Below are 72089 nucleotides of genomic sequence, written 5' to 3'. Positions count from 1 at the left end.
CATGGAGAAAGGAGGTTGCTTTTTTTAAAACGATGTAATTCATTTAAATAAAGGCAAAGCATGTATAAATGTTATCACAGGTTTTTTTTTATTAACTTGAGTATTTCTTATATACATTTCAAGTGTTATTCCCTTTCCCGGTTTCCGGGCAAACATCCCCCTCACCCCTCCCCTTACTTATGGGTGTTCCCCTCCCAACCCTCCCCCCCATTGCCGCCCTCCAGTTGAACCAGCACCATTTGCTGAAAATGCTATCTTTTTTCCACTGGATGGTTTTGGCTCCTTTGTCAAAAATCAAGTGACCATAGGTGTGTGGGTTCATTTCTGGGTCTTCAATTTTATTCCATTGGTCTATCTGTCTGTCTCTGTACCAATACCATGCAGTTTTTATCACTATTACTCTGTAATACTGCTTGAGTTCAGGGATAGTGATTCCCCCTGAAGTCCTTTTATTGTTGAGGATAGCTTTAGCTATCCTGGGTTTTTGTTATTCCAGATGAATTTGCAGATTGTTCTGTCTAACTCTTTGAAGAATTGGATTGGTATTTTGATGGGGATTGCATTGAATCTGTAGATTGCTTTTGGTAAAATGGCCATTTTTACTATATTAATCCTGCCAATCCATGAGCATGGGAGATCTTTCCATCTTCTGAGGTCTTCTTCAATTTCTTTCCTCAGTGTCTTGAAGTTCTTATTGTACAGATCTTTTACTTGCTTGGTTAAAGTCACACCGAGGTACTTTATATTATTTGGGTCTATTATGAAGGGTGTCGTTTCTCTAATTTCTCTCTCGGCTTGTTTCTCTTTTGTATAGAGGAAGGCAACTGATTTATTTGAGTTAATTTTATACCCAGCCACATTGCTGAAGTTGTTTATCAGCTTTAGTAGTTCACTGGTGGAACTTTTGGGATCACTTAAATATACTATCATGTCATCTGCAAATAGTGATATTTTGACCTCTTCTTTTACGATCTGTATCCCCTTGATCTCCTTTTGTTGTCTGATTGCTCTGGCTAGAACTTCAAGAACTATATTGAATAAGTAGGGAGAGAGTGGGCAGCCTTGTCTAGTCCCTGATTTTAGTGGGATTGCTTCAAGTTTCTCTCCATTTAGTTTAATGTTAGCAACTGGTTTGCTGTATATGGCTTTTACTATGTTTAGGTATGGGCCTTGAATTCCTATTCTTTCCAGGACTTTTATCATGAAGGGTGTTGAATTTTGTCAAATGCTTTCTCAGCATCTAATGAAATAATCATGTGGTTCTGTTCTTTCAGTTTGTTTATATAATGGATCACGTTGATGGTTTTCCTTATATTGAACCATCCCTGCATGCCTGGGATGAAGCCTACTTGATCATGGTGGATGATTGTTTTGATGTGCTCTTGAATTCGGTTTGCCAGAATTTTATTGAGTATTTTTGCATCGATATTCATAAGGGAAATTGGTCTGAAGTTCTCTTTCTTTGTTGTGTCTTTGTGTGGTTTAGGTATAAGAGTAATTGTGGCTTCGTAGAAGGAATTCGGTAGTGCTCCATCTGTTTCAATTTTGTGGAATAGTTTGGATAATATTGGTATGAGGTCTTCTATGAAGGTTTGATAGAATTCTGCACTAAACCCGTCTGGACCTGGGCTCTTTTTGGTTGGGAGACCTTTAAAGACTGCTTCTATTTCCTTAGGAGTTATGGGGTTGTTTAACTGGTTTATCTGTTCCTGATTTAACTTCGATACCTGGTATCTGTCTAGAAAATTGTCCATTTCCTAAAGATTTTCAAGTTTTGTTGAATATAGGTTTTTATAGTAAGATCTGATGATTTTTTGAATTTCCTCTGAATCTGTAGTTATGTCTCCCTTTTCATTTCTGATTTTGTTAATTTGGACGCACTCTCTGTGTCCTCTCGTTAGTCTGGCTAAGGGTTTATCTATCTTGTTGATTTTCTCAAAGAACCAACTTTTGGTTCTGTTGATTGTTTCTATGGTCCTTTTTGTTTCTACTTGGTTGATTTCAGCTCTGAGTTTGATTATTTCCTGCCTTCTACTCCTCCTGGGTGTATTTGCTTCTTTTTGTTCTAGAGCTTTTAGGTGTGCTGTCAAGCTGCTGACATATGCTCTTTCCTGTTTCTTTCTGCAGGCACTCAGCGCTATGAGTTTTCCTCTTAGCACAGCTTTCATTGTGTCCCATAAGTTTGGGTATGTTGTATCTTCATTTTCATTAAATTCTAAAAAGTTTTTAATTCTTTCTTTATTTCTTCCTTGACCTGGTTATCATTGAGTAGAGCATTGTTCAATTTCCACGTATATGTGGGCATTCTTCCCTTATTGTTATTGAAGACCAGTTTTAGGCCGTGGTGGTCCGATAGGACGCATGAGATTATTTCTATCTTTCTGTACCTGTTGAGGCCCGTTTTTTGACCAATTATATGGTCAATTTTGGAGAAAGTACCATGAGGAGCTGAGAAGAAGGTATATCCTTTTGCTTTAGGATAGAATGTTCTATAAATATCCGTTAAGTCCATTTGGCTCATGACTTCTCTTAGTCTGTCGACATCACTGTTTAATTTCTGTTTCCATGATCTGTCCATTGATGAGAGTGGGGTGTTGAAATCTTCCACTATTATTGTGTGAGGTGCAATGTGTGTTTTGAGCTTTAGTAAGGTTTCTTTTACGTATGTAGGTGCCCTTGTATTTGGGGCATAGATATTTAGGATTGAGAGTTCATCTTGGTGGATTTTTCCTTTGATGAATATGAAGTGTCCTTCCTTATCTTTTTTGATGACTTTTAGTTGGAAATTGATTTTATTTGATATTAGAATGGCTACTCCAGCTTGCTTCTTCTGACCATTTGCTTGGAAAGTTGTTTTCCAGCCTTTCACTCTGAGGTAGTGTCTGTCTTTGTGTCTGAGGTGTGTTTCCTGTAGGCAGCAGAATGCAGGGTCCTCGTTGCGTATCCAGTTTGTTAATCTATGTCTTTTTATTGGGGAGTTGAGGCCATTGATATTGAGAGATATTAAGGAATAGTGATCATTGCTTCCCATTATATTCATGTTTGGATGTGAGGTTATGTTTGTGTGCTTTCATTCTCTTTGTTTTGTTGCCAAGACGATTAGTTTCTTGCTTCTTCTAGGGTATAGCTTGCCTCCTTATGTTGGGCTTTACCATTTATTATCCTTTGTAGTGCTGGATTTGAAGAAAGATATTGTGTAAATTTGGTTTTGTCATGGAATATCTTGGTTTCTCCATCAATGTTAATTGAGAGTTTTGCTGGATACAGTAACCTGGGCTGGCATTTGTGTTCTCGCAGGGTCTGTATGACATCAGTCCAGGATCTTCTGGCCTTCATAGTTTCTGGCGAGAAGTCTGGTGTGATTCTGATAGGTCTCCCTTTATATGTTACTTGACCTTTTTCCCTTACTGCTTTTAATATTCTTTCTTTATTTTGTGCGTTTGGTGTTTTGACAATTATGTGACGGGAGGTGTTTCTTTTCTGGTCCAATCTATTTGGAGTTCTGTAGGCTTCTTTTATGTCTATGGGTATCTCTTTTTTTTAGGTTAGGGAAGTTTTCTTCTATGATTTTGTTGAAGATATTTACTGGTCCTTTGAGCTGGGAGTCTTCACTCTCTTCTATACCTATTATCCTTAGGTTTGATCTTCTCATTGAGTCCTGGATTTCCTGTATGTTTTGGACCAGTAGCTTTTTCCGCTTTACATTATCTTTGACAGTTGAGTCAATGATTTCTATGGAATCTTCTGCTCCTGAGATTCTCTCTTCCATCTCTTGTATTCTGTTGGTGAAGCTTGTATCTACAGCTCCTTGTCTCTTCTTTTGGTTTTCTATATCCAGGGTTGTTTCCATGTGTTCTTTCTTGATTGCTTCTATTTCCATTTTTAATTCCTTCAACTGTTTGATTGTGTTTTCCTGGAATTCTTTCAGGGATTTTTGCGATTCCTCTCTGTAGGCTTCTACTTGTTTATTAATGTTTTCCTGTGTTTCCCTAAGTGTGTTCATGTCTTTCTTGAAGTCCTCCAGCATCATGATCAAATATGATTTTGAAACTAGATCTTGCTTTTCTGGTGTGTTTGGATATTCCATGTTTGTTTTGGTGGGAGAATTGGGCTCCGATGATGGCATGTAGTCTTGGTTTCTGTTGCTTGGGTTCCTGCACTTGCCTCTCGCCATCAGGTTATCTCTAGTGTTACTTTGTTCTGCTATTTCTGACAGTGGCTAGACTTTCCTATAAGCCTGTGTGTCAGGAGTGCTGTAGACCTGTTTTCCTCTCTTTCAGTCAGTTATGGGGACAGAGTGTTCTGCTTTCGGGCGTGTAGTTTTTCCTCTCTACAGGTCTTCAGCTGTTCCTGTGGGCCTGTGTCTTGAGTTCACCAGGCAGCTTTCTTGCAGCAGAAAATTTGGTCTTACCTGTGGTCCCGAGGCTCAGGTTCGCTCGTGGGGTGCTGCCCAGGGGCTCTCTGCAGCGGCAGCAACCAGGAAGACCTGTGCCGCCCCTTCCGGGAGCTTCAGTGCACCAGGGTTCCAGATGGTCTTTTGCTTTTTCCTCTGGCGTCTGAGATGTGTGTGCAGGGAGCAGTCTCTTCTGGTTTCCCAGGCTTGTCTGCCTCTCTGAAGGTTTAGCTCTCCCTCCCACGGGATTTGGGTGCAGAGAACTGTTTATCCGGTCTGTTTCCTTCAGGGTCCGGTGGTGTCTCTGGCAGGGGTCCTGCTGCTCCTGGGCCCTCTCCCACGGGAGCCCAGAGGCCTTATACAGTTTCTTCTTGGGCCAGGGATGTGGGCAGGTGTGAGCAGTGTTGGTGGTCTCTTCCGCTCTGCAGCCTCAGGAGTGCCCACCTGACCAGGCGGTTGGGTCTCTCTCTCACCGGGTCTGCATTTCAATTTTTAAGTACTGAAACAATCTTCTAAGAGTAATATAATATACAGAATCTATTATTTTGAAAATTGATGCTTTAGTAATTACTAGTGCTTAGCACAATACAGATCTCTACAGAGTATTGAATAATATTGCCAGAGCTCTTAGGGATTAAACCACCACCCAGAGAGTCACAGGGACAGACCCATGGCTTCAATTGCATATGTACCAGAGAATGGACTTGTTAGACATCAATGGGAGGAGAAGCCCTTGGTCATGCCAAAGCTGGAACCTTCAGGAATGACAGGATAGGGTGGGGGGCGGGAAGGGATTGTTGGTTGGAGGGGAGAACACCATTATAGAAGAAGCGGGAGAGGGGATGAGATAGGAGGTTTATGGATGGGACATCAGGAAAGGAAATAACTTTTAAAATGTAAATTAAAAAAATATTGACATGTCAGTGACCTATATAACAAATTTTAAAGAAAATCATTGCAGTTAAGTATGCAACTTTTGAAATTTTTACCCTTGAAACTTTTAGTCTTGAATATATTTTGTTTTGTCTTTCAAAAATTTTGTTCACATTTTGCAATGAATATAATATATAATTAATTACTTCATCATTTTCATATAGAAATATTTCCCTCTGACTTCTCCTATAACCATATACCCTCTAAAGTCCATAAACAACTCCTTTAATGCTATGATTTCTACATATATATGTACATACACACACACAAACACATACACACACATAATTATACACACTTACATAGACTCACGCACTGCTGTGTTCATTTAGTGTTGCTCATATGGGATTTTTTTTTAATGGCAACCATCGTTAATTGGATAAACTGTCAATGGCCTAATCTCTGGAAAAGATGAATATTCCTTCTCTTAAACACCTTTAATTATTATACTTGGAACTTTCAGTTATATTTTTTCCAACATTTACAGACATGAACAAAATATATGATCAATAGAATAATGTGTATTGTAGTAACAATTTCCAGTAATGTATATGTCTTTCATAATAAGCTCCTAAAAAACTAATTGGAACAACCAAGTATATTAAGTACTTGTTTTCTATAGAAGTCACAGTTTTATTCCAAGTTATGTTTTTTAGGGGGATGTATATAGGATATTATAATGCTATCAAAAAGAAAACAACAATAGATCTCTAACATATTTCAACATTATTAAAACCTATATATAGTAAATCATAAAGATTTCAAAGGGCACATGAATCCATTTCAGCTCCTTTTGTCATTTTACCATGCTTTATTTGAAATATCCAAGGAAGGACAAGGTAAAAGATTTTATGGAAGTTGAACAACAAAAAAAGTCCTTAAAAGGAAGAAGCAAGTTGGCAGAAAAATGCAATTAGGAATAAACATAGATACTATTGCTAGAATGTTACTAAAAATTGGATTCACACCTAAAATCTGCTTACAATGAAGACTTCAGATGATTTAAACATTTAAGTTTTCACAATTGCTAATATGAAAACAATATTCACAGGCAAAACTAACCAAAGTATTATGAAGTTATTTATGAAACCAGTCTTTATCTTTTAAAGCTGGCAAGAACACACAGGTATCTTTCTGGATTACAAATTCAAAATGCTTTTTACCACGTAGCAATAAATTAAAATTAATTAATTAAATCAATAAATTAAAAATTGCATTACACGAAGCTATGCCGTACAAATTCCATTTTATCCATTTCATTGACATACCAACATTTCATGATCAATTAAGATATTTCACCACAATAACAGTATAAAGATCAAAATACATAATCCATTCAATCCATTCTATTAGTACCAAAATCATGTGAAGCAATTCCATATTGGTCTATTTTAGCTAAGCAGAAATATAAGATAGCTACTTTCACTTTTCAGAGGACATCTACAAAAGTTTTAGCACTAAAAAACATGTTTAACGGTGCAATGTAAAGTTTCCAAAGCAGAGCACATGTTCATTCTCCATTCTTTTTTTAATAATTTACCTGTAGTATATTAGTTCTGTATATTTTGCTTATTTTATTCCAAATGATTATTTTAAATATGTAGTTATAACTGTCTTTTCTTACTAACTTCATATAGTAAAAACTCAATAAATTATCTTATAAATGCTGTAGATATAAATCTGTTGGTAGAATGATTGCCTAAAACAAGCACTGGGGTTGCTCTCCAGCATCTCATAAACCAAGCACGGTGTTACACACCTGTCAGTAAACACTTGAGATGTGGAAGAAGGTCGATGAGAAGTTCCAGTTAGTACTCAGCTATGTAGCTAAGCTCAGTTCCAAGAAACTTTTTATCATCGCTTTAAAAATCAAAATTCTGTTAAACATTTACCTGATAAGCAGTGGCTCCCATAAACAACAAAATCATAGTCATTTAATATTTTATGGTAGTTGCACTATTTTCCATAAACAGTATAATGTCTTTTTGAGTGACAGAAGCATTAATAGATAGCCAATCTTTGATATTTTTGGTATTTAATTATGTGTATATAACTTCATATTGTTAAACATCTCCAAGCATTTGTATGAATTAATTCAGCACAGCATTTGGGGAATTATTTGGGTATACACGCAGTATATAATATGGAAATTTAGGTTTCCAGCTTCCTATTGAGATACTTTGTGACAATTATATATGTAAATGAGACTGATAAGTATGCATAAAAATGTGGTACTGGCTCAAATGGTGGTAAGATCCTCTAAATATTATGATAATTACCGATTGGACCTCTTCTGGATTTTCTTCCAATAATGATATACATTCCTTAGCTGCCTAAGTTAGAGATCTTTATTATATTTTATATTTTTATCCCATTGTTCTTTCTTAGGGAATATTTATGTCCTTTATGGGAAGACTGATTTTTTTTAATGTAGTGATTTCAAAATTATATTATCATCTTTTGCATCTTTATATCCTTTTAAATTTAGAAACAAATTAAAAAAATACAATTTAAAAACTATGGAGTTTCAAAGAAAAGTTTTATTTCTTAAATGAAGTCTAAGAATCTCTTTTTATGAAACAGACAAAAGATGAATTTCTCTTTCTTGGTTAACACTGAAACATTAGTTTGCTAGCTCACCTTAAACCTTAAATTTAATATCTTAAATTCCTCTTGACTTAAAGGCTCAGCCCAGACTGGCTCAAAACTGTACAATGATAACTTTATAAGAAGAAATGTCTACAAACAGTGTAGTCTCAAGAGTACTTCAAAGCTCCATCTACTTTAAAATTGTCAGCGTTAGCCTAATACAGTTCATAAAATTCCTAGAAAAGGAAGATTTATTTAAAAAATTAACTTCTCTGGATTTATTGATCTGGAAAATGTAATTCTATAAATCTGATCATAAGAATATTAAATTTAAGCAATTCGTGAAATAGTCTATAACACATGTAGGGTTATGGTGCCTGTGTTTGCTCTACCTCAGGGCTTGGTCACTCCAGGAGGCAAGGTGCAGGAAATGACCACTGACTGCACTTACCCAACACCACTCCTCTGGGCTTAGGGAAGCATAGTCTAAGGGACAATTGGAGATGTGTCTGGAAACAGGTGCCTCTGGGAACCATGAAAGAGCTGAGAATAAAGTGGGAGCCATGGACGGGATGTAGCCCAGGTTGGAGCAGAGAGGAGGGGAGCTATGGCTAGTCCCATGGGAAGAGTCTTTGGCTTGTCCGCAGTTGGCTTGAGCTTGGCTTGGTAGTCATGTCTGGGAGTGCAGAGAGGCCTTCCAGGGGAGATTGGAATTTCTGCAGGCAAAGGCCTTCTCCACAGCTCCCCATGGATCCCAATGAGAAGAAACAGTCCATGGTTTTGAGGGATTTATTGCCATGGCAGAAAGTGGATATGTATAGCCATACCCCACTTCTCAGGGTGGGTTTGAGGTTAAATACCTTCTGCAAGAAGGAGTGTCTGGAAGGAAAGCCTATTGTCTAACCTCTCTGGGCCTTAAGGTACCTCATTAAAGGAGATCTGTCTTGAGCTTACAGGACCAGAGATCATGTCCTCTACATGTGGAGGGGCTTGGGGCATTAGCCACAAATATATAGGAGGCTGTGGCTAGTGATGGGACTGGTGTCTGGGAATCAAGCGAAACTCCTACTATTAGCCATCAGGGTCTCTGGGGTTTCAAGCCTTAGCTCAGTTGGAAACCAGGCTAATATTCATGGTCCCACAAATACATGTTATATTATCGTATAATTTTTTCTGGTCCAATGGCATTATATGTGCCTATGGAACGTGGACTCAAAATAATCTTAAAATACTCTTGAGCTATGGCAATTGTAACTATTGAAGATTCATACAAAATCCAGTTGTGTCTATGCTGTAGCAGGAATGAAGAATGATTTGCTTTTAATGAACAGTGCCATAGAGTCAATGAAATTGTTAAAGAGTTTTTAAATGCTTATGTGATAACTAATATTTACTATTTTTGGCCTAATGAAGTTTCCACTTTGTTAAAGCAACATGGAATGACTTACCCAACTAAATTCAATTTTTTATTGAAATGTTTGTATCCTTAACAGTCAAAGTGTGGAAATTTATTCTTTATTTTATTTAGAAGTAAAACAAAACTCTGTAAATATATCTATAGAATGTTCACTTTTGCACTATTAATACATTTTGAAATGTTTTTTTTTATTTTTATTTATTTTTTTTTTACATTTCTTTTTTTTTTTTTATTAACTTGAGTATTCCTTATATACATTTCGAGTGTTATTCCCTTTCCCGGTTTCTGGGCAAACATCCCCCTCCCCTCTCCCCTTCCTTATGGGTGTTCCCCTCCCAACCCTCCCCCCATTGCCGCCCTCCCCCCATAGACTAGTTCACTGGGGGTTCAGTCTTAGCAGGACCCAGGGCTTCCCCTTCCACTGGTGCTCTTACTAGGATATTCATTGCTACCTATGGGGTCAGAGTCCAGGGTCAGTCCATGTATAGTCTTTAGGTAGTGGCTTAGTCCCTGGAAGCTCTGGTTGCTTGGCATTGTTGTACTTTTGGGGTCTCGAGCCCCTTCAAGCTCTTCCAGTTCTTTCTCTGATTCCTTCAATAGGGGACCTATTCTCAGTTCAGTGGTTTGCTGCTGGCATTCGCCTCTGTATTTGCTGTATTCTGGCTGTGTCTCTCAGGAGCGATCTACATCCGGCTCCTGTAGGTCTGCACTTCTTTGCTTCATCCATCTTGTCTAATTGGGTGGCTGTATATGTATGGGCCACATGTGGGGCAGGCTCTGAATGGGTGTTCCTTAAGTCTCTGATTTAATCTTTGCCTCTCCCTTCCTTGCCAAGAGTATTCTTTTTCCTCATTTAAAGAAGGAGTGAAGCATTCACATTTTGATCATCCGTCTTGAGTTTCGTTTGTTCTAGGGATCTAGGGTAATTCAAGCATTTGGGCTAATAGCCACTTATCAATGAGTGCATACCATGTATGTCTTTCTGTGATTGGGTTAGCTCACTCAGGATGATATTTTCCAGTTCCAACCATTTGCCTACGAATTTCATAAACTCGTTGTTTTTGATAGCTGAGTAATATTCCATTGTGTAGATGTACCACATTTTCTGTATCCATTCCTCTGTTGAAGGGCATCTGGGTTCTTTCCATTTTCTGGCTATTATAAATAAGGCTGCGATGAACATAGTGGAGCACGTGTCTCTTTTATATGTTGAGGCATCTTTTGGGTATATGCCCAAGAGAGGTATAGCTGGATCCTCAGGCAGTTCAATGTCCAATTTTCTGAGGAACCTCCAGACTGATTTCCAGAATGGTTTTACCAGTCTGCAATCCCACCAACAATGGAGGAGTGTTCCTCTTTCTCCACATCCTCGCCAGCATCTGCTGTCACCTGAGTTTTTGATCTTAGCCAATCGCACTGGTGTGAGGTGAAATCTCAGGGTTGTTTTGATTTGCATTTCCCTTATGACTAAAGATGTTGAACATTTCTTTAGGTGTTTCTCAGCCATTCGGCATTCCTCAGCTGTGAATTCTTTGTTTAGCTCTGAACCCCATTTTTTAATAGGGTTATTTGTTTCCCTGCGGTCTAACTTCTTGAGTTCTTTGTATATTTTGGATATAAGGCCTCTATCTGTTGTAGGATTGGTAAAGATCTTTTTCCAATCTGTTGGTTGCCGTTTTGTCCTAACCACAGTGTCCTTTGCCTTACAGAAGCTTTGCAGTTTTATGAGATCCCATTTGTCGATTCTTGATCTTAGAGCATAAGCCATTGGTGTTTTGTTCAGGAAATTTTTTCCAGTGCCCATGTGTTCCAGATGCTTCCCTAGTTTTTCTTCTATTAGTTTGAGTGTGTCTGGTTTGATGTGGAGGTCCTTGATCCACTTGGACTTAAGCTTTGTACAGGGTGATAAGCATGGATCGATCTGCATTCTTCTACATGTTGCCTTCCAGTTGAACCAGCACCATTTGCTGAAAATGCTATCTTTTTTCCATTGGATGGTTTTGGCTCCTTTGTCAAAAATCAAGTGACCATAGGTGTGTGGGTTCATTTCTGGGTCTTCAATTCTATTCCATTGGTCTATCTGTCTGTCTCTGTACCAATACCATGCAGTTTTTATCACTATTGCTCTGTAATACTGCTTGAGTTCAGGGATAGTGATTCCCCCTGAAGTCCTTTTATTGTTGAGGATAGCTTTAGCTATCCTGGGTTTTTTGTTATTCCAGATGAATTTGCAAATTGTTCTGTCTAACTCTTTGAAGAATTGGATTGGTATTTTGATGGGGATTGAATTGTAAAGAGAATTATTGCTATAAAGAAAATAACTACATCTGTAAAGTTCCTAGATTTTTTTTCTGGAATTATTTCAGAGAGAGTTTAACATTTAAGTTTGCACTTAACTCTGAAATCAGAAGAAAATATGTGATGTTTTTGAAATCGTAACACAATTTGCATAGTTTAATGATCAAGTTTTTAAATTCCCATCTTACCAAAAACTTTCAACAGTTTATGATATTTTCCATAAATCATTATTTGAGGGAAACTACTGGTAAATGTACATCATACTGAATGAAATAGTTTTGAGATCTAGGTTTCAATATAGATCAGGATAAGGAAGTGGCTTAATTTGAAGGCGCATCCATCTGGCTGTCAAATTCGTTTCTATGTTTATGCATTTACTTATTAGGCATTTAGTTAGATTGTGTAGTGGTCATACGTGTTCACAATTGAGTGTCTTGATACATGATTATGTGCTGTTGCATATCTGGGCCAGAGCACAAAGGTCATCGTCCTTTGTGCTCTCTATGACTTATCTTTTGAGATAAAGTATTAAGAGACAGATGATATATAGAATTGACCGGTACAGATAGATAATATATGGAGAACACTATTATCAGACTGAACCCAGGGCTTACTAACGGGCTTGCCTGACTAGGGAACTGTAGGATGATGTCGCAGGTGAGGCAGGCACAAGATAGAATGAGGCCTATCATTGGACGAGAAGGAAGGATGGGCGGGAGAAAAGTTTGAAGGAAGAGGAGGAGACAGGAACAGAAGAGAGTAGGAGAAGAGAGAGAAGCCATGGCAGGACAATATGGAAGCTGATGTTAAGATTTCACGCTGTACCTTTACAGGTTGTTATGAATGCTCTTAAGGGATGGATGTGTACAGGGCTTTATATGTTTAGATGGGCAATTATATATTATCAATTGGATCAAAGGTTATTGTGTTGTGTATTCTTTCGTGTGTAGATTTAAGTGCAGGGGAGTGTGGGGCGGCTAGTCTGGTCTACCCCAGAGTTGGGATGTGTGTTTCTTACATGGAAACCTGCCTCGGGTACTAGATAGGTAGAGAGATTTCCACCAGGCTCAGAGAGAGGCCTTTGACAGTGTGCTACGGAATGGAGCAAAGCAGCTGAGAGGCTTTTCTGAGTGAGACAAGATATCTAGCAGATACCTTGTGGCACTGTGAACCTAGTGGGAGATAAAGACAGAATTTTAGTTTTTATATTTTTACAACAACAGGAAACAAGCTTTGAGAATTGTTCTGATTGCAGCCTGCCTCCTGCCCTGCATTTGGTAGAGAGGGAAATGATGTTGACTAGTATTTTTGCTTAACTTTTTTTTTCCCTTGGGTTGAGATTCTGAACTCTGTTGCTCATGCTTGCACAACCGACAAGTAATCATCTGAGTCTTCTTCCCTGTCCCTATTTCTTAGTGATATAAAACTATTTCAACTTACTAAATTTACACTACAAAGCGATGCATCAATGATGAGTCTCAGATTCGACAAAACTGTCAAGTGGACGTACATAAAAATATAGAGTTGCCTTTCGAGAAAAAGTAGTCATTTTGTTATACAAATAAGCATGTAGGCATTGAATTTAAAGACAATTTAAAATATGGTAAGTTATCAAAGAAGGTACACTATTGTTCTAAAGAAAATAGTTACTCTTCCGGTCCCAGACCCAGCGGGAGTTGCAGCTTACCTTGCAGACATGGCAAAGTCCAAGAACCCCACCACACACAACCAGTCCCACAAATGGCACAGAAATGGCATCAAGAAACTCCGGTCACAAAGATACGAATCTCTTAAGGGGATCGACCCCAAGTTTCTGAGGAACATGAGCTTTGCCAAGAAGCACAACAAGAAAGATGCAGGCCAACAATGCCAGGGCAGTGATTGCATGAGCAGAGGCCATCAAGGCCCTCGTGAAGCCTCAGACCGTCAAGCCCAAGATGCCAAAAGGCTCCAGCCGCAAACTCAGCCCTGACTTTCATTGCTCACCCCAAACTTGGGAAGAAGATTCGAAGCTACATGGCCAAGGGTCATAGGCTCTGCCAACCAACGCCCAAGGTTCAAACCAAGGCAGAGGCCAAAGCTTCAGCCCAGGCTCCCAAGGGTGCCCAGGCTCCTGTGAAGGCCCCATAGAAAAGGCTCCTGCTGTGTGAAGACAGATGGACGGCTGTGACACACCTGCCTACACACTATTTGCAGATGACCAGTATCCTATGCTGTTTTTACAAATAAACTTGAGACAAAAAAAAAAAAAAGAAAATAGTTTTTTGAAATAGTTTTCATAAATTTTAGTGACCCTCATTTCAATCATTAAATGAGGTCCAAACATGAACATTGGAATCCCAGTCCTTTTCTTGAATTTATAATTTTTGAACAAGGTTTTATTTAACCTCTGGACTAAATTTATAATGTATTTACTTTGTAAACTTGCAGAAAGATTTTACACCTTTATATATTATGATAAGCCTTTATTTTTAGCAATTTATATTTTTAATCTTCTTACTGTTTAATATTCTTCTCATATTTATATTGGTTGATTAATTTTTATTCAATGTTCAAAGGAGAACATGCATTCTAACACATTTATACAGCCGTTTAAGTAAGTTAGATGAGATACTTTCTCTTCTCTCTGCCGTTCTTGGCTCCAAAGTCTTACAGCATGTGCTTTTGAAGGTCCTCCCTAACATGGGCATCACTGTTGATTGAGCACTATTCTCTGTAAAATATTCCCAGAACTAGCATCATTACATTAAATTGAGTATTGTAGATTTTGGTAGGTTTATGTATGTAGTTTTAACTCAAATAATAAAAACGTTTTTAACCTTTAAACAGAACTGTAAAATAGGCCTAAAATTAAGACTCAGTCATTACAACCATTTGTCCTAACAAAGAACCTGAATTTCATTCTGAGCACCCACATCATGGCTTACAACCATCTTTAACTCTAATTACAAATATCTGTACAGTGTCTTCAAATCTCTATGAAGTTACTGACATACACTGACATGTCTAAGCATGCAGGTTAAATACTAAATACATTACCAATATTAAAAATAATCTTAAAATGTAGAAACAAATGGAAATCCATTTACTAAAAAATTGAAAATGTCATCAATCAATAGTTTCACTCATTTATCAAAATACTCAAAATATATTGCAGCAATCACTGAAAGGCATAAAGATATATAATTCCCACCATAAAGAAAATATTTTAAGTATTATATTCATAGTCAGACACAAACTAGACACAAAAGTAGTAGCCTAAACTCTACAAATTGGTTTATATCAATTTAATAAAAGTTTTAATATTTATTCTTCAAAGGATATTAAGCCAAACTACCAGTAGAGGTAGGGTAGAACTTTAGGACCCACTTCTTTCAAAGAAAACATTAACAGTTGATAATTGCTATAGGAGCTTATTCATTAAATCCACAAATTCTTGTGCTTTGGTGGATAGTCTCATGCTGTATAGATACGGGTAGTACTGACTGAATAAAAAAGACAAAACAAAAAAAAAAAACAAAAAAAACAAAACAAGAGGCTCACTGGATAACCAAAAATTGTTCTTGTCCAAAGGAAGCACAGAAACAAAAAACGGAAGAGAGGGAGAGAGAGAGAGAGAGAGAGAGAGAGAGAGAGAGAGAGAGAGAGAGAGAGAGAGAGAGAGAAACTGAAGGAAAGGCCATCAATCTAGGAATCCATCCAAACTCCCTCACTATTGCTGATACCAAGAAGCTCTTGCTGACAAGATCCTAGTATGGCTATAACCTGAGAGGTTCTACCAACAACTGATCAATTGGACTCAGCCATGGTACCTTAATGGAAGACCTAGGGGAAGGACTGGAGGAGCTGAAGGGGACTGCAGCCTCATAGGAAGAATAGTATCAAGTGGCTGGACCACCTGGAGCACCCGGGAACTGGACCACCCACCAAGGAGTGTACATGGTGGATCCTCTGTAACACCAGATACATCTGTAGCAGAGGATGGCTGTGTCTGGCATCAATGGGAGGGAAGGCCCTTGGTCTTCTGGAGGTTTGGTGCCCCAGAATAGGGCTAGGCTGGAGTGGGTAGAAAAGCAAATTTATGGTGCTAAAAGGGAAGGGGGGAAAAGGGGAGAAGAGTGGGTGTTGTGGAAGGGTAACTGGGAAGAGGGGTATCAATTGAAAAGTAAACAAATGAAATGATTAATATATTTGTTTAAAGTTCATATTGCTCTTCCAAAGGTCCAGAGTTCATTCTCCATATTCATGTGGCAGCTTACAAGTGTCTAGTGCTGTCTTCTGGTATGAAGACGCACATGCAGACTAGTGACCTATCACATAAAATACACAAACAGATAAGTCTTTAAAAAGGAGGTGATGGTACTTTATACCTTAAACTTAAAATGTAAAAATGAAAATTAAACATGAAATTTTCACAGCAATATGTTTGGAATGATGAGGAATATCTGACAGTGGAAAGTGCAGGGATAGAAGTGATGATATATCATAAATTGAAATCATCAAGAATAAAAACCTTATAAAAATTTAACACCAGCACAATGAACACTGAAACATATTGTGGAAACCTTTTCAGGGCTAAAAAGTTTATTTTTTTGTCATTTGTTTTATCACCTTTATAAAACAAAACATAGATCTTCCTGATTGCTGAGTCCTCTAGAGCAAGCCAGCTGCTGTGAGCAGCCTGCTAGTCCATGGGACTTCCATTGTCACCCAACCTCTTTACCTACCTTCCGTATATCCTGAACCATATGGGTAAGCTTCCCTTCTTCCACCCACCACACTGGCTAGCCAAGTCCTATGGCAATGCCAAACTCCCCTGAATGGTTTTCTAGATCGGGCAGACCTCCATTCTCCAATGAACACATTGCCCACCTTTGTCTGCTCTTCAGTTGCTGAACCATAGAGAGTGGCAGATCCTGAACTACACATACCTGAAGAACCAGAATCATAAAGCCAAAAAATACCAATAAGGAGACCTGTCACAACAGAACAAAGGTGCCAAGAATCATTGTGTGACCTTACCTGTGTCTCACATCACTGGGGATATGGAACCTGAAGTGACAATCTCCTGTTGCCAGGCATGAACCCCAGTGGAGCTATAGGATACAAAATAAGTAAAAAAATAAGGGTGATTACATATAGAAATATATGCAAGGAGAAGAAATGACAATTATGTGTGTATGTGTACATATATGCCTGATTAGAAAAACTGATATATCAAGCCAAAATTCTAGATCTAGAAGGAGAAATAGACTACATTAATACAAATAATCAGAGAACTCACTCTTTCCTTTATAATCCAGAGAGAAGATAAAGAGTAAAAATGTTAAACTCTATCTCCAAAGCGCAGAGAATATACCAGGGGTCAATTGCATGCCTGAAGAATGTCATTGCTTGAAGCCTTAGCCTATATTCATCCTACATAGATTTATGTAACTGTTCAGCTCTATCAAAAGCTCTCAGTCACTGTAGACAACTGGATTTGAATTGTATGACTACCTGGAAAAATATGGACTGAACCACACCTTGTTTTTATGTGAAATGATTCTTTTTTTTTAATTCGATTTTTAAATTTACATTACAAATGTTATTCCCTTTCCCTGTTTCCTCAACCTGAGCCCCATATACCTACCATAACAATTCCCTGATTCTATAAGGATCTGCCCCTTTCCCATCCACCTGTCCTTCCCAACCCCTAACATTCCCCTAAACTGTAGGGTCCAACCTTGGCAGGAGGAAGTGCTTCTCCTTCCATTGGTGCCCAACAAGGCCTTCCTCTCCTACATATTTAGCTGTAGCTATGAGTTCATGTATAGTCTTTGAGTAGGGGTTTAGTGCCTAGGAGCTCTGGTTGGTTGGCATTGTTGTTCTCATGGGGTTGCAAGCCCCTTCAGGTTTTTCAACCCCTTCTCTAATTTCTCCAACATTCAGTGGTTTGCTGCTAGCATTTGCCTCTGTATTTGGCATGTTCTGTCTGTATTGTTCAGGAAAAATCTATATCCTGGTTCCTGTCAGCATGCCCTTCTTAGATTCATCAATCTTATCTAGTCTTGGTGACTGTACGTGTGTGTGTGTGTGTGTGTGTGTGTGTGTGTGTGTGTGTGTGTGTGTGTGTGTGTGTATATATATATATATATATATATATATATATATATATATATATATATATATATATCACATGTGGGACAGGCTCTGAATGGCCATTCCTTCAGTCAATGCTCCAAACTCTGCTCCATATCTCCTCCTTTGAATATGTTTATTCACCCTTGTAAGAAGGAGCAAAGCATCCACACTTTGGACATGCTTTTCTTCAGCTTCATGTGGTCTGTGTATTGTATCTTGAATGATTCGAGCTTTTGGGCTAATATCGACTTATCACTCAGTGCATACCATGGGTGTTTTGCTGTGATTGGGTGACCTCCATCAGGATGATATTTTCTAGTTCAATCCATTTGCTTATGAATTTTATGAAGTCATTGTTTTTGATAGCTAAGTAGTACTCCATTGTGAAGTTGTGCCACATTTACTGTATCCATTCTCTGTTGGAGGGCATCTGGATTCTTTCTAGCACCTGACTATTATAAATAAGGCTACTATGAACATAGTGGAGCATGTGTCTTTGTTGTATGTTGGAGCGTATTTGGGTATGTGTCCAGGAGAGGTATAGCTTGGTCCACAACTAGTGCAATGCTCAATTTTCTGAGGAACCTCCAGACTGATTTCCAGAGTGTTTGTAGCAGTTTGCAATCTCACCAAAAATGGAGAAATGTTCCTCTTTCTCAACGTCTTTGCCAGCATCTGCTGTCGCCTGGGTTTTGTACCTTAGCCATTCTGACTGGTATGAGGTGGAATCTTAGGATTGTTTTGATTTGCATTTCGCTAATGACTAGGGATCTTGAACATTTCTTTAGGTGCTTCTCAGTCATTTGATATTCCTCACCTGAGAATTCTTTGTTTAGCTTGGTACTCCACTTGTAAATAGGGTTATTTGGCTCTCTGGAGTCTACCTTCTTGAATTCTTTGTATATTTTAGATATTAGCCCTCTATCAGATGTAGGATTGGTAAAGATCTTTTCCCAATCTGTTGGTTGCCCTTTTGTCCTAATGACAGTGTCCTTTGCCTAACAGAAGCTTTGCAGTTTTATGAGGTCCCATTTGTTGATTCTTGATCTTAGAGCATAAGCCATTGGTGTTCTGTTCAAGAAATTTTCCACAGTGCACATGTGTTCAAGATTCTTTCCCACTTTTTCTTCTATTGTATCTGGTTTGATGTGGAGGTCCTTGATGTACTTGTATCTAATCCTTGTACAAAGTAATAAAAGTGGAACAATTTGCATTATTCTACATACTGACCTCCAGATGACCGGCACCATTTGTTGAAAATGCTATCTTTTATCCAATAGACATTTTTAGCTCCTTTGTCAAAGACCAAGTGACTCTCGGTGTGTGGGTTCATTCTTGGGTCTTCAATTCTATTCCACTGATCTACCTGCCTGTCTCTGTGCCAATTCCATACAGTTTTTATCACTACTGCTCTGTAATAATGCTTGAGGTCAGGGATGGTGATTCCCCCAGTTCTCTTATTGTTGAGTATAGTTTTTGCTATCCTGTGTTTTTGTTATTCCAAATGAATTTTGCAAATTGTTCTTTCTAGCTCTATAATGTATTGACTTGGAATTTTGATGGGGGATTATATTGAATCTGTAGTTTGCTTTTGGCAAAATGGTCATTTTTACTATATTACTCCTGCCAATCCATGAGCATGGGAGTTCTTTCCATCTTCTGAGGACTTCTTCAATTTATTTCTTCAGAGACTTGAAGTTCTTGTCATCCAGATCTTTCACTTGCTTGGTTAAAGTTACACTGAGCTATTTTATATTATTTGGGAGTATTGTGAAGAGTTTCATTTCCCTAATTTCTTTTTCAGCCTGTTTATCCTTTGAGTCAGGAAATGCTACTGATTTGTTTGAGTTAATTTATACCAAGCCACTTCGCTAAATTTGTTTATCAGTCTTAGTAGCAGTATTCTGGTGGGACTTTTGGGGTCACTTAAGTATACTTGGCAAATAGTGATATTTTGACTTCTTCCATTCCAGTGTGTGTTCCTTTGACTTCCTATCATTGTCTGATTGCTCTGGCTAGGATTTGGAGTACTATATTGAATAACTAGGGAAATAATATGCAGACTTTTCTAGTCTGTGATTTTAGTGGGATTGCTTCAAGTTTCTCTCTCATTTAGCTACTGGTTTGCTCTACATTGCTTTTAATATGACTAGGTATGGACCTTGAACTCCTGATCTTTCCAGGACTTTTATCATAAAGGCTTGTTGAGTTTTGTCAAATGCTTCTCAGAATCTAATGAAATGACCATGTGTGTGTGTGTTTTTTTCTTTCAGTTTGTTTACGTATTGGATTATGTTGATGGATTTCCATACATTGAACCATCCCTGAATCCCTGACATGACCATTCCTGTAAAAACTTTAAATATAGGCATCAGAATTTTTGTAATCTTTGTTCAATTGTTTCTCTAGGTTTTATCCTGAGTCTTTTCCCTACACATTTTGATTTATTATAAACTGTACAGAAACCTTTTTGGAAAATCCCATTGTAAAAAACATGTTGTTGGATAGAACTGTATTGTGGTTATGCCTTATCTCTGAGCTATTTATTAGTGGACACTAGTTACTGTTAACAAGAGATGAATGTTTCTAAGAATGATGATTGTAATTGAAATGTACTGAAAGTTAAATAATCATTTTGTATAAGGTCTTCCATATTGGTCAGTATTTAATTGCAGCCATTTAAATATGTAAGAGTATAAAAATTCAAATGTTCAGGTTAATCTTAGTATAATCAAACCAGCCTTCTCATATTAATCAATTCCCATGGGATCCACCTGCCAATAATGTATTCATTTTCTGAAAATAATGTTACTGCAAATGAAATGGATCTAGATTAAAATGTTCTATTGAAGTAGCTACAATAGCACATTGCTAAAAAGTGACTAAATATTCTAGAACGATAAGAAGGAAATATAAAACAATGTTTTTAAAAAATATCACATACGAAGAGATATATTTAAATAAATCATAAAATATGTGACATCAATTTATTATCTTTTCTCATAACAATGGAATAAGAATGAAGATTGGTGACAGGAAGAAATGGAAATGAATCATTTACAAGAGAAGTTTAAAGCTGTATTTCCTTTTTAGAAAATTAATTAATATATTGTTATTTACATTCAAATGCTGCTCTCCCTTTTGGACTCTCTACAAAAGATTCTCTCCCCTTAACTTTCCCACACCTTCTCCTTTGAAAAGGTGCCCCACCTTTGGTATCCTCCAACCTGGCACATCATGTCTCTGCCAGATTAGGCACAACTTCTCCCACTGTGACTAGACAAGGTAGCCATAAAAAATAATTTGTCTGCCTGCTTCATATGTGCGTGGGGGCTCCTTCCAACTCCTATATTCTTTTGTTGGCGACTCAGACTCTGAGAGCTCCTAGGGTCCAGATTTGTTGGAACTGTTTGTCTTCCTGTGTGGTTCCCATCTTCTTTTTTTTTTTTTTAATTAACTTGAGTATTTCTTATATACATTTCGAGTGTTATTCCCTTTCCCGGTTTCCAGGCAAAAATCCCCCTGCCCCCTCCCCCTCCCCTTCCTTATGGGTATTCCCCTCCCAACCCTCCCCCATTGCCACCCTCCCCCCAACAGTCTAGTTCACTGGGGGTTCAGTCTTAGCCAGACCCAGGGCTTCCCCTTCCACTGGTGCTCTTACTAAGATATTCATTGCTACCTATGAGGTCAGAGTCCAGGGTCAGTCCATGTATAGTCTTTAGGTAGTGGCTTAGTCCATGTATAGTCTTTAGGTAGTGGCTTAGTCCCTGGAAGCTCTGGTTGCTTGGCATTGTTGTACATATGGGGTCTCGAGCCCCTTCAAGCTCTTCCAGTTCTTTCTCTGATTCCTTCAACGGGGGTTCTATTCTCAGTTCAGTGGTTTGCTGCTGGCATTCGCCTCTGTATCTGCTGTATTCTGGCTGTGTCTCTCAGGAGCGATCTACATCCGGCTCCTGTCGGTCTGCACTTCTTTGCTTCATCCATCTTGTCTAATTGGGTGGCTGTATATGTACGGGCCACATGTGGGGCAGGCTCAGAATGGGTGTTCCTTCAGTCTCTGTTTTAATCTTTGCCTCTCTCTTCCCTGCCAAGGGTATTCTTGTTCCCCTTTTAAAGAAGGAGTGAAGCATTCACATTTTGATCATCCGTCTTGAGTTTCATGTGTTCTAGGCATCTAGGGTAATTCAAGCATTTGGGCTAATAGCCACTTATCAATGAGTGCATACCATGTATGTCTTTCTGTGATTGGGTTAGCTCACTCAGGATGATATTTTCCAGTTCCAACCATTTGCCTACGAATTTCATAAACTCGTTGTTTTTGATAGCTGAGTAATATTCCATTGTGTAGATGTACCACATTTTCTGTATCCATTCCTCTGTTGAAGGGCATCTGGGTTCTTTCCATTTTCTGGCTATTATAAATAAGGCTGTGATGAACATAGTGGAGCACGTGTCTTTTTTATATGTTGGGGCATCTTTTGGGTATATGCCCAAAAGAGGTATAGCTGGATCCTCAGGCAGTTCAATGTCCAATTTTCTGAGGAACCTCCAGACTGATTTCCAGAATGGTTGTACCAGTCTGCAATCCCACCAACAATGGAGGAGTGTTCCTCTTTCTCTGCATCCTCGCCAGCATCTGCTGTCACCTGAGTTTTTGATCTTAGCCATTCTCACTGGTGTGAGGTGAAATCTCAGGGTTGTTTTGATTTGCATTTCCCTTATGACTAAAGATGTTGAACATTTCTTTAGGTGTTTCTCAGCCATTCGGCATTCAAATGCCTTCAATCTTCCCTGTCCCAGCACTTGCTTCCTTCTATTCATTCTCCAGGGTCTTTGGGCTTCTGGGCCTCTCTTCTGTCCCAGCAATGAAAGCATTGCTTAGAGAAAAACTCATAGCACTAAGTCCATTCATTAAGATATTTGAGAGATCTCATACTATCAACTTAGCAGCACATCTGAAGCTCTAGAATAAAAAGAAGAAAACACATCCAAGAAGAGGATGGCAGGAAATAGGCAAACTTGGAGCTTAAATCAATTAATTAGAAACAAAGAGAACAATATAAAAAATAAACAAAACCAACATAGACTAAGCCTTAGGTAAAGTAACTAAAAGACAGAGAGACAGTATACAAATGAACAAAATTAGAAATGAAAAGGGAGACAGAACAACAGAAACTGAGGAAATCCAAGATTCCATTAGGTCTTACTTCAAAACCTATACTCCACAAAATGGGAAAACCTAAAAAAATGGATGAATTTCTAGACAGATGCTACATACCAAAATATATTTCTGAACAACCAATGTATCAATGAATAAAGTAAATTCTATTCAAACTCAGTAGTGTTTTATCTTAAAGTAACAAATGGATTTGATTCACTTCAATATGCAACTAGGATAAATAATTGTGTTGTAGTTATCAATCTGTTACTCCCATTACACTAAAAAATGCACACAAAATGTAGAGACTCCTAGAGATATTGTTGTGGAAAGGAAATTGAACAAAAGCTGTTTGCAACACATAGCAGCATTCACATAAAACTTAAGACACTGTGGCATCTCTAGAGGACAGTTCTTTCACTGTGAGCAGTGGTAAGGATTGAGTAGCCAAAGGATTCTTTTAAGAAGAGTGTATTTGTTATTTCTGAGGAGTATTTTTGTAAATGTATATATGTTTTATGTATAGAATTTACTTTATGCACTTTCATGGAGTTTGGTTTGTCATAATATATATTGGAATAACAAAAACAGAATGTATAAAGAAATATTCAGGAAATTCATAAATTTTAATGTATGTTATTCTAAATGTTTTAACTGAATAAGTAAGTTTAATCCCAATATTGTATATAATCTCTCTCTCTCTCTCTCTCTCTCTCTCTCTCTCTCTCTCTCTCACACACACACACACACAATCATACCACACACCACACACACACACACACACACACATACATATACACACCATACTATCTCCCCACACACCCCCACACACACCTGTGTGTGTGTGTGTGTGTTTGTGTGTGTCTGTATACATATTAGGTAATGAAGCATTCCTGCATTCCCAATTTTCTAAATGCTGCTTAGCTTAAGTATTTTAAAATATTTCTAGCAGAAAGTTTTAATTAACTGTGTCTATAAAAAAGCCCGATATATTTCTACTTCTTAGAATTCAATATATGTAAGTGTAGACACCAGATCAATATACCACATCCTTAAGGGTAAATCAGTTAATAGTAAGTAAAAGAAATCCATTCACCCAGTAAGCATTCTATCAAAAGGACGACAGGAATTGTCACTAAGACTGATAATGTAGCAACAAAGATTCAAATGTAGACTTAGGGGATTTTTCCATGGTTTTTTGTTGGTAATGACATAAGTAGCACAACAATTTTATTTGTGTTTTTCAAGTGCACGTGGAACTTATACATAATTTACCATTTCTTCTCTGGAAATGACTACACACTTGAACAAAGTGGTAGAATAATATGATTGGTGTAATTACAAATAAATAGTATTTCAAGTTTTATGGTAATGATTTTAAAATGTAGTAGTATATGAAATGCCATAGCCACTTTATTTTATTGGATAAAAAAATTCAATTAAGCTTTGACTCCTGTATACCTGAAGCTGGTTATAGTGGCAAATGCATAATATGGTATGGTGAGAATGAATGCTTTATACAAAAGGGTGTGCATCAACATTTATACACAATTTCTATTGTTTCCTATCCCATGCTAAATTGTATATTCAAGCAAAGTTTTAATTTTATTCTTCTTTAGTTCTCCAATAAACAAGATGAAGAAGGTGGGTGATGTTTAGTTAGTACTGAATATGACTGTATTTTAGCTCTATGTGACAAAAAAGCAAATATACATATCAGCCAAACAACATCTACAAGACGTTGCATTTTAGCACTTGTGAATAAAGCAGCAATGAATATGGGCATAAAAATATGCTGTAGCACTAAAAATGAAATGAAATTTGCAGGTAAAAGGACAAAATGTGTTTTCAGGAAATTTATGTGAGCCCAGAAATAAAAATTGTCTGTTTTCCTCAAATTCTGATTTTTATGGTGCTAAGTTTCAGAATTCCTTATTTAATTTGGAGTACCTGTGGGCCAGGAAGTTAGCAAGAGGCCACTGTACAGCAGGTAATATATATATATATATATATATATATATATATATATATGTACATATATATATATATGTATATATATATATTAATCCATCAACAACAGCTTCCCTGGCGAGAAATAATATCCAAAAACTCCTAGATCTGTCTATTGTGGCTGGAATGACAAGCTCTTAATCCCTCTGGGTGGAATATAGACAGGCCTTTAATACACACCTTTAAACCCAAACAATGAACATTAAGTTAATTGTAGAAGGAAGCAGCCATGCTTGAATGTGACATCAAATTGAGGGCAGACAAAGTGACAAATCAAATATTTGACAGAATGAGTCAGAAATAGGACGCACCCAGTTCTCACTAGAACAAGAGAGGCAGTTTAAGAGCAGCACAGAGTCAGCGCAGAGAGTTGAGACTGTCTGAGTTCACTTTCAGAGGCAGTCTTACCAGGAGAGTCTCACACAGTTTGCAAAGAACAAGCCAGACCCAGGTGAAGACAAATTCAACCAGAGAATAAGGAGCCAGAATTTTAAATTAAATTGCCAGAGTTCATGTGTGGATAGCACTACAATTCAGTAAGAAGGTGTGATAAGCCAGTTTGAATCAATCAACTCGAAGAGGAGTTGGAGGCAGAACAGCTGAGTTGAACCAGCCACACACTGTTTAGAAAATATTACAAAAGGTGAGCTTATTCAGCAGGAACCCTCAGAGACCACAATTACATTGGGCAAAAAAGGGGGTGCTTTTCTCTTCTCTCATATATTATATCCCTACGCACAGGTTCCCCTTACTCCTCTGCTTCAAGTCCCTCCTCCTCCACCTTCCTCCTTCCCCAGATCCACTCCTCCTGTTTTCCTTCAGAAAAGAGTAGGAACTCCGGGGATGCCAACCGAATAAGACATAGCAAGTTACAAGAAGACTAGGCACAAATCCTTATACTGAGGCTCAATGAGTCAACCCAGTCAGAAGAAAAGTGTCCTAGAAGTAGACTAAAGAGTAAGAAACACCCACAATCACACTCTTACTGTTAGGAGTCCCACAAGAAGACCGAGCTATACAGTCATAGGCATATGACGAAGACTGGATCAGATCTATACTGGATTCATGCTTGTCATTTCAGTCCTGTGTACATCTATGAGCCCTGGTTAGTTAATTCTGTGTAATATGTCTGTTGTGGTTTGGTTTTATGCTTGTATTTTAACGCTAAATGCAGTCCCACAAGGCCTAGTTGCCCCAGAGAGTAGAGAGAGTTCAAACATAGACCCAGATGACTCTATGTGACCTTACCACCTACTTATTCCTGATCAATAAATATAGATACCTACAGTCTAAAACAGGGGGCAGAATTGAGATAGGTGGGTCTTGGTGTTCCCACACTGGAGTTTGGAGAAGATCATGGGTGGAAAAGGAGGTGAATGGAGGAAGAAGTCACCATGGATTAGGTGAGTTGTAAAATAATGACCATGTTGGTTGACTAGTTGGAGTTAAGACCTTCCCAGATAAAACATAACAAATTATTTAAATGGATTATTGGCTGGGAAATGAACATGATAGCATGAAGGATAGATATCAGTTCTTGTGCTCATTAAGGCATATTGTAAAACATAAAATTTTTGTTTGTCTTCTATCTGGGAACAAAATGGCCAAAGGCAGTGAGAAAACTTGGATTGGGATTAAAATTGTATATGACATATGTCCTCTGGCTCCTAAATTCATTCCTCCTCTTCTTTTTTTTTTTTTTTTTGGTTCTTTTTTCGGAGCTGGGGACCGAACCCAGGGCCTTGCGCTTCCTAGGCAAGCGCTCTACCACTGAGCTAAATCCCCAACCCTTCCTCCTCTTCTTAATGGTAATATTTTAAAAAAGAGGAAAATAAATAGAACACATATGTTATAAAAATAGAGCTAGTAACTTTACAACAAGTAATCAAGTAGGGACAGAAGGATGGGAGAGACTTGGTAAGGAAAATGTTAACTAATAAAAATGATAATGATTCATTTAAAAACAGAATTGTATTTAAAATACTACGAGGAGAGAGACAGTTCATGTGTGGAATATGCTCCTCCTATAAGTCATGTTTTCAAACAAAGTTACCACCATTAATTGTGGCATACTTTCTAATGAGGTATTGGTCATGAAAGCCACAGAAGCCTCCCAAAGAACACAGCCTGTCACCACTGTCTTTAGTTCCCCTTTAAAACTAGAAAATAAGACTAGTTGCTAAAGACCACACGCACTCCGCTGTGTGATATATAGAAGAATCAAGTTAGAACTCATCTGGAAGCTTCCTCCATATTGGCTAGCTTTCTCAGTGTGGCTTTTATGGTTAGGAGACACATGCATTGTATTAACTGATTCTGAGTCCTGTATGCTACAATATTAGCCTGCCAAGCAGGATATACCAACCAGGGCAGTAGGAATGGATTTAAAATACACGCAACAAAGAAATGCATGCTGGGTGCTGTAAATTCAGTTAGACTCCCATGGCTTCAGAGGTCGTAAGCCCTAATAATGAACCTCTTACTACATTACTGCAGCTTTGCTGTGTCAATAAGAAAGGTGTTAAAGTAGCTTCTAAACAGTTTTTTTTATACACACAGGTTGGTGCAACTATGAACCTTGTCCAGAGAGGCTTCTTCTTAAAGTGTGCTATGGTCAACGCAAAAGCACTCAGGCAGCAGTGGCAATAAGTGACTTGGATGATCATCCTAAACAGAACATTTATGTCTCCCTCAAATGATCAAAAGTTATGGTGGAAGAGGGAACAGAAGGAGTCCATGAGCAGAAGGATTGGAATGGAATTTCTAAAAAGCTGCCTTCTGCTGCGCCCATGAGCTCAAGCATCTGTGGCTAAGTATGTAAGATTGCACACTACTTGGCATATCTGCATTTGGAGTAGGGTGGGAAGTAGGTAGACTGGGCAGGGTGTATATGGGTTCTCATAAAGCCCCACTTCTCATTAAGTAGTTACGTCAGGGTTCCTGGGAAGGGAGGCATCATATTTCTCAGTAGTAGTGACATGTACATTGTCATACCAAAGTAAATAAAATTTTCTATATGCTCACATAGGCAACATTAAGTGTTGTGGGACCCAAACAAAGAAAAACTTTATCAGAAAGGAAGAGAATTCTCTTCAAAGATGTAGTGTGATGGAAAACAGGTAAGGAAAGCCAATTTATAATAATTACTAGTACAGTGAACGGAAAGAACTTTTTCTAAGTATAACAAGGACCATGTCTACAAGGATATGACTTTTAACTTACATTGGTTTTTCAAGCAGTTGTTTTAGGTCTTAACTAATGGAGTAAAACTAAACTGTTGAATAGGGCCATGATAACTACTCTTTCTTTTTTTTCTTTCTTCCTTCCTTTCTCTCTTTCTTTCTTCCTTCCTTTCTCTCTTTCTTTCTTTTTTCTTTCTTTCTTTCTTTCTTTCTTCGTTTCTTCCTTTCTTTCTTTTGGATATTTTCTTAATTTACATTTCAAATGTTATTCCCTTTCCCAGTTTCACCTCCGCAAACCCCTTGTCCCCTCCCCCTCCCACTGCTTTTATGAGGGTGCTCCTCCACCCACCTACCCACTCATGCCTCACTGCCCTGATATTGCCCTACACAAGGGCATCGAACCTTCACAGGACCAAGGGACTCTCCTTCCATTGATGCCAGACAAGGCCATCTTCTGCTACATATGCTCCTGGAGCCATGGGTCCCTCTATGTGTACTCTCTGGTTGGTAGTTTAGTCCGAGGAAGCTCTGGGGTCTTTTTGCTTGATTGATGTTGTTCTTCCTGTGAGGTTGCAAACCCCTTCAGTTTCTTCTCTTTAGCACGCTAATGTCACAGACGAAGTCTACCTTTTTTAGCAGAGCCACAGAAATTTCTGAAAAAAATCTGAGGGTAGAACAAATGTTGTACATAATAATTACCTGCTCAGAGAACTCTTGATACATTTACCAGTTGCATGACCTGATAAATAAACGCACAGAGATCATAAGATAAAAATATTCACTATTATATGTTTGCATGCACAAAGCCAAGTAGAAAAATTGGATAAATAATCCAATTCATTTTCTATTCTCATGTATAGACTATTTCAAGGTAAATTTAACAAATTTAGGCATGCTTTACAGAAAGCATTCATTTCTTCCTCATCAAATTAAATTACATTGTAGATTACTTCTGATATAGTTTCAAAATCCTTTATATAGACTTTATTTAAGACTAATTTACAGTTTACAGCTTAAGGCATGAATGTCATGCAGATTTTTAATGACTGTTTAGTGACTTCTGATAGGTGGCTTACACTGCTTAGGTAAATTTGGATGTATCCTAACAAATAATTTTAGTTGAGAAATCATTTTGAACAAATGGACAAACAAAATATGTAGCAACTTATGGTTCTGTGGATTCAAAGACTGGACTGTAATCTTTCTAGCCTATACATTTATATATTCAAACACAACTTTGTAGTTCTGAAAATATTACAGAACAGAATTGTGGGAGTTTTCTAAGGTGTAAAGTTTTGAGTGATAAAATTCATGTGCTTTTCTGGTAAATTTCAAATATCAGGTTAGCATCCTGTTAACAGGTCACGATCCCTTTACAGAATGTATATACTTTATAACACGCATGGAAATATTTTGGCAAGAGATTTTTATAAGATATTGTGATTTTAGTCCCCCAATATAATATTACATTAAAAAGTATTTATCTATACTAACAATATAAGGTTTTATTTGTGGGATACAAAATAAACAATTGACATGTCATCTTTACATAGTGTTCTCTTAATAATCTAAAATTTGATCAGAGGGGCTTTTGAATTCTGTCCTTTATTCCTTCACCCTTTGTTCCCTCCTTCCTTTCTTCTTTCCTGTCTTTCCTTCTTTCTTTCTTTCTTTCTTTCTTTCTTTCTTTCTTTCTTTCTTTCTCTCTTTCTTCCTTTCTTTCTCTCTTCCTTCCTTTCTTTCTTTCTTTTCTTAATTTATTTCAGACTTAAGTTTGATAAGAAATATGTGCTTTGTTTATTAATTTCAGACTTTGAAAGTCTCAAATCCATAAAAATGATATTGTACAGAATACTGTTTTAATCAAATTGAATTAATTTACCCAGCTCCTGATAAAATTTAAGTACTAGAGAGTGGTTGCTCATCAAGTTGCTCATATTAGGAAGGAGTCTGGAGAAAACTCAGTGCCATTCACAGGTGCTTCTTCAATTTTAACATACTTTTTTCTTCCCTCAGCACCATGCCAAAAAAATAAAATGAAGGCTTGCATTTATCAAATGTGTTAATGTCCCTTCCTTCTGTTTGTGCTTTGATATACAGGTGCAAGTACATGAACTGAGTGATTATGTGTATTTTAGAAATGCTTGATTAAATATCATATATTGAATAACTATTGGGATTATTCTTTTTTTTCCCCAACCCCCAGGGATTATTCTTTTTAATTAACTTTAATCATTTTTACAGTATAGACATCCCCCTCCCACTCCACCCTCTGACTGTTCCACATCTCATATCTCCTACCCATGCCCTTTCTCCACAAGGATTTCGCCACCTCCCATACCCACCCCACAAGACATCTAAACTCCCTGGGGCCACCAGTCTCTTGAGAGTTAGGTGCATCTTCCCTAACTGAACCCAAACCCAGCAGTCCTCTGCTGTATATGTGTTTGGGAGCCTCATATCAGCTGGTGTATGCCACCTGGTTGATGGTCAAATGTCTGAGAGATCTCCAGGGTCCAGGTTAATTGAGACTGCTGATCTTCCTACAGGGTTGACCTCCTTCCTCCTCACCTTCTTCCAGCTTTTCCCTAACTGAACCACAGTGGTTAGCAGCTTCTGCCCATTGGTTGGGTACAAATATCTGCATCTGACTTTTTCAGCTGCTTGTTGGAGGTAGGCATGATAGGTCCTTTTTTTGTGAGTGCTACATAGACTCAGTAATAATGTCAGGCCTTGGGGCCTCCCCTAGAGCTGAATCCCACTTTGGGCATGTCGATGGACTTTCTTTTCCTCAGGCTCTTCTCCATTTCGATCTCTGCAGTTCTTTCTGAAAGGAACAAGTATGGTTCAGAGTTTTGACTGTTCAGTGGCAACTCCATTACTCACTTGATGCCCTGGCTGGAGGTGGACACTGGAAATTCCCTCCCTTCACTGTAGGGCATTTCATCTGAGGTTCCCCACTTGAGTCCTAATAGTCTCTTACCTCCCAGGTCTCTGGCACACTCTAAAGGGTCCTCCCAACCTCCTTTCTCCCAGGGTCACCTGTTTCCATTCTTTCTGCTGGCTTTCTGGTCTTCAGAACTTTATCCCCACGCAATACCAGATCACATTCCCCAACCCCCATCCAATTTCCCTCCCAGGTCCCTTCTTCCCTATGCCCTTGTGATTGATTTCTTCTCCCTCCATGTGGGACTGAGGCTTCCTCACTTGGGTCTTTAACTTGATGACCATTTTGAGTTCTGAGTTCTGTGGACTGTAGCTTGGGTATTCTGTACTTTTTTTTCCTAATATCGACTTAAGGGTGAGTACATATCATGCATGTCATTTTGGATCTGAGTTATATCATTCACTAAGGATGAAATTTTCTAGTTCCACCTATTTGCTTGTAAAACTCAGGATGTCCTTATTCTTAGTAGTTGAGTAGTCTATTGTGTAAATGAAGCACATTTTCTGTATCTATTTTCCTGTCTTGGGAACATCTGGGTTGTTTACAGCTTCTGACTATCAAAAATAAGGCTGCTATGAACATAGTGGAACTTGTGCCCCTGTGGCCTGGTAGGCACTTTTTGGGTCTATGACCAAGAATAATATAGCTGGGTCTTCAGATAGATCTATATTCAATTTTCTGAGGAATCTCCTGATTGATTTCTAGAGTGGTTGTACCAGTTTGCAATCCCACAGGGAATAGAGGAGTGTTCCTTTTTCCCCACATCCTCAGCAACATGTGTTATCACTTGAACTTTTGATATTAGTCATACTGATTACTGTAAAGTAGCATCCCAGGGTCATTTTGATTTGCATTTCTATGATCACTAAGGACTTTGAACATTTCTTTAGGTGCTTCTCAGTCAGTCGACATTCCTCTGTTGTGAATTCTGTTTAGTTCTAAACCCCGTTTTTTGATTGAGTTGGGTTTTGTTTTTATTTGGCTTTAACTTGTTTTGTTTTTTGTTTGTTTTTGGTTTTTCTTGTTGTTAGTTTCTTTAGTTCTTTATACATTCTGAATATTAGCCCTCTATCAGATGTGGTGTTGGTGAAGATATTTTTCTAGTCTGTAGGTTGCCTTTTTTTTTTTTTTTTGTTAAATGATTCCTGTGAAGAAGTGCTTTTTTATTATTCCTTAATGTGACTGTGATGTATTTTTGGAAACTCTGAGAACGTTGATATGCATATTACTTCTTTTAATTTTTTTGGATATTTTTATGTATTTACATTTCAAATGTTATTCCCTTTCCCCGTCTTCCATGCAATCTTCACCATTCCCTTGCTTCAGTGAAGATGCTCCTACACCTACCCATCCACTCCACCTCAAAACCCTGGCATTTTCCTACATTTGGGAAATGAGCCTTCAAAGGACAAAGGGTTTTTCCTCCTATTGATGCTAGACAATGTTATCCTCTGTTACATATACAGTTAGAGTCATGGGTCCCTCTGTGTATACACATTGGTTGGAGGTTTAGACCTTTGGAGCTCTGGTGGGGTCTGGTTAGTTGATATTGTTGTTTTCCTATGGGGTTGCAAACCCCTTCAGCTCCTTCAGTCTTTTCTCTAACTCCTCCACTGAGGTTCCCTTGTTCAGTTCAAAGGTTAGCAGCAAGCATCCTCATTTGTATCAGTAAGGCTCTGCCAGAGCCTCTCATGAGCCTCTCATCTATATCTGGCTACTGTCAGCAAGCACTTCTTGGCATCAGCAATAGTGACTGCATTTGAAGGCTGCATATAGAATAGATCCCCAGGTGTGGCAGTCTTTGAATGGTCTTTCCTTCAGTTCTTGCTCCACTCTTTATCCCTGTATTTCCTCTCGTGAGTATTTTGTTATCCCATGTATGAAGGACTTAAGCATCCACATTTTGGTTTCCCTTCTTCTTAGGCTTCATTTGATCTGTGAATTGTTTCTTGCTTATTCTGAGCTTTAGCGTTAATATCCATTTATCATTGAGTGCATACCATGTGTGTTCTTTTGTGATTGGGCTACCTCCCTCGCTCTGGTTCCATCCATTTGCCTAAGAATTTCATGTAGTCATTATTTTTAGTAGCTGAGTAGTACTCCATTGTTTAACCATTTTCTGTTTCCATTCCTCTGTTGAAGGACATCTGGGTTCTGCTTCTGGTCACTTGATTTTTGACAAAGGAGGTAAAACTATCCAATGGAAAAAAGACAGTATTTTCAACAAATGTTGCTGGCTCTACTGGATGTCAGCATGTAGAAGAATACAAATTGTCCCATTCTTATCTCCAAGACCACCACATAAATCCAGACACACTGAAAATAATAAAAGAGAAAATGGGGAAGAGCCTCGAACACGTAGGCACAGGGGAAATTTTCCTGAACAGAACACCGATGGCTCATGCTCTAAGATCAAGAATCGACAAATGGGAACTCATAAAATTGCAAAGCTTCTGTAAGGCCAAGGACACTGTCAGTAGGACAAAATGGCAACCAAGATCTTAGAGCATGAGCCATTGTGATTCTGTTTCAATGAATTCAAGGCTCTTTCCCAATTTCTCTTCTCGTAGATTCAGTGTGTCTGGTTTTATGTTGTTGTCCTTGATCCACTTGGTGGATGTTGATTTTGCCAAATGCTTTTCTGCATTAAAGTAGTGGAATTCATTATTGGATTTTCTGTCCTGAATTTGACTATTTCCTGCCTTCTACTCCTCTTGGATATGTTTGCTTCTTTTGTTCTAGAGCTCTCAAGTGTGTTGTTTATGTTTCTGGTGTAAGATCTCTCCAGTTTCTTTACCAGGGCATTTAATTCTCTTAGCACTGGTTTCATAACAAGATAGATGAAACCCTAGCCAACCTAACAAAAGAGCCCAGAGGCAGTATCTAAATGAACGATATCAAAAAATGAAAAGGGAGACATAACAACAGATTCTACTACAAAAGCCTATACTCAACACCTTCAAAGAAGACCTAATACCAATATTCCTCAAACTATTCCATAAAAATAGAAACAGAACAAACACTACACAATTTTCATTAACTTCCAGGAAATATATATATATATATATATATATATATATATATTTATTTATTTCTTCCCTGACCAAGTTATCATTGAGTAGAAAGTTGTTCAGTTTCCATGTGTATGTGGTCTTTCTGTTATTTTTGCTGTTATTGAAGACCAGTCTTAGGCCCTGGTGTTGTGATTATATGCATGGGATTTTTTTAATATATTTGTATTAGTTGAGGGTTGTTTTGTGACCAATTATTTGGTCGATTTTGGAGAAGGTATCATGAGGTGCTGAGAAGAAGGTATATTCTTTTTTTAAGGGTTTAATGTTCTGTAGTGCTCTGAGTGTAGGGGATCTTCTAGGATTCCTCAGGATGTGGTGCCTACAGGGGAACAGAGTGGCTGTTTATCCCAGCAGAAAGAACTGGGCAGAAGGGTATTGTGATTATTCTTTAATAAAACTCAAAAAGCATGAGTGCAGAGAATGAGAAAAATTGAACAAATATCAAAACCAAATCAATGGAAAGACCACAACTACAAATGGAACTTAGGAGGGTATAAGTTTGAGGGAAGAAGTCAATAGTTGGTAAGATTTTTAAAAATAGAAAATATGAAAACTTACATTTGAATGAATGAAATTCTAACAGACCAGCCACATTCTGTGTTTTAAAATATCTAAATATTAATGTTTAGTAACTAGTCATAAAGAAGAATAAGTTGAAAGTGATTGTTTCTGAAGATTCACAGCATCCAGATAAGAAAATTGTACAAACTTTCAGGTATTAATATATGGCAACATCATTATAAATACAATGGAGGACCAACAGAACAATGAAAATTTAGATAGCTGTTGATTTTTTAAATCATATGCAAGAAAATGCACTGAAGCAAAATCTTTTCAAATATTAGTGGAGGTAAAACTACACACACAGATATATATATATATATCCAAAAATAAAATTAAAGTTATCTTACCTGATATAAAACTCAATTAAAAATTGAACAAAGGTTTAAGTTAAAAAATGAATGACCAAATTAATACAAAAATGATGTGAAGTATCCTAATATATTTGTATAAACAAGATTAATTTTACAAAGAATAACAAAGGTACAGAAGACAAAATGAAATAAATGAGATTTTATCAAATGATGAACATCTGCATGCAAAGGAAATGTTAGAATTTGAAAACAGCCTCTATAATTGGAACAATATTTGCAAAGTATTCAAGAGAAAAATATTGAATATTCAGAATTGTTGTAGAACAGAAACATATAAATGAATTCAAAATGGTAAATACAAAATGTATAAACAGAAATGTAAATAAATGCTTAAAGTAAATAATATGAAGTCAATGAAAATCAGTTCCTTAATGAGGTAGTATCTTGCTAAAGTGATAATAGTATCTATTATGAAACAATAAAACTAACAGATTAGGGAGGGCATATAAAGAAATAGAAAGTCTTATGATCTGTTATAAATTAATATACCTATTATGAAATACATTATGCAGTCTATACAGAAATCACAAGATAACATCTATTGCTTAGTAGATGAAATCATTTTACACAAAACAATGTTTGACTGTTACAATCATTGTAACCCTTTCCTATATCTAAAGCATTAGGTCAGTCGTGATATTCAGTTGATAATGACTAATGAAAGTTCATATACTTGCAATGGGATAAAACTTAATATTGAGAAAAAAATTAAGTGATCTGAAGCAATCTGGTGGAACTGGAAAACATTACACTTAGTGAAATAAACCAGAAGCAGAGAGACAGAAGCCACATATTTTCACTTATTTCTCAACACCCAGTCAGTCATGGATGATTACTGTTGGACAGTACATACGTAAAAGTAAGAAGGCAAGGTAACCAGAAAAAGTGATTTGTGATAAAGATAAATTAAATATAGAGAAATTGTTTTCTGGGTGTTTTTTTATATTTTCCCCTATAAACCAATGAGATACCTAATAATAGAAAATATCAAATACAAATTTTATAAGGAATACAAAGAAAAGACACAGTCCACACTTGGAAATCATTAATTTTTAGAGAAGTATGAACAAATATTATTTATCTTGATATGTATATGCATGCATGTATATACCTCATTTGTACATATATATGTACATATGAGGTATATACATGATATATAAAATATCCTGTGTATGCATATATGTATATACCTCAACATATATGTATACATCATATATATTATGCATATATGTGGATATATGTATATACTTCATACACACACATACACACAGACACACACACACATATATACACCATTGTATATACAATTGTTGCTTTTTAAAAATTAGGCATATTCATATTGTATATTAAGATAAAATTTGAATTATTTCAAGTTAAATGAAACATAACTTTTATTTAGTAAAATGACATATTTCTTCCATTCTAAGACAGTGCAACAATTGGAAGCACAAGAAAGAAAGTTCATGAGTGGATGTAGACCCTTTCATCATATATCTGACTATGGCAACAGAATCTCAGACAAGTTTTAATTTGTAATTCAGAAATAACAAATAAAAATGAAGGAATAAAACCATATTTCTACTCACTACAAATAAAGCGAAATGATAATGAAAATTTTCACAATTGAACACAAAACTAGATTCTATGTGATAAAAAAGAAAAGCAATAGGAGTTCTGCACATTAGGGTAGCATTAAATAATCAAGCCACAGTAATAAGCACCTGGAAATGATTTACTTTGATATAAATAGTCCATTCGAAAAATTGTTATTCATAGTAACTGAAAATGTCTATGTTCTTTTATAAACAGGCAAGACACTCTAGCATATTCATATTAATAATTGGTTATTACTTATTTTCTTTTGACCTGAGGGAATGTTCAAATATCATGGTACATTATCTATCTTACATTCTTCCTGTTTGGTTTTCTTTAACGGTCTTTCCTTCTCAGTTTTCCCAACTTTCATAATTGTCCATTGATTCACAATGTGAAAAAGATCCCAATATTTTGGAAATTTCACATCGAAGCATATAAAAAGTTATAAGTCCTCAGAAGGTACATAAAACATTGACTATGGAATTATAAATAAGGTAAATATTTATTTATAATAAGAAGAGAAACCATAAATAATTGCTATAGCCTTAGAATTCAAGGTCTGTTTCTTGTGAAATTGCTTAAGGCAATTTACTTCGAAGACTTGCATAGAAAAGCTTCATATTTGCAATCTATCTTTATTTCTTCTCACAGAATAAGCTACAGCCAAGAGAACCTTCAAGCAATTCTACACTACTGTTCGATGGAATTGCTTTGCAACTTAAGGTTCATTAGCTTCAAGGTTATCTGCTTTTACCTTCGGGTCACCTATAAGAATAGGATTTGAAATGAATGGTTGTGACGCTTCCTTTAACTAATAAAATCACCATGCATGCAAGGTAGGGTTATTTAGGTAAAAATACCTACATTTTTATTATGTTTAAAAGCAAATATACTGGGGTACAGAGAAAATTGTAATGATAATTTTAATATAAGGAGCCTGTCATCGCTAGACTTTTACCAAAAGCAATAAGAATCCAGATCTGTAAACACTGTCACAATTTTAACTCAGAACAACACACATAAAATATTTGTCTTCATGAGAAGACAAAAAGTTATAACAATATGATGATAATCACTTTGGAAAAAATCTGTTTGGAGCATGACCTGGTATTGCATGTATACGAGGGATTAAAAGTGAAAGTGATAGTGGATTTAATCAAATAATTTTATACATAGAAGAAATCTTCAAAGATTTAAAAAATTCCACAGGTTTTGAAATAAAATGTTAAAGCTGTATTCACAATTATCCTTTTTAAAAGAAACGATGAAAGTACCAAATGAATAAAAAGTCAATCTGTAAAATAAATAATACTTGTGACATTTTTAAGGTAGGTATTTTATCAGTGAATTAAATTATTCAACCAGCCTAAGATATCAAGACTTGGAAAGCTTCTTAACTATAATAAATATGTAAGATAACCTTTCCTTCTCATTATATTCTAAATAGTATATAATAATTGCTATGTAGAATTACCGAACTAAGCTTTATGAGTAAACTAGAGATTATTTATAGTTTGTATGAGAATAGGAGAGAGTTATTTACAGATATTATCATAGTTTATATATGAGATTCAGCTACCTATTTGCATTAATATTCAAAAGATGTATGGTAACTAAAACTAATCAATGACCAGTACTATAAATAATTTTATACTCAGAAATAAAATAAAACAATTATTATCTAGTGGGCAAAGGACATAAATAGAGTTTTCTGAAAAGACTTTTCTAAGTGACTAATAAGAGACCAAGGCACTAGACATGAGTATGCCTATCCTTGGTAGGCATGAGCAGGCAGATCTCTGAGTTCAAATTTATCCTGGTCGGCATACTAAGTCCAGCACAGCCAGAGTACAGAGAGAAACCCAGTATTGAAGAGAGATAGACATATGCAAAATTATCCAGCCATGTCAAAAATGTTTTTCAATAATTTATTTTGTATTAACTTAACATCCTGTTCCAAACCCCACTCTCTTCTCCTCCCAGTTAAGCTCTAACAAAGCTCTTCCCCTATTATCCTCTCCCCTTGAGAACAAGTCTACCTTGATATTCTAGTCCCAGAAGGGCTAGCCACATCGTCTCCCACTGAGGCCACAGCAGGCAGTCCTGGTAGAGGAGCAGAATGGAATCATAGTCAACAAAATTTAAGACAGCCTTGTTTCAAATTGTTAGGGGACCCACATGAAGACCAAACTGTACATACACTACAAATGTATAGAGAAGCCTTGGTCTAGTTTCTTCATGCTATTTGGTTTGTGGTTAAGTCTCTGTGAGCCCTCATAGGCACAGGTTAGTTGATTCTGTAGGTCTTCTTGTCCTGTCCTTAACCCCACCAGATCACTAAATTCTATCCTCTACTTTTAGACAAGGCTCTGAAGCTCTGCCTGATGTTTGGCTGTGGGTCTCTTCTGGATGAAACTTCTCAGGAATCATTTATGCAAGGTTATAATTTTGAGTTGAAGATTTTATAATTTGGATAATGTCCTTTTATCTTCACTGGAATCATACAGGAGGTGGACACTTCAATCTATATACCCCACACTTAGAATCTCAGTTAGTATCACCCGTACAGACTCCCGGTAGTTTCCCCCATCCCAGAGCTTCAGCTAATACAAGAGATATTCCCCCACTGAATTCAATTCTAAGAGCCCTCAGCTGCTGCTGCCTTCTCACCATACCTGATTGCCATACCTATTCCCTCCTTTCCTATTTTCTGACATGGTTCCCTCCCTCTATCCACCTCCACTGAATATTTTGTTTCTGTTTTTAAGTGAAATTCATGATTCCACCCTTCGGCTCCCTTATTTTCCAGTTTCTTAAGCTCTATGAAATGTAGCATGGTTATCCTGCACATTATGGAAAATATCCACTTACAAGTGAGTACATACCATATGTGTCTTTCAGGGTCTGGATGACTTTCTCAAGGTACACCCATTTGCCTTTGCATTGAATAGCTCTGGAATACCAAAAAAATATGTGGACATAAACCCAGCAACAAAACCTTTGACCTACAATCTGCCCTACCTGCCAAATATGCTAGGGTAGTGGTAGCACAAGACTTGCAGAGGTAGCAAACCAATGTCTGATTTGACTTAAAGGCCCACTATACAAGAAGGAATCTATATTCAACACTACCTGGGGTAGACAAGAACCAGAGTGTAGATAGTCCAGAGACATAAAATAAAGCCAAATATTAGGTCTAATTTTTTCAAAAAGTTTAAAAAAGTAACAACAAAATAAATTCTAATGATATGTGGCTATATTCTTAGATCTGTCCCTTATCCAAACATCAACATCATGGTTTCCTCTTGCCACAGATGGTAAGACCCAAATCAAACATAAGGGGGACTGAGAGTCTATTGGGATGTTTCCATCAAATTCCTTCCTCAGGGCACCCTACAGAAAATAAAGTGGAAAGAATGTAAGAGGCAGTGTGATTGGTGGACAACAGGAGAATAAGGCCAATGAGTCAACTAAGCAAAGCACATATGCAGTCACAGAAAATAAAGCAGCAATCACAGGACTTACACAGGCCTGTACCAAAGACTTTTATATTGTAATTCTTTGAAGTTATATTGTTTTATAGCTTTTAGCATAGTATTTTTATGGGACTCGTGAATTAGAGATCTAGTGGATATCTGAATCTTGTACAGGTACGCGAGACATTTACTTCTTTTGGGTTGCCTTTGACAGCTTTAATATGATGAGTTTTCTTTTATCTTGTAATATTTCATTTTGCCATTTATATTTATTATTTCTTATATAATAAACTGTCATATTTTCATAGGACAAAAAATGTAGATCTGGGGGGAAGCAGAGATGGGGAAGAACTTGGAGAAGGAAAAGGAGGGGAAATAATCAGGATATATTGTATTAGAAAATAATCAATTTTTAATAAATGTTAAAAAATAAAGTCTAGTAATAATAACAGGTGTAATAAATTGGCAATGATTGAAATCATACACTTTTAAAACATTTAAACTTTACAAATACATATTTGAGTTAAATATATAGCAAACAAACAGATTGCAAAAGTACCTTAGAAATATATAACAAAATATTTTATTTTATTTTTTAATTTTAATTTTCTTGAATATTTTATGTATTTACTTTTCTAATGTTATTCCCTTTCCCCCATCTCCCATAACCCCTCCTGCCTCCCCCTGCTTCTATGAGGATGGTCCCTACCTACCCACTCCAACTTTAACACTCTGGCATTCCCCTACATTGAGGAAACAAGCATCCACAGGACCAAGGGCTTTTCCTTCTATTGTTGCTGAAGAAAATCCATCCTCTACTACATATGTGGCTAAAATCATTGGTCCATTCATGTGTACTCATTGGTTCGGGGTTTAGTCCCAGGGAGCTCTGGTGCAGTTTAGTTGGTTTTTATTGTTCTTCCTTTGGGGTTGCAAACTCCTTCAGTATCTTTAGTCTTTTCTCTAACTCCTCCATTAGGGTCCCGTTGTTCAGCCCAATGGTTAGCTTCAACTACCCTCATCTGTGTCAGTAGGGCTGTGACAGAACCTCTCAAGAGACACCCATATCTGGCTCCTGTCAGCAAGTACTTCTTGGCATCAGCAATATTGACTGAGTTTGGTGGTGGCATATGCGATGAATCCCCAGGTAGGGCAGTCTCTGAAAGACCTTTTCTTCAGTCCCTGCTCCACTTTTTGTTCCTGTATTTCCTCCTGTGAGTATTTTGTTCTTCCTTTTAAGAAGGAATGGAGCATCCACATTTTGCTCTTTCTTCTTCCTGAGATTCAAATTACCTATGAATTTTTTCTTAGATATGCCAATCTTTTGGGCTAATATCTATTTATCAGTGAGTGCATACCATGTGTGTCCTTTTCTGATAGGGTTATCTCACTCAAGATGATATTTCCTAGTTCCATCCATTTGCCTAAGAATTCCATATAGTCAATATTTTTAATAACTAAGTAGTACTCTATTGTTTAAATATACCACATTTTCTGTATCTATTCCTCTGTTGAAGGACATCTGAGTTTTTTACAGCTTCTGGCTATTATAAGTAAGGCTGCTGTGAACATAGTGGAGCATGTGTCCTTGTTATATGTTGGAGCGTCTTCTGGGTGTATGCCCAGGAGTGTTATAGCTGGGTCCTCAGATAGTACTATGTCCATATATCTAAGGAACTGTGAGACTGATTTCCAGAGTGGTTGTACCAGCTTTAAATCCCACCAACAATGGAGGTGTATTTCTATTTGTCCACATCCTCGCTATCATCTGCTGTAACCTGGCTTTTTTATCTTAGTTTTTGATTGTGACTGCTATGAGGTGGCATCTCAGGGTTGTTTGGATTTGTATTTCCCTGATGACAAAGTCATCAGGGTATTTTTCAGCTATTTGGTAATCCTCAGTTGAGAATTCTTTGTTTAGCTCTGTACCCCATTTTTAAGAGGATTATTTGATTCTCTGGAGTCTAACTTCTTCAGTTCTTTTTATATATTATATATTAGGTATTAATATTAGATAGTAGTCCTCTATAAGATGTAAGATTTGGTAAAGATCTTTTTCAAATATGTTTCTTTACTCTTATGTCCTAGGGACAGTGTCCTTTGCCTTACAGAAGCTTTGCAATTTTATGTGTTCCCATTTGTTGATTCTTGATCTGTGAACATAAGCCATTGGTGTCCTGTTCAGGAACTTTTCCCCTGTGCATATGTTTTTAAGACTCTTTCCCATTTTCTCTTCTATTACTTTCATTCAATATGTCTGGATTTATGTGGAGATCTTGGATCCACCTGGACTTGAACTTTGTACAAGGAGAGAAGAATGGTTCAATTTGCATGCTTCTACATGTTGACCTCCAGTTGAAATAGCTCCATTTGTTGAAAATGCTGTCTTTCTCCCATTGGATGGTTTTAGCTCCTTTGTGGAAGATCAAGTGACCATACATATGGGTTCATTTCTGGGTCTTCAATTCTATTCCATTGATCTACCTGCTTATATTTGTACCTTGCAGTTTTTATCACGATTGCTCTGCAATATACAGCTTGAGGTTAGAGATGAGGATTTCCCTAGAAGTCCTTTTACTGTTGATAATAGTTTTAGCTATTCTAGATTTTTTGCTTTTCCAAATGAATTTGCAAATTGCTCTTTCTAAATCTATAAAGAACTGAGTTGGAATTTTGATGTGGAATGCATTGATTCTGTAGATTCTTTTGGCAAGATAACCATTTTTACATTATTAATCCGGCCAAACTATGAGCATGGGTTTTCTTTCCATTTTCTGGGATCTTCTTTGATTTCTTTCTTCAGAGACTTGATATAAAATATTAAAGTGAGACACAGATCAATCACACAGTTCTTCCTCCTGACATGATAAGAGAAGGATGTAGAATGGTAGCTCAGTCTTTAGGGAGAACTATTCCCAATTATTAAAGTTACTACTATATTGATTCTGGAGTGGCTTTAATAAATTTTCAATCCTACCAGCAATGGAGGAGTGTTACCCTTTCTCCACAGGTTTACCAGCATGTCCTGTCCCATAAGTTTTTGATATTTGCCATTCTGATTGGTATGAGGTGAAATCACAGGTCCTTTTAAGTTTGCATTTATCTAATTACTAAGGAAGGATTTTAAGCATTTGTTTAAGTTCTTCTCAGCCATTCTGTTGATAATTCTCTGTTTAGTTCTTTATACCATTTTAATTGGATTTTTTTGTATTTACATTCAAATTTAAAATATTCACCATTTTTAATTTGTGTTGATGAAGTTTAACTTCTTGAGTTCTTTATATATTTTTAGATATTATGTTTCTCTCAAATGTAGGTGTAATGAAGATCTTTTCTTAATGTGTAGGCTTCCATTTTGTCCTGTTGACCCTTTGCATTAAAGAAACATTTCAGTTTCAGGGGGGTCCCATTTATCCACTGTTGGTCATAGAGCCTGAGTCATAAATGTTCTGTTCAGGAAATTTTTTCATGTACCGATATGCTTGAGGCTAATTCTTACTTACTCTTCTATTAGGTTTAGTGTTCCAGTTTTGTGTTGAAGTCCTTGATCCACTTGACTAGAGTTTTCTGTAGTCAGATAAAGTCAAACTCTTGGAACAGCAATATTTGTTGAAGATGCTTTGATTTTTCCACTGTATGGTTTTGGCTTATTTATCAAAAATCAAGTGTCCATAGGGATGTGCATTTATTTCTGGCTCTTTTGTTATATTCAGTTGATCAACCTACCTTTCTATGTATCAACATTTGGTGATTTTTTTTCACTATTGTTCTGTAGTATAGCTTGAGATTAGGGATGAGGATTCCTCCAGGAGTTCTCTTATTGTGTAGCCTTGGTTTAGCTATCCTGGGTTTTTTTTTTTCCATGTAAAGTTGAAAATTACTCTTTCAAGGTCTGTAAAATAATTGTGTTGGGATTTTGATGGGGATTGCATTAAATCTGTTGATTGGTTTTTGCAAGATGCCTGTTTTCACTAGGCTAATCCTGCCTATCCAGGAGCAATAGAACTCATTCCATCTTATTTTCACACAGATATTTTTTACTTGCTTCATTAGAGCTACAACAAGATACTCAATATTATTTGTGGCTATTGTGAAAGGTGTTATTTCAATATTTTGTCTCTGTCCATTTTTCCATTGTATAATAATGAGCTATTTAATGATTTGGGTCAACTTTATATTCAGCCACTTTGCTAAAGTTGTCTATTAGATGTAAGAGTTCTCTGGTAGAATTTTGGGGATCACATATCATACATCATCCACAAATAGTGATATTTTGACTTCTTATTTTCCAATTTGTATTCCCTTTATCACCTTGATTTATTGCTCTAGCTTTTGTGCAGTGTATAGAATCATAAGGAGAGAGTGGACAGCCTTGTCTTGTTGCTGATTTTAGTCGAAATGCTTGAAGTTCCTCTCCATTTAATTCGATGTTGGCTACTGGCTTGCTGTATAATGCTTTTATAATGTTTAGGCATGTGCCTTGAATCCCTGATATCTCCAATACTTTTAACATGACAGGGTGTTAGATTTTGTTAAAGGCTTTTCAGCATCTAATGAGATGAATATGTGATTTTTGTCTTTCTGTTTGTTTATATAGTATTATGTTATTGGATTTCCATATATTCAACCATCTCTGCATTCCTAGAATAAAGCCTCTTGATTGTGATGAAGGACATTTTTTATGTGTTCTTGGATTTGGTTTGTAAAAAAATTATTGAGAATTTTGGCATCAATATTCATAAGTGAGATTAGTCTGGAGTTCTCTTTGTTAATTTTTGTGATATTTAAATATTAGGTGACTATGTCCTCATAGAATGAATTAGGTAGTGTTCCTTTTGTTTTTAATTTGCAGAATAATTTGCAGGGTATTGGCATTAGCTCTTCTTTGAATGTCTGGATGAATTTTGTAATAAATCCATATGGCACATGGGTCCTTTTGCTTGGGAGACTTTTGATGTAAGCTTCTATTACCTTGGGGGTTGTGGTACTATTTGGGTAGTTTACTTGATCTTGATTTAACTTTGGTAAGTGAGATCTATCTAGAAAATTGTCCATTTCATTAAGATTTTCCAATATTGTATAGTACAGGCATTTGAAGTAAGACCTTATAATTTTTTGATCTCTTCAGTTTCTGTTGTTATGTCTTCCTTTTCATTTCTGTTTTTATTTTTTGTTTTTTTTTTTGTTTTTTTAATTTGGAGCTTGTCTCTGTGTCTTTAGATAGTTTAGCTAAGGGATTGTCTATCTTGTTAATTTTCTAAAAGAGCCAGCTCTTAGATTTGTTGATTCTCTGTAGTGTTCTCTTTATTTCTAGTTGATTGATTTCAATCCTTAGTATGACTACTTTCTGATATCTATTCCTATTGGGTGTGTTTGTTTCTTTTTCTTCTAGAGCTTTCAAGTATGCTATTAAGTTGTTAGTATGAAATCTGTCCAATATCTTTTAGAAGCCACTAAGTGCTATGAGTTTTTTCTCTTAGTATTGCTTTCATTATGATGCGTAAGTTTGTATATGTTGTAACTTCATTTTCATTGAATTCTAAAAATATTTAATTTCTTTATTTATTCACTGAGTAAGTTATCATTGAGTAAATAATTGTTCGGTTTTAATGAATATGAAGGCATTCTCTTGTTTCTGTAGTTGTTGAAGTTCAACCTTACTCTGTTGTGATCGGGAAAATGCAAGGGGTTATTTTACACTTGAATCTGTTCAGACTAGCTGTGTGTCTGATTATATGGTCCTTATGTGAGGTACTGAGAAGGTATATTCTTTTGTCTTTGTGGAAGGTTATGTAGTTATCTCTTAGGTTCACCTGGTTCAAAATGTAAGTTACTCATCTTGGTGGATTTTTCCTTTTATAAATATGAAATGTTCTTTTCCATCTCTTTTGATAACTTTGGTTTGAAAATCTATTTCATTAGGTGTTAGAATGCCTACTTCACCTTATTTCCTGAGTCTGTTTGCTTGCAAAACCTTTTCCAGCCCTTTACCCTGAGGTAGTGTTTATCTTTGTTACTGAAGTTCTTGTATAACATATTCATAGATATTAAATTTAAAACAAAATATTTTCCTTGAGATTTTTGTAGATGACCTTAAACTTTAAAACTTGTCTCCAATGTCAAAAAGAGCAAGATTTAAGAGCGAAATGAGTTTTAAAAGAAAGGCTTTACATGATAAAAAAAAGCAGCTATTTAATAATATAAATGAAGTCCCTCAAACAGAACCCTACTCTTTCTGCATAGCTATTTGAGCTTCCCCAGCTTGTTGGAGAGCAGGAATAAGTTTCTTCTGATTAGGATATCCCACTTAAGGTATTTTTTATGAGAGATGATAGTAAGTAACATAGATATTGAACCTAGAAACTAAATGGCAGGCTTTTGCTTCTTGAGCATGGCTCAATGTAAAAGAAAAATTCTCTTTTTGCTAAAAAAATAAGTATTTTTTGTAGCAAGAATGGTGGGGCCACCTCTTTGTAAATGCCAGGGGCTGCACAGCCCAAAAAGCATCTCCTGCAGCAGGACAAAAATGAGGACTGCTTAAGAGAACAAGAATTACTGATGCTGAAAATGCCAGCCAATTAGGAACTGCTGTTTGGAAGAGCTGCTTTCTTGGGATCAATGGAGCATGGGTGGAGGGTATTAAAGGAGCTTGCAGCAGTGTTCAGATGAACTTGCTTCAGGGTTTCTCACCTGCTCTCAGAGTCTGTATTGTTGACTCTGTGTCACCTCACCTCCAACTCCCAATGGTAGATAGGTTTGGGCAGCAAGTATTTCAAGTCACAGGCAATATCTGATGCCCAATGTTGTTGATGGAATACTTCATATCCCTCCTTTTCTAACTGCTTGCAAACTTCTCTATGGGCAGCTCCTTTTTTGCCTGTTGTTACAAGGACTATCTTCTCCCCACAGTGCTGCTATTGTGCACCATTCAGTTACTTCTTCAATGAGTTGGCCACTTAATATTTTATGTTGTGGGACCTGAGAAGGTGAGAACATGGACCCCATTTCTGTCTTCTCTGTCTTTTCTGTTTGTTTATTCCAGTGTCCTTGCTTTTTCTCTTGGTTCAGTTTGAGGGTGAGCCTACAGCATACAGCCGCCATCTTTTTGCTTCTCTTTGTCTTTGTACAAATGTACTGAGGTGAGCTTACAACAGCCATCCTTTCTTTTTTTGTCTTTGTCCAGGTGAGCTTATGGCAGCCTCTTTTCTGTCTTCTTTGTCTTTGCCCACTCATTCTCATTTTTGGTCTAGATTCTCCCTGGTACCTGATAGAGTGGTTGGTAATATTACCAAAGATTTGTTCCCAAATATCTTTTGCATCCTGGATACACTGTCTAGGCATAATGCCCTCAAGCTACACCTGAGAAAGTCCAATACCTAGTACACCATCACTTTCATCGCCTTTTCTGTCATATTTGTCATACCTGTTTTTCTTTGTTTTGTTTGTTTGTTTGTTTCCTTTGTTCTTGTCACCATGGATTGCCTCTCATCCACCAGGGTTAAACTAACATCTAATGCTATATTAAAGAACAAAAAACACCCCATACATGTAAACATGAGATCTATCCAAAATGATAAGACACATATCACATTTATTTCACACTTAAGATCACATTCTAAATTGTCTGACATATTAACAGAAGGAAATGGAAAAACTGATGCCCTGATTATGGTAATAGACATAAAATTAATAAAACAAGCCAAAATGTTATACCAACAATTTCACCTTTCTCTTCAAAATTTACATAAGCTCTTGCCCAAATTGCCTTTGTCACAATGTAAATATCTTACAAGGTCCTGTACAACTTATACACCTCTTACACCATTCAGTTCCCTAGACAAATCAGGACTTAACTCTAAAAGTCTACTCCCTAATACATTCTGACAAATAGATATCACCCATTACCCAGCCTTTGATAATCTTACATATGTACACATTGTGGTAGATAGTTCCTCATCCTTTATATACGCGATGGCTGTAAATTCTTCTCATACTATTAAAACCATAAAATCAACAATATTAATAATGAGATGCTTTGGACACTCAAGACTGACAATAGACCTACTTAGTTATCTCAACAGTTCAGAGCTTTCCTACCCTCATAGAGGGTCAGTCACTCCTGTGAGATAAGATACCCTATAATCCTCAAGGTAAAACAATCATAAAAAGAAGAACTCACTCTTTAAAGGGGACACTTACTCAAGTCACCTCCCCAAAATCCAAAAGAGATCCATACCTTGACTTGGTGGAGGTCCTGTTTCATGTAAAATTTCTCTCTTTCAATGAAAAAGGACTGAGCCCTGCTTACAACAACAGTAGGCTCAATATATTAAACGTAGCTAGTCAGACAAATCCCTTAACTATTCTGTGCAAATAAGGAAAAATATAACCAAGTTCAATGTGATCAGGGTGTCCATGCTCTCTCTAGATGTCAAATTCTTAGGAAAAGTGTAGGACAATATTAAGATGCTGTTTGACCCCTCATGGAGAGCCACTTATGCTATGATGGGAGGAATTGTCATACTAATAATTAGTTTAAGTGTCTAACACAACATATTTCCAGGCAGTATTTCATAAATAAGGTGACCCTTCAGGTGTTTGTGACTCTCAAAAATCCTGATTGCAGCCCCTCAAAGGAAGTGATCAAAGCAAGGATGGCAGAGCTTCGTGAGATCACCATGTAGTTTGTTCCTTGCCGCCCCTCCCCCTTTTGTGGCATGCCTTCAGAGTGAAATATCTCTTTGAAAGCTGGTAATCAATGATGGTTAAGATCCTAGAAGACAGGAAAACCTAAGACAGTCATAGTCTAATATACTGGGAAACCTCAGAAATGGGGTCAACAATGTAGAGTCAATGACACCCCTGCTCCAACTAGGCTGTCAAAATCTAAAAACAAAGGGGTAAATATGTAACAGTAGGGCCACCTCTATGTAAATCACAGCCACAAAAACATCTTCTGTAGGAGGACCTAATTGAGGACTGCCTGAGAGGACAAGAATTACTGGTACAGACAATGACTGCCAATTGGGGACTGTTGTTTAGAAGACATGCTTTCTTGGGACAAATGGGGCATAGGCGAAGGGTTTAATAGAGCTTGCTGCAGTGGTTCTCACTTGCTTCTGGAGTCTGTGTTGTTGACTCAGTTCCACCTCACCTCCAACCACCAAGGGCAGATAGGGTCAGGCTGTGAGTAGTTCAAGGCACAGACAACATTTGTTGATATATTGGGTCATTCTAATTGACACTTGGAAAAATATGGACCTAAATTAAAGCTAATGATCAGACCCAAATAAGGTCAACCACACTTTAGGGTTAGCCCTATTCCCAAGAGTAGTTTAGCAATACAAACTGTATTTCATGAAGAGTTAAAAAATAATCTCTCAAAGATGGGTGGGTAAGGAAGTGAAGTCAAAGAGGGTATATATGACATATCACCAACCTATTGGCAGAAGGGATGATCGAATATCGAGAAGGAGAAATAAAAGTAAGTAAAATCTCAAATAAGCAAATTGTACATATGCATGTTCTTGCCTTAAATGAATGTATGGAACTGTTTCTCTCATTAAATGAGGAGTGCTTACTTTTCAAGAATATAAACGGAATTTTGACCTATGATATAATGGCTTCTGTTTACACTCAAAAATGGGGAAAATCCTTTTTGTGTTTTCTACACTTAAAATATACCAAGTACAAGCAAATTTTTGGTAGATGTTTTATTTTATATTGTCTTTCAGATAAATGCTATTCTTCCAATACCTTAGCAAGACTGCAAAGTAAGATAAATGCATCTTTCTATATTAGGTGTTGAATAATTTAACTAAATTTTAGTTACTCTTTACTTTTTCCTAGAATTCTGTTCTACTTTGGCAGAATAGATCACAAACTAATTATATTTCTTCTAGCAAAATTAAATAGAATTTTTGAAATACATAGAGCAGCTTGCTCAGCTCCCAGATCATAAAGGGATAGGATCACATAAACAGAATATGTTAAGTCTGCAAGCAACCAAATATATGTTTTGACATACTTAAGCTGAGATTAATTTAATTTGAAACTGTTTTTCCAAAACTACATACACTAGACTATTTAGCATTCACAAATGATAATACAAACTGTGCATAGAGTATTTTACACACATTTTAGGTTTATTAATTATTTTCAAATTAGAGAGTGACATGACATTTCAAATGTTTTGGATGCAACAAAATTTAGTAAAACTAAACCTCTTGAAACACTGTTATGATTTGGTGGCAGGAAAGACTGTCATGTGTAGCTAGCTGGCATTCTCATGAACTGAAAAACGTTCTCTCCCATGTGCTGTATATATCGTCTAGGATATTCTTTTTCTGTTTTGAATTACATCTATATTTCTTTGCCATGTTTAAAAGATGTGCATAATATAGTAGAAGAAAACACTATTATATGTACTTGTGGTAAGGAATAAAAACTTCATCACACACCAAAATGTGATAAAAAAAATCCATGCTGAAAATATATGTATAATATAGGACAAAACCCACCATTATATCCATTTACATGAGAGAGTAACATATTTAAACTTCATCACAAATGAAATACCTATGATGAAAAATATTCTATGCTAAATACTAAAGATGACTTTTGTTTGATATCGGTGATTAAAACTTTGTTCATAGACCGTATTTATTTGTGTATGTGTGTTCATAAGTGTGTGTGCATGTGCGTGTACAAGTATGATTGAGTGTCTGTGTATGTGCATGTGTGTGTGCAAATATAATTGTGGTCTCTCTCTGTATAAGTGTATATGTGTGTATGGTTGGGTATCTGTGTGGTTTTGTGTGTGTGTGTGTGTGTGTGTGTGTGTGTGTGTGTGTGTATCTATTAAACATCTTGTAACATCATCACCAGGACATCTGTGATCTACAGAGTGAACTGATGCTGGATACTGCTCTTCCCGATGTAAGGCAAAGTTGTGAATTTTGGTCTATTGTATTTGAGATGTATTTTCCCTGGATATGGACACAGGGGTCACTTGAGGAAGTAATAGTTTTCAAGTAAATCAGGAGAAAATATAAATATGGGGAGTGATGAATATCTTCCACGTCTCCCAGTTGTAAATGGTTAAATAAAAAGACAGATGTGAAGCCGGATCAGAGCATAGATAATATACTATGGTACAGTAGGTCTAGGAGCAGTCACCACTTCTGACAGTGTCTGGACATATGTACAGTTATCACACTATTCAGCTTGGATATCTTCCTGCTCAAGAATGTAAGGTGATTATCCAAATTATTTCCATAAACAAGACAGAATTATTTGGAAAATAAATTTAGTAAACATACAATAAATTCATCCAAGTGAAATCTGTTGTTATACTAAACTGAAAATTATCTACACAGAGACTAATGAATAAAATTTTCTCAATATTAATAAGAAGAAATTTAAATTTATATTAAAACTCCCTACTGAAGATCAGAGTTATTAATTATTCACATTTAGCAATCTTTGTTAGTTTTCCATGGGTGTATAATGTGAAAAACCCTTCTCACAATTGAAGCAGTTTCAGAGGTAACCATAGTGGGGAAGAAATTATACTAAAGGAGGATAAGATTGCAATGAACAATCCAAGGCCAGGGAACTGGTCCACTTCAAAGTAAGAAACTTTAATAAAAACAGGAGAATAGAGGTAGCAAAATTTCTTTCTCACATTTATATATAAGAGAAGTATTAGACATTAGCAGCTAGACTTGTGGCAAGGCATCAGAAATACCAAACAGCACTCTTTTGTTAACCATCACAATGGCAAATAACACCAGTAGAAATAAAATATCAGGAGCCACATTTACACATTGAATCCTGTCAGGGACAGACTGGAAGAACAATCACTATTATTGGCAGGAAGGGGATGAGCACATGTGGGATAATATTGAGAAGATGTAAGCGTTAATAAAGAGCAATAAGAGAGAAAATGTATTATTCAGACTTCTTTGCAGGAGGGTATGCCTACTTTCCCTTGCTGCTATGAAGCATGGTCTCCTTGAGGATATTTACTTCCAAGTACATTCATAAGTTTACTCTTCCTGATCTTAATAAAGGCCTACATAAAATCAGAGGCACTGATGCATGCAAAGCTGTGATGAAATTTTTGCAAAAAGTCACAGTGATTGCAGAACACACAATGTTCTGAGGAAGGCTAGACAGATGACTATCAGAGGCTTATGTGACATCAGTAAACCTCGTAGGCTTAGTGACTACATAAGTAGAATGGAGAAGAGGAATGCACAGCCTGATGAGTGGGAAAATGTATTTGCTTTCAAACTTCTATTCAGACAAACATTTTAAATGTTTCATTGTTGTGTGACACTGAGATTTCATGTTTTTACACAATAGTTTTATTTATTCTCTGGGCATTCTTCTCCACAGCAGATCCTTTTTTCTTTCCGAGACACTCAAACTTCCTATCTTTTACTTTCAGATTACTTTAGTTTTTCTTTTCTTCAATCTGCATTTAGACGAGTTTATGTTCCACAGATGGTCTTAGGATTGGGCCCTACCTTGGGTGTGATCACCTATCATAGTCATATAACTAGAGGAAACTGAGTCAACCCTCATCTTCTGTTGCTGTGAAATGAAAATATTTCCTAAACCACAGACAGGATTTCCTGTCTTTCTTTTCTATTCTATGCTGCAACTTTGCTGCCCTAATTTTTATGGTTCTCTCATATTTTAAGCTGGCAATACATCCTACAACCTCTTGCTCTTTGGGAAACTTAGCAGTAATTTGGGGTTTTTATCTTGACAGCTAGTAGTTTGAGCAAAATATGATAGAGTACCCTTGTAAACACCAGTCTATAAATGTTGAAATCATTTCTACAGAGCTTTAAGGTAACTTGAACTTCACAGCGAGACATTGCCTCAATAGTTAAAATAAATTAGTTGAAGCATACACACACAAACACACACACACACAAACACACACACTCAAACACACACAAACACACACAGACCCATATACACATACACATAACACATTTCAAGAATAAATTAATGCTATCCATATTTTCTTAGACTTTAAATAAAAGAAATGTATTTTTTCTTAATTAATTACTTACTTTATTCAATTTACATCCTGATCACACTGCCCTCTACTCTCCTCCATTTATGGCAGTTTTTTTCCCACTAAATAATAAGTGGTATTATGTTATCTTCTACTTACAATATTGTACAACGCAGAGAAATCAATTTTTATTCACTGTAGTTTAGGAAGTATTCTAAAACTTATCTTTTATAATGCAATCTTTTTAAAATAAAATGCTGCATGATGTTGACAACTTCATGTTATAAATTTTGTTGAGCAATTAAAAAGTTATTTACATAATGTAGAGGTGTTATCTTACTTGCTCACCAGCTCATTTTCAAATATAGTAACAAATCTATTTTTAGTGAAAAAAAAAAAAACGGACCAAGGTATACATTTAAATTGTTGTCAGAGTTTTGACATTGCAAGGTAACTTAAAAAGAAAGCTAATATTACTTCTATTATTTTTTAAATTTTATTTAAATTTTTATTTAATGTTCCAGATTTTATCCACCTTCTGGTCTACCCTCTGATTTTTTCTACATCCCATACTTCCTTCCCCCCACACCCTTATCTCCAAGAGAACGTTCCCGAACTCTCTTACCCCCAACCTCACCTCACCAGCGCTCTCCAAGCCCTGGGGCCTCCAGTCTCTTAGGTTAAGTGCATCTTCACTGACTGAACCCAGATCTGACATTCTTCTGCTGTATATGTGTTGGGGGCATCAAATGAGCTGGTGTATGCTGCCTTGTTGGTGGTCCAGTGTCTGTGAACTCTCAGAGGTCTAGGTTAATTGAAACTGCTAGTCCTTCTATAGGGTTGCCCTCCTCCTTAGCTTCTTCCCGGCTTTTTCCTAATTCAACCACAAGGGCTGGCAGCTTCTGTCCATTAGTTGGGTGTTAATATATGCATCTGACTCTTTTAGCTGCTTGTTGGGTATTTCAGAGGACAGTCTTGATAGCTTACTTTTGTAAGTACTCCATAGCCTCAGTAACACTGTTAGGCCTTGGGGCCTCCCCTTGAACTGGATCCTACTTTGGACCTGTCACTGGTTTTTCTTTTCCTCAGGCTCTTCTCTGTTTTTGTCCCTGAAGTTCTTTCCTATGGGAATAATTATGGGCAAAAGTTTTGATTGTGGAATGTCAACTCTATCTCTCACCTAATGCACTGCCTTTCTGCTGGAGGTGGGCTCTACAAGTTCCCTCTCCCCACTGTAGGGAATTTCAAGTAAGGTCCTCCCATTTGAGCCCTAAGATTATCTCACCTCTCAGGTCTCCAGTACATTCTGGAGGGTTCTCCAACCTCCTACTTCCCAAGGTTGAATGTTTCCATTCTTTCTGCTGGCACTTGGGTCTTCAGTCCTTGTCTCCCACCCAATACCCGATCGTGTTCTTCTCTTCCCCTCTGTGTCACCTTTCCCACCAAAGTCCCTTCCTCTCTCCCCATCTTGTGATTGCTTTCTTCTCCCTCCCAAGTGTGATTGCTATCTTCTGACTTGGACCCTTCAGCCTGTTAACCTTTTTGAGTTCTTTGGACTGTGTATTGGGTATTCTGTGCTTTTCTTTTGATTAATATCCACTTACTAGTAAGTAATAGCATGCATGTCCTTCTGAGTTTGAGTTACCTCACTCAGGATGATATTTTTTAGCTCCATCCATTTGCCTACAAACTCAGGGTGACCTCATTCTTAGCTGAGTAGTATTCCATTGTGTAAATGAATGACAATTTCTGTATCGATTTTTCTATTGTGGGACATGGGGGCTTTTTCCAGCTTATGGATATCACAAATAAGGCCTCTATGAACGTAGTGGAACATGTGTCCCTGTGGCCTAATGGGGCATCTTTTGCATATATTCCCACAGTGGTTTAGCTGGGTCATCAGGTACATCTATTTCCATTTTTTCGGAGGAACCTCCAGATTGATTTCCAGAGTGGTTGTAAAAGTTTGCAATCCCACCAGCAATGGAGGAGTGTTACTCTTTCTCCACATCCTCACCAACATGTGTTGTCACCTGAGGTTTTGATCTTAATTTACTGATTGGTGTAGGTGGAATCTCAGGATTGTTTGGATTTGCAATTCCCTGACCATTAAGGACTTTGAACCTTTAGGTGCTTCTCACCCATTCAAGATTCCACTGTTGCGAATTCTCTGTTTAGTTCTAAACCCCATTTTTTAATTAGGTTGTTTATTTTCTTGGTGGTTAGCTTCTTGAGTTGTTTAGATATTTTGGCTATTATTCCCTCTCTCAGTTGTGGAGTTAGTGAAGATTTATTTTTCCCAATTGGATCAAGGATATTAACATATAACCAGATACCCTGAATCTAGTAGAAGAGAAAGTGGGAAAAAGCCTTGAACTTATTGGCACAGAGTGAAATTTCTTAAACAGAACTCCAATGGCTCACATTCTAAGATCAAGAATTCATAAATGGGACCACAGGAAAACTGGAAAGCTTCTCTAAGGCATAGGATATAGTCAATAGGACAAATTTATTTTTAAGATAGTGAGAAGATTATTATAAAAAAGTAATGTAGATATTTTATTGGGAAATTAAATATTGCCTACAATATAAAATGATAAATATAAAGGATTCAAAAATAATTCAGTTTAAAATACTTCTCTGTTATTAGACATCTTTAGATGTTGTCCTCGACATGTAGTCTAAAAACATTATAGAACTAAGGGAAGATATTCCTACTGTAGCCATTGTAGTTCTGTTCAACAGAAATCAAACTTATCATATAAATATTTAGTGGATTAAAGTAGTAAAATTTAATTTGAAAGTTAAGAAAAATTTCAATGAAAATTTTAGCTAAATATTAATTAAATATAATCAATTAATATCACTTTTTTGAAATTCATACTCATATGAGTCCCCTGAGTTGTGTCAAATATTCAGATTCTGATTCATTGTTTCTTGGCTGGGACTTGAAATTCTGATTTATTTTTTCTTGTCACAACATATTCTCTGATGGTTGTCCAATAACAATTTGCAAGTACAGTTATAAATTACTCTACTTTAATTCATACAATCTCTAGCAACTTACTTAAAGTTAAAAATGCAGGTATTTGATTGCAATTCTTATAATTGTATATCACCATCCTATTTGTGTAAGTCTAAGAGTATTCTCCACAAGTACCAAAAAGAAGAAAAGAAAGTTAACACTTATGTTCCCTTCTGTTTTGCTCATATTTAAGCTGTTTTGTAGTTAAAAGACTATTTTTATTTAAAATTGTCTTGCATTCTTAATGTAATTAAACTACTACTATGAACATATTCTAAAATATTATTTTGTTATTATGTTGATACAAAACTAGTACCTTAAAAAAAGAATAGATGAAAATAGATAGACTTTCTTTGGCATATACAATTCCGAAGCTTTATGTGGACCAACCAAATTTTGTCAGTTTTTCTGGTAAAGATCATTTAAATTAACTTCTGACTTTTTTTCCCTTTAGTATGCAATTACACTTCTTGTTAACAGCTTAAATATATTCTTTATACACAGACATAAGTCTACATGCCTGTAACACTTGAATTTAGACAAAAGAGTAAAAAAACACTCAGTGGAGAAAATAAAACATCCTCACCAAATAGTGTTGGTAAAACTGGGTGACTGAATGTAGAAGTGTGAAAATAGATCACATCAATCACCACGTACAAAGCTCAACCGAAACTGAAAATGGATCGAGGATATCAACCTAAGACCAAACAGTCTCCAATTAATACATGTTAAGTTGAACTTAAGCCTAAAATTAATTGGAACAAGAAATGAATTTTTGAACAGGTCATAACAATAAAGGCATTAAGACCAAAAATTAAACCTGTTACCTTATGAAGCTGAAAAACTTCTGTATGATAAAGGATACACCAACATTAGGGTAAACTAGTCACCCGAAAAATGCGAAAAGCCTTTTCACAATTATATAATTATGTATATTATATATGTGCATTATATATACATGTGTATATGCGTGTTACATGAAATATTAAAAAGCAAACCACAGTATCATTGTGCTAGGCACCAGCCGGTGGCCTCGATCTGTTTTCAGCCCGGTTGTCAGATCAAGATCATGATATTCCTTTTTGCCAAGGTCTGTCTCACTCAAGCTGGCTCTGGCCCTCTGGAGCTCTGAAACTGCTCTCTCCACCTGGCTTGCTAAGTTCCCACAGCTGGCTGCAGTGCACTCTTGCACACTCAGGCTTTGTCACTATTACCTTTCTCTCTGGAACCCAGTTGAGTTGCTGCTTGAATAAAAACACCACACAAAGTTACTTTAGAATCAACAGGTGACACAATCTCTGGGCACAGAATGTAGCATTCTAATTTTGTAAGCTAATCTATGTTATAAATCCTCCAGTTGCAGATCCTGGTGCATCACTACTTGATCCGACAGCCTCCTTCTTCCTACATTCTGTCTTTATTTCTTGCTCCTGCAGTCCAAAAGGGCTGTCTCATTCTCTCTGATCTCTCTTCCTCTCCCAGACCTAATATTTCTGCTTTCTTGACCAGTAATTGGCGTCTTATAATCTGTATTCATTGGGGAAAAATTCCATGACATCTCATTTTTTCTGTCGACTAAAAATCTTTTCTCTCAAATATAAACTGAGCATAACTATTACCATTCTGTAATTTATAAAGTATAAGATACTCCTAACATCTACTCTATCATTTGTGTCAACTAAATAAAACATTCTGCTATATATCCTAACTTAAAAAAGGCTTATAATTCCATATCTGTTATGTCCTGGTTTAGCTTGTTTACTATCTGAAAACTATCCTATCAAATCTGTACCATTTTCCTCAGTGCTAAAAAGCTTGAGTTGTTTATGAGTCTATAACTAGTCCAACTCTGTCAGAAATCTGAGAACTACTAAAAATTATCTGAAAATATAGGAAGCCTAACACAGCTTCCAGAACTGAGACAAATGTGGAGACAGTTGCCCACCTATACAGCCCCTGTATGACAGCATTTAGAGCATCAAAAATGTGGCCATTTGGCCCAGGATCATCTGACAGACCTTTATAAAACAGGATTTATTAAGAACTAGCTTATTCTGTCTCAGCATAACAAAGCTGTCAATTATCCTGTAACTCATGTCCTGTTATGAACAGTACAGGTCTGTAGAAGAAATAGGCAATTCTTGCCCAGTGGCTACCTTGCCACAATGTATAACCTCACCTAGAGTTAGAGATACTCAGTTTCTCCTTTGAATCCATGAAAGGGGAGCTGCTGGGAGCAGATATGTCTCAACAACAAATGAATACATAACATTAAATGTCACATTCATTCTGTGGATTTCTGAAATTTTTGAAAACAAATTATCTATGTAAAGTAATCTGGAGTATTGTCCATTAACTAATCTCATCTATTTCTAAATAAAGTATCTTGAAAACACCCTACCAATTAACTCAGAACCATGAATTTACTATCTGTCCCTAATTCATATATTTAATCTTATATGATCATTTCGAAATGGCAGTTTTAGAAGGATTGGGACTAAGGTTTATATTCTTAAAATTATTGTATCAATAGAAGAAATTTATACTAATGAATACCCTAAATTTTATCAAATTCTGTACCAGCATATGAAATCATAAGTTCAACTTACTAACAATTATAAAGATCTCTGCCAAATGAGATTATGGCTACACAATCAACTCTAGCTACATTGTCCCTGCCAAATTTGATCATTTCTAAATTCCCCAGAAAGGCAACCTTAGAATAACTACTGTTTGCCTCAAAGCCCAGGGAACAGGTATGACGACTCCTCATAACTTCTTCCTGCTGAATATGTGCAATGAAATATAGTGAATGGGGTGTAGGGAAAATAACAGAGTTGGTTGACCTTAAGAGTCCCCACCAAAGATTGTTGTAGTCTCTGATGTCTGTGTCCTGACTGGATTTAACTGAAAGTCCAAGAGATCAGGAGTTCAAGCAGGTCAGTTAAGCATGTCTGTTGAAGAAACTCACCAAAGCTGTACATTCTGCAATATACAATCCTCAAATCGAAATTGTAGTGTCATCAAGATATCTGTATCGATTGTATTAGTACATATGGGGTGTTCAAGTTAGGAGGAAATCCTGCTCCAATAATAAATCTTCATTTGTGTCATGTGAGGGATGGTATAAAGAATATAAATATTCTGAGGCATCCTCACTTGGGCCTTCAGCTTGTTGACCATTTTGTGTCCTTTGGACTCTATCTTGTGTATTCTGTACTACTTTTTTTGTTCTGGTTTTGGTTTGTTTTATTTTTCTGTCTTTTTAGGTAATATTCACTAATTAGTGAGGACATATCATGCATGTCTTTTTGGTTTTGAGTCACCTCACTCAGGATGATATTCTCTAGTTCCATCCATTTGCCTGAAAAACTCAAGATGTCCTTGTTCTTAACAGTTGAGTAGTATTCCATTGTGTAAATCAACCACATTTTATGCATACATTCTTCTCTTATGGGACATCTGGGTTGTTTCCAGCTTCTGTCTATCAAAAATAAGACTGTTATGAACATAGTAGAACATGTATGCTTATAAATATTTTTGTTCTGCCTTCTAAGAAGGAGTGAAGCATCCACACTTTGGCCATCCTTCTTTTTGAGCTTCATCTTGTCTGTGGATTGTACCTTGGATAATCTGAGCTTTTGAGCTAATATCCACTTATCAGTGAGTGTCTATCATTTGTGTATTTTGTGACTGGGTTACCTCACTCAGGATGCTGTTTTCTAGTTCCATCTATTTGCCTAAGAATTTCATGTAGTCACTGTTTTTTAATAGCTTAGTAGTACTCCATTGTGTAAATGTACCACATTTTCTGTATCCATTCCTCTGTTGAAGGACATCTGGGTTATTTCCAACTCCTGGCTACTCTAAATAAGGTTGCTACGAACATGTGCCCTTGTTATATGTTGAAGCATCTTTGAGTATATTCCCAAGAATGGTATTGCTGTGTCTTCAGGTAGATCTGTTTCAAATTTCCTGAGGATCCTGCAGATTGATTTCCAGAGTGATTGTAACAGTTTGCAGTCTCACAAGCAATGGAGGAGTGTTGCTCTTTCTCCAAATCCTCACCAGCATCTGTTGTCATCTGGGTTATTGATGTTAGCCATTCTGACTGGTGTGAGGTCATCTCAATGTCATTTTGACTTGTGTTTTCTGACCAAAAAGGACCTTGAACATTTCTTTAGGTGTTTCTCAGTAATTCAATATTCCTCTGTTGTAAATTCTGAGTTTAATTCTATACTCCATTTTTTGATTGGGTTGTTTGGATTTTTTGGTGGTTAGCTTCTTGAGTTCTTTATATATTTTGGATGTCAATCACCTTCTATTGGATGTGGGGTTGGTTAAGATATTTTTCCAATCTGTAGGTTACTGATTTCTTCTTGACTATGTATTTTGCCTTACAGAAGCTTTCCAGTTACCTGAGGTCCCATTTATCAATTCTTGATCTTAGTGAATGAGGCATTTGCGGTTCTGTTTAGGAAATCCCCCCCACTTGTGCCTGAGGTCAAGACTTTCTCCCACTTTCTCTTCTATTAGATTGAGTGTATCTGGCTTTATGTTGAGGTTCTTGATCCACTTGTACTTGAGCTATATGCAAGATAACAAATAGGGGTCTATTTTCATATTTCTACATACAGATTGCCAGTTATGTTGCTGTAAAATTATAAAAAATGCTTTCTTTTATCCCACACTAGATTTGGCACCGTAGTGCCCCAAGATATCTGGTAGACATCTTCATCTCAGTCAGCAACGTGTCTCACCAACTCTGCTCCATCCCATGTCACACTGCAGATGGCTACCCCCTGGGACTGGCAACAATTTCTCTACCCATCTATTTCCCAAGGCCACCATGCCAAACATACACATACCAATTCCTTGGCAGGCTAGCTTGTCTAACTACCACATGCTCTCTTGAACTTAAATCACCACATGGAAGAACACACAACACAATAACCTCTGATCCAATTGATAATATATAATTTGCTCATCTAGACATATAAAACCATGTACACATTCTTCCTTTAAGAATATTCATAACAACCTGTAAATGTGCAGAGAGGAATCTTAACATCCGGCTCTATGTTCTCTCTGTTGCTGCTCCTCTCCTGTCTCCTCCCGATCTTCTCCTCTCTCTAAAACTTTTCTCCAGCCCATTCTTCCTTCTCGTCCAATGACAGGCCTCGTTCTATCTTGTACCTGCCTTCACCTGCATAATGACATCATTCTACACAGTTAGACTAGCACTATTTATGGAAGATGATTTCTTTTTTATTGTATATTTTTGGCTTCTTTGTCAAAGATCAAATATGCGTGTGTGGTTTTATTTCTGGGTCTTCAATTCTATTGTTAAGAATTGCTTTCACTATTATATACAGTAATGTTTAATTGTTTCTGACTTACAGTTTCAGAGATTTAGTCCAATCATTTTATGGGAATGCATGGGAAGCATGACATACATTGTCGAGGCATATTTAGTAAAGGAAAAGGATTTGACTCTTGATCTTTAAATCTTGATCTGAAGTCAACAAGGGAAAGGCTGTCTTCCACAGAAACCCAGGAGGAGGCTTTCTTCTACACTGAGTAGAGCTTGAACATAGGAGTCCACATACCCAACCTACATGTTTACACTCTTCCTCCAACAATGCTACACCTCCTTCAAAAAGGCCACTTCTCCTAAAAAGTGATACATTCTATGAACCAACATTCAAACATATAAATCTGTGGGGTCAAACTTATTCCAGTCACCACACCATGATTACATTTTATTTGATGAAATGGTAAAATTTTTTGCAAGGGCTGATATATTAGATGGAGCTTATTGATGTTAAAAATTGTAACTAAACTATAAATAAAAATAAGTGAAAAGATAGATTTTCTTACAAAAATATTTACACAATGATATTACAGGAAATGAAAAACGACACCAAGAAGAACTAAAAGCAAGTGATTTGTCAACAAGCCAAGAAACCATCTAAAACCTACCTTCCCTCTGAGAGATTAATCTTCACTCTAATAGTCTATAGTTGTCTATACTTCTGTGTCTAGGTGTGTGATCCTGTGAAAATTTTCTGCTCTTTGTTAAAATACTTTTGATATTGTTATTATTCAAGTATTATAATCAACTTATAGGAAAAATGGTTTCACACTAGTTTTCCTTATATTATGGCTCTGAAATTCTTCCTGGCCTGTCTTCGAAGATGTTCCCTAATTCAAACATGTAGGAACTGTCCTGTATATGTTTATAGAGGGGCTGGGTACCTCATAACATTGGCGTTGGTACATCAAAATGTTCAAATGTAATTTTCTGTAATGATTCTATTTGCTCTAATGAAAAGCTTCTCTAATGATGGGAGATAGTGAAACTTGTCTATGAATGTGAAGATAAAATTTAGAATGTGGTTAGTTGTGTCTGTCTGACTGCTAACCTGCTGGTCTATGAAAACGGTGGAAGTAAATTTTATTTTAAGACACATTAACTTGTTATTGTGGGGAAGTTATCCAGCTTTCCAAAAATGAGAGATGACCTTCTTTCTGTGGAGTGGGACTTAAATTCAACTAGTTAGCTGCTTATTACCATCACATAAGCCTTGTTTATTAAACCTTTATAGATATCTTTCAATGTCAGTCTTTGATGTAGTTCATAGATGACAATGGTGGGTGACCCAAGTAATTACATCCCTCTTTTGGGAGCACACATAGTATTTTTTAGTATTATAGAAACTACACTATAGGAAGCAAATTTTTAACTTGGAAGTGTGTCTTTAGAAATGGGTCCTTAAACTTCTGAGAAGTGACAGAATTTAAGAGAAATAACATACATTATTTAAGGAGGTCACATTGACTGTATCAGCTAACCACATGAAAGGATATTACTAGTATATGTTTCTGGGGATTTCATTAGTATTTGATTCTTGTTGGGAAATTGTCAGCATAAATAGAATAATTCAGAAATTTTGGATATATACACACATATATATATATTATAGTATTTTGATTCCTTGAAGCCTGAAGTTTTCCAAGCCGGCCATGGTATTATTTGTTTCTGCATTTACTTTTTTCTTCATCTACCCATTTTTGCTCTTACTACAAGAGATTTGTGAGAAATGATGGTGATGATGATGATGACGACTGTGTGTGTGTGTGTGTGTGTGTGTGTAGAGGGAGGGAGAGAGAGAGAGAGAGAGAGAGAGAGAGAGAGAGAGAGAGAGAGAGAGAAATTTTTGTCATATTTGAAGTTGACTTCTAACTGGGAGACAAAGTGACTAATTGAGAAAGATTTTGCAGAATGAGTCAAAGACACTATACCCCCATTTATATATGATCTGTATGTATGTTGAGCTCATAGAGTTCTGCCTTCTTCTCTTTCCAAGTACTGGGATATTCTTTGTTCAGTAACACTACAATATATCCCCAAGATCTGTTTGGGCTTAGTCAATACTTGATCAAATTTGATCTTACACCCACAAAAATGTGATCAATGTAGTTTATATTAGAGGCTAATTTAATGGAATTTGAGTAAATTAAGTTGATCCCAAAATTTGACTATCTGTAGCAAGAGTCAATATGCACCCTAGTAGTATGAATGTGGTAAAAATAAAATCTGAGTCCACTGATATATTCCTATATTATAAATGTAACATTTATTCACTTGATCTAATTGTCATCTCTGAGGCATACACATGAATAAGCACACCATTTCTAGTTCTTTCTGAACATAAGCTGACTGGTTCAATTCATTTGTTCTAGCTCAAACTCTTCTCTGAACTGACTGCTTCAAACTTTATTCTATCAGATTCCAACTGAGTTTTTCTGCTTGGACTCAAGTTGACTATGGCAATCTGTTCTAATCTGGCTCCTTTTCATTTCCATGGCTCCTTCTGTCTTACTCTGCAACCTGTCTTTATAAAATTGTACAGATAAAACTCCCCCCCACCCCATTCTGCAGTGCCCTCTCAGGGCCTCGCCCTTTCTGTGCCTTTCATTTGTGAGAGTTGGGATTATCCTATCTACTAAAATGGTACCTATTTGTGGTTTATTTCATATTAAATTCAAATTAGATATAGATATATGCACAATAATCTGTAGAAAGCTAATTTCCCAGAAGTCTACCATATTTGATTTATCTGTCTCTGACAATAATTGTAATATGTAATACTTGTAGGGTGTATAATAGCACATTAAAGATTGATAGTTCATATAATTAGAATAAACCTCTTTATATATATAAGATTATGATGATAAAATCAACTTGTCCATATAGAGAAACAAGCAAATAGACCTAATCCTTTTTCAAATATAATAAATTATTTCAAATGTTTTAAACATGTATCAAAATATTTAAAAGAATATTAATTATTACAGATATATGTAAAATATGTGCTCTAATTAGAGTGTAGGAGGATATAAACTAGGGATTTTCTGTCCAATTAAATTTTCAGTTTCATTTATGTACCACTTTTGCTCCATTAGCTGATCCTGTACACTTGGTGATTTGAAATTCAGCTACAAACTCCTATTCCCTATCTCTGAAACCATTATGACAGACAGAGAGCCAGAGAAAAAAAATATCAAACCAAATTCATGACCTATGAAGTTGTCAAAAAAGAATCATACCTCTACTGCAGGTTTTTCTTACTCTGGATTGATTAGAACTGCTGGGTTCTAATCCTTGATAATATCTATATTACTGATGACACCCTGAACTATCTCTAGTTTTCTTAATATCCTTTTGTTACTTCTGTATCTAACCTAAAATTTTGACTGTTATATATAACATTTGGAATGGACATTAAGCAGAATAGTGGCTTCCATCAGTCCAGAAATAAAAAAAAATGTCATCAGAAAACACGTAAAATCTGTTAACAGATGGCAGTCTACATAAATGTGACTAGTTACTTTGATTATTACGTCAATGTGTAAATGTGTTGATTTATTACAATCTTTTGGTACTGACAACAAAAATTTCTGTAACCACTTCTATGACCAACATGTCAATTGATACAACCTGAATCCATAGGCATAGGTCATGTTCATTCTTATAAGAATAAGAATAAACAGTCTCTCTGTACCTGGGAGTAAGAGCTATGGCTTACCTTCATGAAATTGTTGGTGAAAGTAAGGCTTCTGATGCCCAAACCAAAATACAACTTAGCTGCCATGCTTCTAGTGTGGGCTCTAAGAATCTCCAAATCATTTGCAAGTGATTCAGACAAGCAGAAACATGATTGCCTTAATTGTGTTATTTAAAAATAATTTTAGTGTTACTTTTGCAACCATAAGACATGGTACTTTCATGAAATATTTTTCATTTATTTTCTTGGCATTAATTTTCCTTAAAATTTAAGTAAAACTAGTAACAATTATACAAAAAATCATAAATGGTCTTTTCCTTTCTTTATGCTGAGTGTTTTAAATATGCCAATTTTGTGTAAGAACTCTCAACAGAAAGCTCCATTTTTTAATCTCACATCTCACAAACAGACTAGAAAAATGAATAAAATGACACCTTTTAGTTTCTCTGCCAATATATGTTTGATAATCTGTTATATTTTGTAGATCTCAAAAAAAAAAAAAAAAGGAACACTGTACACAACTACACAACTGATGTCCCAAGTAGCCAATGGGGGAAAAAATCCACATTATCAGAATTCCTATTAGCAGACACCCTGTAGCTTCCCATTAGGACAATACTGCAATTCAACTCAATTCATTTTAAAAACAATTGGATTTTAATAGAGCCTCTAATGGCAAAGCGTCTAGGAGGGTGATTATAGGACTTGGTATCATAGTATGCCTTCAGTCAAATTTTGAAAGGAAACTGTTATAATAAATACAATTACAGTCAATTCAAAAACCCAAATATTATGATTTTATTTTTATATTTAAAAACCATGTATATTTTACATTACTTAGAAGTAATAATAATATTAAGATGTTTAACTGTTCCAGAATTATAATATATTAATTATACCATAAAGATTCATTATGTTTCTGTAATGGAATCAACTACATTTTATTATTTTTCTTTCTTTATGATATAAATTTTGAAAAACCAGGATCAATACCTGTAGAATGCATGTTGAGGACCAGCTGGGTTTCTGCATCTTTTGATTCCTTCATCATGGTTGCTGGAATGATGAAGTCAAGTCTGGAACAAGTGGGTCTGGAGGGGACAGATCTGCCTGGGAGTGAGTTTTAGGGGGCAGGGCATAGACTTCTCCAAGGAAGCCTTTCTTGTAGGGTTTTAATATTACATATTTTTTACACTATATTCAGTGTTACTCAATGTTAGACAATCTTCAGTGAAACCACTTGTGCACTAAGTTTATTCAGTGTAGCATTTTTGTGCTCAAGGGCTATATATGAACCTTAGAGAGAATGAAGGAGTTCTCTGGGTAAATGTAAAATTGGATGGAGTTAAAAGTGCTATGGATGTCTCATTTGTATGGAGAGACATTTATTCCAGGAATCTCATGTCCTTGATGGAGGCAGAGATCTTATCAGAAAAGAGGAAGTTGAGTTTCTATTGTAGTTTGGTCACTCTTCAGTTGGAAGACTTGAGGGCAGGCTTCCAGATCAGAGAAGAAGCCCTGCTAAGAAAAGGGAGTCCTTCATTTTGCATTGAGCTCAGAGGTGCTATCCAGACATAGTAGACTACAACTTTATTAGTGATGTGCCACAAAACATCATGACTTTACTGAGAATTGGACCATTTATGACATGATATTCAGGAGAAGCAAATTACACACATTATATATGCTGCTGCATAAGACAACCAATACTTAATACAGAGCAAATTAAAAAAAAAAACCTTCTTTAATTGACTCTGGAGAAAGAGACCATTTAGATCATAAAGGACTAAAAGAAAAAAAATCCAGAGATTTAAAGGATCCATAAAGCAGAGAATGTTGTAAATAAAATTGTTAAAAAAATATGGTTGGCATATGAAAATTAGAATAGCAGTTAATATCCTAATCATATAAGGTCTTCTGTGCATAAAAATGAATCTCATTATTATTAAATTCATGTTTAATTAAACCAAGCAATATAGCTCTCTCTCTCTCTCTCTCTCTCTCTCTCTCACACACACACACACACACACATACACACACACACACACAGAGATGCACTCATGCACACACTCATGCATGCACACATACAGAGGCACACTATATACATGCAAATGAAAGCATTTAGTCTTCTTTAGAGAAAATCAGCTAAGACAAGATTGCGATGTAGAAACTGTCCTAGGAAGATGCAAATAGCAACATAGATGGATATTCTATGTTTGAATAACAGTTTTTTGCTGTTTTTCTGTAACTACCACAGTTTAGTACATACTTTTGCACAGATTTGAATATACTTTCTTGGTTTTTACATTTTAATTATTTTTGAATTAATATATTTTTATTCTTTGATTACTTCATATGTGTAAACACATACACACATACACACAAAATATATATCCTAACAAAAGATAATGAGGGCATGATTTACAATCATCAAAATATAAAAAATATCAGCCAAGATACTTGTCCTGAAGACAGTAAATATGGCTCATAATTCCTCTGGGTTCTCCTGATCTGCTGTTGCACTTCAGTGGCATTTCTTCACGTATAGAGGACATACTGTGATGTCTCCAGTCATTGCATGACAGCATATGCATATGTATGCATGTGTGACTATGTGTGTTTGTCTTTTATGCACGTGTGTATATCTAAATGTTCTTGTTTTATAAAGATACTGACCATGTTGCAGTGTTGCACGTACATCTTCAGTAAGGTGTCATCTGAAGTAAATTCATCTACAACAAGTGTCTCCCATATAATATCAATTTCATGTTTCTAGGAGGTAGGACATAAGAATGTAGGTCGGATGGAAGTATCAATTTATCACTAAGAGATATTCATATTTGCAATACACAGAGACACACATATTTATACATGTGCACACATACACTCTACAATTTTCATATTTTAAGTATTTTCCCATAAAATCCCATTGATCCACTTTTCACTCTGTTGTGGTCAGAAATGTTTTTCATTCTTTCAACAGAAAACTAGGAAGTTGAAGGGTATGAGGAAGTGACTTTGTCATTCTTACAATCTAGTGAGTGGCAGAAATCTTATTTCACACTTAAACTCTACGTGTTAAAATTCCATTTGTATCTGTAAATAAAGGTTTTGTAGAGAGAAGGTAATCCAGTGAAAAGGAAAGAGTGGGGTGAATTTCATTTCAAGGCTATAGAAAATACAAGATTGTCACATCATAAGAATATTTGTAAAACTATGTTTTTAAACTAATTTTCCATTTGGATTACTGCTTTTAGTTAAAGATTTATATTTCAGTCATCTGGAATAGCATGTCTATCAAACTTTTTCCTAGCATTGAAATGTATTTTTATTTCATTTTTCTCTTGTAACACATAATGCTTATCAGTGAACTCATCTGCACTTTTCCTATTTTCAAGACCAATCACGAGTTTCTTTCATTGTTATCCAGACGCACTTTCATTTAGATTCTATTCTAGCAGTTGTAGACTGACCATAGTAAACAAATGTCACACATCCTCATATGGTGACACATGAAGAACTAGTTATCACCAAATCTTTCTGCCTTGGATAAGATATAAAAAGGGGAGGAAAGGATTTAGTTTTCTTTTCAATAATCCTTTTCTTGTGAAACTGAATCTTTGTGAGCTGATTCTACAGTAGAAACATAAGGTCAATTAATCATCACTAAAAATATTATTAGGGAAATTGACTGTATATCATTCCTATGGATCTGGAAAGAAATTGGTAAGCTGACATGAAAGCTAGGCAGACCTCTCTTTGCATATCTAATATCCATGAAGTAAGTTATCCTAACATGTTTGTTTCTTTTCATGTCTGCTGTTTGAACACAAATTAGAAAAACAAACAAAAATACTCCCCATGTATTTGGCAGACGTGTTCCTGCTTATAGTGGATTTAATAGAACTGGTCTTCTTATGGTCAAATATTTCAATATTTAGTCATTAGGGAGTGGCAGTGCTTGAGACACCTTAGGAGGTAAGAACTTGTTGGGCTAGGTGTGAACTACTAGAAGAAGTGTGTCACTGAGGATTGGCTTTGAGGTTTCAGGGCCCAGTCTCTCCCTATCCCTCTCCTTCCCTCCCTTCATGCATCCCCCCTCCCTCCTTACCTCTCTCTTTCTTCTCCCTCTCCCTCTCCCTCTCCTTTTGCAGGCTCCTGATCCAAATGTAGAACTTTCAGTTATCACTCCATCACCATATCTACTTGTCTGACGCCATGCTTCCTGTCATGATGAGAGTGGACTAAACCTCTGAATCTGTAAACAGCCCTCAATTAAATACTTTGCTTTAGAAGAGTTATAATGCTCATAGTGTGTTTTCACAGCAATAGAACATTGACTAACATTCACCAGGAATGGTATTGCAGTTGTTTTTGTGGATCACATCGATATTTTCTAAGCTGTCCGAGAAAGGAGACCCATTAAGACCTATTACTAATAGTACATGTACTTATATTCTAAGCATAGTTATCATAGCACGGATATAATATATATGCATAAGTATACATAACTATAATACATATGTATCCACACATACATATACATTAAAACATATCCATGAATACACATGTTCTCAGGTATATGCATGTGTATGTATATGTGTATGTGATGTACATGATGTTTATGATATATATGATGTATAAGATGTATATGATGACCATGATATATATGGTGTGTGTGTGTGTGTGTGTGTGTGTGTGTGTGTGCTTGTGTGTACATGTAGGGTTATGTGGATCCCGTATCTGATCTTGGAGGTGGGATTTGGAAAGTTTGACAGTTCTAACCTCATGCTGGGGCAGATTGCATCACCCTTAATTGAAGAGCTTTTGGCATTTGATAGTTACTGAAAAAGACAGAATCAGATTTTGTTGTTGTTGTTGTTGTTGTTGTTGTTGTTGTTGTTAATGGTTTGACCATATTCCAGAGTAGGCACATTATACTAGAAGAGCTGGCCAACACTAATTGGGCATGATGGGAAAATAGGGTGGGTAGAAATGGAGGAACAGAGTGAGGGAGAGAGAGAGGGGGAGATGTGGAGGGAGAGAGGGAAGGAGAGAATACCAATTTAGGAATTAGAAAGTTAAGGGTGTTATGAGAAGAGATGGAGAAGAGGGTTTGAATGTTATCAAAGTTCATTGTCTGAAATTCTCATGAACTATTATTTGGAAATCACAAAATGTTATCTAGAAATTTAGAATATTAAAAAGCAGTGGATATTCTGGATATCATTTGGTAACTCTAACATCTGAAACTTTGTAATTGTTCTTAATTGCACACATGAGCTACCTTTCTTGAAGTTCATCTGACTTACTGTCATATTTCTTACAGTTTTACAAGAGGCTACTATGTACATAACTTAAAGTTGTTATGTACTTCCTTAAAGTCATAACTAAGACTTATTGTTTTTAATGGCTTTATAGAAAGGGTGCATAATATTTTTCATTAGCTTTTTTCAATAAAATGAACTTTTAAGAACATAAAAGATTTTTTCTCTATTCAGTTTTACCACTAGCAAGAACCCAGTGTATTAATTATAAACATTCCTGTTCAAAATGTGCACTGGTATAAAACTTCAAACAGTGTTGATACATATAAAAATTAGGTGCATTTTTAAAGAAATGCATAAGGGGCTGAAGAGCTGATGCAGTAGTTAAGAGTGCTTAGTGATCTTGCAGACACTGGTTTGGGATAACAATATCCACACTGGGAAGCTCACAACTTCCTGTAATTTTAGTTCCTAGAGATCTGGTTCACATACTTCAACATAATACAAATAAAAGAAAGAATAAGATCCATTAAATTAAAAAATGAAAGAAATACATGAATAGTGTGAGTAGTCATTTAATACTAAGTACTGTGTCAATAATAGGCAATTCAGAAACTAAAAACAGTCATACATTATGAGAATTTATTTTTTGAGGAAAAATATTTTGGTATTCAGTTTCATAATAAATGCATTAAATTATAGTTAAAGTAAACACTGAACAGCAGATATAAAATTTCCAAAAGAGAATAGGAGAGATGTGCAGCAACTTCAGAGAGGACACGGAAGTTTTCTCTAATTAACTTGAGTGGAAAGTGACTACTTCAAATTAACAAATAGCTAACTGTGGCTCAAGATGTGGGACAATCATATGGAAACTTCCACAAAAGAAGACTAAACAAGTTGTATATGATTAGAAGACAAAGGTAAAATTTATGTTCCAACAAGAGGCCACTATTTAGACAGGGAATTTGCAAAAGAAATTACAGATATATGTATTTGCTTTCAGAAAGATATTAAAACCCTTTAAAATCCTTTACCTTGGAATATTTGCAATGATTATATATATGTATATATATATATATGTATATATATGTATATATATATGTGTGTGTGTACATATATATATATATGTGTGTGTGTGTGTGTGTGTGTGTGTGTGTGTGTGTAGAAAAAGAGAGTGTCAGTTGTGCAGTCTGGCAAGCAGATGGCAGGTTGAATGCAGCAGAGAAACATTTGAAATGAAATTGCATACACCTCTGTGGGTTCTGGTTTAAACTACATGACAGAGAGAAATGAAAAATGTGGGAAGAAAATTAGAGATATTTCATGGCATATCAGCAAGTATGGATGATGGAGATGTCATACTTTTTTGTACTGCTTTTCCAGCTTGAAAAACTATAATGAATCAGGTCATTTTATGAAACAAATAAAGTTAAGTAAATGTTACAGATAAGTGAATGAGGAAGAGGAATGGTCAATTATGTTGTTTTGTTAAATTTCCATTTAATTGTATAATATTTTAATTTGGATATTAGGTAAATGGGTAAATGAGAAAATAA

Source organism: Rattus norvegicus, chromosome 13 (assembly GCF_021556685.1).
Source record: "Rattus norvegicus strain SHRSP/BbbUtx chromosome 13, alternate assembly SHRSP_T2T, whole genome shotgun sequence".
NCBI classification, from domain to species: Eukaryota; Metazoa; Chordata; class Mammalia; order Rodentia; family Muridae; genus Rattus; species Rattus norvegicus.
This window is presented reverse-complemented; position numbering follows the sequence as displayed.